Here is a 72,089-nt window from a genome sequence, read left to right on the forward strand (position 1 = left end):
AGAGTCCCTTCGGCAGGACTGGAGTAAAAAAAAAAGAGGAGTAGATTTAAAAGGTGGGGGGAAGGGAAGGAGAAACACAAGGTTAAACTGGGAGGGGGAAGGGTGAAGTAAAGAGAAGGGAATTTGATTAGTGAAAGAGATACTGGGCTGGAGAAGGGGGAATCTAATAGGAGAAGACAGTAGGCCATGGAAGAAAGAAAAGGGGGGAGGAGCACCAGAGGGAGGCAATGCACTGGCAAAGAGATAAGGTGAGAGAGGGAAAAGGAGATGGAGAATGGTGAAGGAGAGAGGGGGAGGTATTACTGGAAGTTTGAGAAATTGATGTTCGTGCCATCAGGTTGGAGGCTACCCAGACGGAATATGAGGTGCTATTCCTCCAACCTGAGTGTGGCCCCAGATGGAATAAAAGGCCACACTCAGGTTGGAGGAACACCACCTTATATTCCATCTGGGTAGCCTCCAACCTGATGGCATGAACATCAATTTCCCAAACTTCTGGTAATGACCCCCCCACCCCCACCCTGTCCTTCACCATTCCCCATCCCCTTTTCTCTCTCTCACCTTCTAAATCTACTCCTCATCTTTTTTTCTCCAGTCCTGATGAAGGGTCTCGGCCTGAAATGTCGACTGTTCACTCTTTTCCTTAGATGCTGCCTGGCCTGCTGAGTTCCTCCAGCATTTGTGGGTGTTGCTCAGTCTAATGCTTCTTTCCCATATAGTATTCCATTTTTCATTCATTTATGTGTCTATCTAAGAGACTCTTAAACTTCCTTAATATAACTGCCTCTGCTACGACCCCCGGCAGTGTGTTCCACATGCTCTCCACTATCTGTTTTTTAAAAATAGCTACCTCCAACTTCTCCCTCCCCACCCCCATACTTTCCTCTGAACAATGCCTCCTCCCCCTACCTCAATCTCTCTGTCTCTATCTCTGGAGACAGTTTATCTACCTCAATCTCTCTGTCTCTATCTCTGGAGACAGTTTATCTACTGATGTCTATTATAAATACACCTACACTGGTATCACTACCCAACTTCTGCTATGCTACATCAGCAGCTGCATTGTTGTTGCTTCCTGCATGCATGGAGAGCTTGTCCACTTCATCAACTTTGCCTCCAACTTCCACCTTGCCCTCAAATTTATCTGGTCCATTTCCAATTCCTCCCTCACCTTTCTCAATTTTACTTTCTCTGTCTCTGGAGATAGCTTATCTTCTGATGTCTATTATAAACCAATTGACTCTCACAGCTACCAGGACCAAATCTCTTCCCACCCTGTTACTTGTAAAAATGCAATTGTGGAATTCCCTCAATTCCTCTGCCTCTGCCGCATCAGCTCTCAGGTTGAAGCTTTTCATTCCCAAACGAAGGAAACGTCCTCATCTTTCAAAGAAAAGGTCTTCCATTCCTCTATCATCAGTGCTGCCCTAACCATATCACTTCCATTTCACACACATCTGCCCTCACCCTATCTTCCCACCACCCCACCAGGGATAGTGTTCCCCTTGTACTCACCCACCACCTCACCAGCCTCTGCATCCAGCACATAATTCTCCGTAACTTCTTCCAAATCCAACAGGATGCCACCACCAAGTATATCTTTCTCTTACCCCCCCACCACTTTCCACAGGGATCACTTCCTACATGACTCCCTTGTCTATTTGTCCCTTCCCACTAGAAAGGCTGAGCAGATTAGATATGGCAAAGCTACTTCCCGTGGTAGGGGTGTCTGGGACAAGAGGGCACAACTTCAGGAATGAAGGACGTCCATTTAGAACAGAGATGCGGAGAAATTACTTTTGTCAGAGGGTGGTAAATCTGTGGAATTTGTCGCCATGAGCAGCTGTGGAGGCCAAGTCATTGGGTGCATTTAAGGCAGAGATAGATAGGTTCTTGATTAGCCAGGGCATCAAAGGGTATGTGAAGAAGGCAGGGGAGTGGGGATGACTGGAAGAATTGGATCAGCCCGTGATTGAATGACAGAGCAGACTCGATGGGCCAAATGGCCTACTTCTGCTCCTATATCTTATGGTCGTATGGCACTTATCTTTGCAAGAGGAACGAGTGCTACACCTGCCTCTACACCTCCTCTCTTACTATCATTCAGGGTCCCAAACAGTCTTCCAGGTGAGGCGACACTTCACCTGTGAGTCTGTTGGGGTCATTTACTGTGTCCGGTGTTCCTACTGTGGCCTCCTGCATATCGGTGAGACCTGACATAGATTGGGAAACCGCTTCGCTGAGCACCTACGCTCCATTCGCCAGAAAAAGCGGGATCTCCCAGTGGCCACCCATGTTAATTCAACTTCCCATTCCCATTCCGATATGTCAATCCATAGCCTCCTCTACTGTCGCAATGAGGAACAACACCCTATATTCTGTCTGGGTAGCCTACAACCTGATGGCCTGAACATCGATTTCTTGAACCTCTGGTAATGCCCCCCCTTCACTATTCCCCATTCTCATTTCCCTCTCACCTTATCTCCTTACCAGCCTATCACTTCCCTCTGCTGCTCCTCCCCCTTTCCTTTCTTCATTGGTCTTCTGTCCTCTCCTATCAGATTCCCCCTTCTCCAGCCCTGTATCTCTTTCACCAGCCAACTTCCCAGCTCTTTACTTCACCCCTCCCCCTCCCAGTTTCCCTTATCACATTGTGGTTGTTCCTCCCCTCCCCCGACTTTCTTATTGTGACTCCTAATCTTTTTTTCCATTCCCAGTGAAGAGTCTTGCCCCGAAACATTGACTTTACAGCATAGATGCTGCCTGGCCTGCTGAGTTTGTGTGCGTTGTTTGCTTTTCCAGCATCTGCAGATATTCTCTTGTTTTCTTCTTAAACAGTACTCTGCAAAAGTCTTATGTATAGTTCAGGTGCCTCAGACTTTCGTACAGTACTGTATTTGTCAACGTGGAGCAGACAGCGACTTTGTATATTTGGGGAGAGCAAAGGATGTTGTAAATGGCAAGGGTGGAGCTCCAGGGGAGGGATGTGGGACAGGTGGCAGAGAAGGAGTGCCAGGGGTGGGTGCAGACACACTCAGCCCTGAGAGACCAGGCAAAGTCATTTGATTCCAAACAACTGGTTCATTGATTTTTGCACTGGCACTTCCCTCTCACTTTCCCCTTTTTCCAACCATAATTCCCCTCTCCCTGCTTGCTTCCTACTCTCAGTTCACAATAGAGACCCATATTGGAATCAGGTTTATCAACATTCATATATGTAGAGTGGAATGCATAAGATTATTAAAATACTGTGGTGACCCACTTTCTGCGCAGGCGAACCGGCTCACAAATAGCCAGTGCGCGGGGGCAGACTTTGGTAATGCACCTCTGACGTCATTTCCGCCTGGAGAGGGCGGGCACTAGGGATTAAATGCCAGCACCGCGAAGTTTGAATAAACTAGTCTCGAAACGACTTACTGACTGCGTGTTGTTGTTTCTAGCTCTGTATGTAGTACATCGCTACATTGGTGACCCCGACGGTCCAAACGGGATTTGGACCAAAGATGACCGACTCTTCATCTGTTCACGCAGTTTCGCTAAAACTGCCGACTTTCTGGACGCTGCGACCACGCGTGTGGTTTAGCCAAGCAGAAGCCCAGTTCCAGATTCGGCAGATATCCTCTGATTCCACGCGTTACTACCACGTGGTGAGCGCCCTTGACAGGAGACGGCCGCCCAGGTTGCGGATTTCATACAGTCGCCCCCGGAAGAAGGCAAATATGAAGCATTCAAAGCGCTGCTCATTGGGACCTTTGGCCTCTCACGGCGTGAGCGGGGTGCCCGCCTGCTTCACCTGGACGGTTTGGGAGACAGACTGCCATCAGCATTGATGAACGAGATGCTGGCCCTGGTTGACGGACACAACCCCTGCCTCATGTTCGAGCAAGCGTTCCTAGAGCAACTGCCCGAGGACATACATCTGCTGCTGGCCGACGCAGATTTCAGCGACCCCCGGAAGGTGGCGGCCCGGGCAGACGTGCTGTGGAAAGCCAAGAGGGAGAGCGTGGCGTCCGTCGGTCAGATTACCAGGCCACGCGCCCAACAGCAGACCAGACTAGGCCCCGCAGGGGGGTGCACACAACACAGAGGCAGGAGTGAGGAGGCCAGTGAACAGTGGTGTTTCTACCACCAGCAGTGGGGCACAGAAGCCCGCTGTTGTCGCCCGCCCTGCAAGGGCCAGGGCCAGCTGCCGCTAATGACTATGGCGGCTGGCCACCAGGACAGCCTCTTGTACGTCTGGGACAAACAGTCGGGATGCCGCTTCTTGGTCGACACCGGAGCGGAAATCAGCGTCTTGCTCTCAACGGGGTACGACATGCACAACAGGAAGCCAGGACCCACCCTGAGGGCCGCAAACGGCAGCACGATACGGACCTACAGCACCCGCACAGTGCAGCTGCAGTTCGGCACCAGCCGGTTCACGTGGGACTTCACACTGGCCACCGTGGCCCAACCACTCCTGGGGGCGGACTTCTTGTGAGCACACAGCCTGCTGGTCGACTTGCACAGGAAAAGACTGGTACGTGCTGAGACTTTCCAGACATTCTCCCTGGGTGAAGCCAAGTTGCCGGCCCCACACCTGGACTCCATCACGCTGTCGGACAATGAATTCACCAGAATCCTGGCGGACTTTCCATTGATTCTGGCACCGCAGTTCACGGCAGCCATGCCCAGACACGGGGTACAGCACCACATCCCGACCCAGGGACCACCCCCCCATGCCCACGCATGAAGGCTCCCCCTGGAAAAGCTCCGCCTGGCAAAGGAGGAGTTCAAGAGGATGGAGGAATTGGGGATCGTACGGACAGCCGATGGGCCTCCCCCCTGCACATGGTGCCCAAAGCAGCTGGGGGTTGGAGACCATGCGGTGACTACCGCAGACCGAACGAGGCTACCACTCCAGACCGCTACCCCGTGCCGCACATACAGAACTTTGCAGCAAACCTGCATGGGGCAAGAATATTTTCCAAAGTAGACCTCGTCCAGGGATACCATCAAATCCCAGTGCACCCTGAAGACATCCCCAAAACAGCACTCATCACCCCGTTCGGCCTGTTCGAGTTCCTCCGAATGCCATTCGGCCTGAAGAATGCCGCACAGACGTTCCAGCGGCTAATTGATGCGGTGGGACGCGACCTGGACTTTGCGTTCATCTATTTGGATGACATCCTTACAGCCGGCAGTAGTCGTCAGGAGCATCTGTCCCACCTCCGCCAGCTCTACTCCCGCCTGAGTGATTTCGGCCTCACGATCAACCCGGCCAAATGCCAGTTCGGTCTCGATACCATCGACTTCCTGGGCCACAGGATTACCAAAGACGGGGCAACACCTCTGCCTGCCAAGGTAGACGCGATCCGCCACTTTGCCTGGCCCAACACAGTCAAAGGCCTACAGGAGTTCGTTGGTATGGTGAACTTCTACCACCGTTTCCTCCCTCAGCAGCCCGTATCATGCGCCCTTTGTACACCCTGATGTCGGGTAAAGGCAAGGACATTACTTGGGACGAGGAGGCCGCGGCCGCTTTCGTTAAAGCCAAGGAAGCCTTGGCAGATGCCGCGATGCTGGTGCACCCCAGAACAGACATTCCGACCGCCCTCACGGTGGACGCATCCGAGTCGGTGGGGTGCTGGAGCAGCTCATCGAGGGGCGCTGGCAACCCCTGGCATTCTTCAGCAAGCACCTACGGCCACCCGAACTCAAGTACAGTGCTTTCGACCGGGAGCTGTTGGCACTGTATCTGGCAATCCGGCATTTCAGGTAGTTCTTAGAAGGCAGGCCATTCAACGTGTTCATGGACCACAAACCGTTGACCTTCGCGCTCAGGAAGGTGTCCGATCCCTGGTCGGCTCACCAGCAGCAACATCTGTTCTACATCTCCGAGTACACATCCAGCATGTCTCGGGAAAGGACAACGTCGTGGCAGACGCACTCTCCAGACCAGCTGTCCAGGTCCTGTCCCTGGGGGTGGACTATGCAGCACTGGCGGAGGCGCAGCAGGCAGACGACGAGATGTCCAGCTACAGGACCGCAGTCTCGGGTTTGCAGCTGCAGGACTTTCTCGTAGGCTCAGGGGAGAGGACCCTCCTGTGCGACGTGGCTACCGGCCAACCTCGCCCCATCGTCCCGGCAGCCTGGAGGCGGCGAGTTTTCGACTCCATACACGGTCTGGTGCACCCATCTATCAGGACAACCGTCCGGCTGGACTCCAGCAAGTTCGCGTGGCACGGACTTCGCAAGCAGGTCAGTGAATGGGCCAGAACGTGCGTGCAGTGCCAAACAGCCAAGGTGCAGCGGCACACTAAAGCCCTGCCGCAGCAGTTCGAACCCACCCACCGGAGGTTCGACCACATTCATGTGGATATCCTGGGCCCCCTACCAGTGTCCCGAGGAGCGCGGTACCTCCTAACTATGGTAGACCGGTTCACGAGGTGGCCAGAGGCGGTCCCGCTCACCGACACCACCGCCGATTCCTGCGGCCGAGCACTGATTGCAACCTGGGTAGCACGCTTCAGGGTACCGGCCCACATTACCTCCGACAGAGGCGCCCAGTTCACCTCCAGCCTGTGGTCAGCTGTGACCAGCCTGTTGGGAACGCAGCTACACCACACTACTGCCTACCACCCACAGTCGAACGGACTGGTGGAACGCTTCCACCGTCACTTGAAGTCGGCTCTCATGGCCCACCTGAGAGGACCTAACTGGGTGGATGAGCTTTCCTGGGTCCTGCTTGGAATTCGCACAGCGCCCAAAGAGGATCTGCACGCCTCATCGCCCGAGTTGGTGTACGGCACACCCCTGGCCGTCCCAGGAGAGTTCATACCAGCCCCAAAGGGGCAAGAGGAAGAACCCGCAGCAGTCCTGGACAGGCTACGCGAAAGGCTTGACAACCTGGCCCCCGTGCCGACTTCACAAAGACCTGCAGAACTGTAAGTTTGTGTTTGTACAAAGGGGCGGACACCGGGCACCACTGCAGTGGCCGTATGAGGGTCCGTTCAAGGTGATCAACAACAACGGGTCCACGTACGTTCTGGACATTGGGGGGAAAGAGGAGGTTTTCATGGTGAACCGTCTCAAACCAGGTTCAGGCACCGCGGCACAGAGGCAGACCTCCCAAACAGAGGCTGATCCAGACATTGGGGCGTGTATCGCCGGTTCTGGGGTGGGGGGGGGGGGTTATGCGGTGACCCACTTTCTGCGCTGGCGAACCGGCTCACAAATAGCCAGCGCGCGGAGGGAGACTTTGGTAATGCACCTCTGACATCATTTCCGCTCGGAGAGGGCGGGCACTAGGGATTAAATGCCAGTGCCGCGGAGTTTGAATAAACTAGTCTCGAAACGACTTACCGACTGCGTGTCGTCTCTAGCTCTGTATGTAGTACATCGCTACAATACTATATAAAAGTTTTAGGCCCCCCAGCTATATATACAAGGGGTGATTGATGAATTTGTGACCTAAGGTAGAATGAGTCAGTTTTAGAAAACCTAGCACATTTATTTTTCAACATAGTCCCCTCCTACATTTACACACTTAGTCCAGCGGTCATGGAGCATACAGATTCCTTCTTTGTAGAATTCGGCATCTTGGATCTCCAGAAGTGGTCCACAGCAGGGGCAGTTGATAAGTTCGTGGCCCAAGTTCAACCTTCCAAAATGAATCATTTCACACTTTTTCAGATTGGACTCCACCTGCCTCTTCTCAGCTCAACTCTGTTTTTGATCTATGTCTCATTTTAACCCATGGCAACCTTCTATGCCGTACACAATGCCACTAACCTTCATGTCATTTGAATTAATTCATAAATATGAAGCTATATTTATAAAAATCACAAGGAGTGAGTGGTCCCAGAAAAGATTCCTCTCGAACATCACTAATTATGGAAGAGTGCAAAATCAGCAACAATCAAGAGGTTTGCCACTATGCAATTCAAAGCTGCCTGCTTTATTGACACTACATTTACCACATTCATTCACTCCATCTCTGAAAAACTCATTTTAGAGTGTATCATTTGTAAATCAGACAGACGTTACTTGTAGACAACACACACAAAATGCTGGTGGAACACAGCAGGCCAGGCAGCATCTATAAGAAGAAGCACTGTCGACGTTTCGGGCCGAGACCCTTCATCAGGACTAACTGAAAGGAGAGATACTAAGAGATTTGAAAGTAGTGGGGGGAGGGGAAAATGTGAAATGATAGGAGAAGACCGGAGGGGGTGGGATGAAGCTAAGATCTGGAAAGGTGATTGGCGAAAGCAATACAGAGCTGGAGAAGGGAAAGGATCATGGGACGGGAGGCCACGGGAGAAAGAAAGGGGGAGGGGGGGAGCACCAGAGGGAGATGGAGAACAGGCAGGGTGATGGGCAGAGAGACAGAAAAAAAACCAAACAACTAAATATGTCAGGGATGGGGTAAGTAGGGGAGGAGGGGCATTAACGGAAGTTAGAGAAGTCAATGTTCATGCCATCAGGTTGGAGGCTACCCAGCCGGTATATAAGGTGTTGTTCCTCCAACCTGAGCGTGGATTCATCTTGACAGTAGAGGAGGCCATGGATAGACATATCAGAATGGGAATGGGACGTGGAATTAAAATGTGTGGCCACTGGGAGATCCTGCTTTCTCTGGCGGACTGAGCGTAGGTGAGACGTTACTTGTCGGCTACTTTGACTGTACTTCTTAAACCTGTGACCACAAACGTTATGATGGTCAATGGGAACTGATGCCTTAGCTGGTGAAATTTCCAAGCACCTGTTGGGCACAAGTTACATATCATCCTGACTTGGAAATAGTTTACCAGTCCTTCATTGTTATTGCTCTAAATTCTCAAGTTACCTGCTCAACCGCACCATAGGAATGCCTTCCGCAGAAAACTGGTTGCACCAGTAACATTATGCTGCCATACATCATCATTCACCTCACACTTTGTGTCAACCTGTCAATCTTCAATGAGGGGTTTGTGCTAATATGATTTTGTGACTATATGTGCTGGATTGTAACTGTGTGACTATCTGCACCAGTGCAACCCTCTCACTGGGGCTTGTATACAAACTTGGCTCGTTAGCTAACTCGGTGGGAGGGCCACCTTCCATAAGGGACACACATCTGGGTTTGATATGATTTGGTTTCAACCAAGTAGGAAAGTCGGATGTTTTGATTAAGGTACATTGATGCTGTGTAACTACTGCCATACACTGCTATTGTTCACCAGGAAATGACAGATTGTACACCGGCATAAAATTATAAAGGAAATACAATTACCAATCTTTCAACTTTAATAAACAGTTAACAGAAAAAGACCCCAAACTACCGTCCTTCAAACATCTGATCCCACCCAGCTCTGTCAGATTTTCCATCGCATCCCACTGGGCAGAAAGTTACAACACATACCGAAGCAAACCTGATCAGCTGACACAACATTCCAAATTTGGACAACATGGCTCCTTATCTTTAGCCGAAGCCAAAACATTCTTACTAACAGGACACTCTGCTTTGCAGAAAACTGCTAAAATAAAAATACCTCACAGCATAGCCGTAGAAATCTTAGCCAGGGCTTTACACTAGTTTTTGCACCTTGGCACTAGAGGTACAATGCTTCATTTAGCTGTATATATGTGTATGGTTGAGTAAAAATAAACTTGAACTTGAATTTGAAAACCTGCAGCTGATCAAGAAGGTGACTCAATTCTAGCCTCACGGACGATTAAGCATGGATGGTCTTGCTGCGGAACCCAGGTCCCAAGAATTGATAAAAAAGAAAAGTTTGTTTAACTGCTGGCATGTTCATTGTAAGGGAACCTCATGGTACAACATTGGCAGCGTTCCATCAACAACCTATCCAGCTGAATCCTGCCAGCAGGTGCCACATCAGTGCCAATTATCTCTGCAATGAAAGATGTTATTTGCCGTAAATGAGTATGCCGTTCAACGGTGCTAATTCAGCCAGAGTTATTAAAAGCATGAAAATATCCAATAATACAACAACCAGCAGCCATGACATTTTTCAGTAAAATTGATCAAATTTTGGAGCTGTAAACATAGCAACTCCTGTGACACCGCATTCTGTTTGTGCAAGGCTGCTCCTTGTCATATGTGCAGCAAAGTGTTCCAGCAAAACTAAACTGAGTCAAATTCTATCGGGAATTTTTCCTTGGCTCCACTTTCTAATTCCAGCTTTCTCATCTGGCATTTTCTTAGCCTGGTGATCTGTTTAGTTGCTGAGCGGGAAACGATGCATAACAAGATGATAAAGACATAAACTTATTGGCAAGATCAACACACTCCCCAAGATGCATCCCCAAGATTTCCATGTTCACTGCTGCTTCCATATTTACTCTCACCTCCCCATCTGCCTTCACAGTAGTCCTAGTAACGAGAAGAACATGTACACCCATTCGTAATGAGGTCCCAGACAATTTCACTTCTGTTCACAAACTTCCGCTTTGAGAACTGCTTCTGTTCTACTGCTGTTTATTGGTGCATACACTTAGTGGCCACTTTTTGAGGTACACCTGTCTACCTGTTCGTTAATGCAAGTATCTAATCAGCCAAACATGTGGCAGCATCTCAATGCGAAAAAGCATGCAGACGTGGTCAACAGGTTCAGTTGCTGTCCACAGCAAACATCAGAATGGGGTAGAAATGTGATCTAAATGACTTTAACTGTGCAATGATTGTTGGTGCCAGACAGGGTGGTTTGAGTATCTCAGAAAATGCTGATCTCCCGGGATTTTCATGCACAACAGCCCCTAGAGTTTACAGAGAATGATGCAAAAAAAAAAAATCACCATCCAGTGACCAGCAGTTCTGTGGTGAAAATGCCTTCTTAATGAGAAAGGTCAGAGGAGAGTGGCCAGACTGGTTCAAGCTGATGGAAAGGCGACTCTAACTCCAATAAGCACGCATTACAACAGTGGTGTGCAGAACAGCATCTCTGATTGCGCAACACATCGAGCCTTGAAGTGGATGGGTTCCAGCAGCAGAAGACTACATTGAGTTCAGCCCCGGCTGGGTCACCTGGAGGAGGGTGTATGATGTTGAAAGACCCGAAACACCCGATGATTCCAGGAACATCACTGAAGATGTGTCCAGAGGCATCAGTAGATGTATGTACACAGCTGTACTTGATAAAGTGGGCGCTGTGTGTATGCTCTTTCTATTGCTTTGTGTAGGTGAAGCAGATTTTTATTTACATCGGCGCTGTAAATGCAAAACCTCCAACATCTGTATTGGGTATTTTCAAAGCTGCAAGAAATATATTCATAGCTTCTAAGGAAACTGGACAGGCTAAGTCATAGAAGGGGAAAGCTGTAAAGAATGCAAGTTGACACCAGTATGTACCTTCTTACCAGGAGCAATTATAAACGTGACTTGAATGACACAGGAGGCATGTCTTTTTAATTTCACTATAAACAATGGGTCAAATAATAGGCTATTATAGGCTAAATAGGTCAAAATAAAAACAACTTAGTTTTCTGCATTTTTTGTTCTTTTTGTTGAAGTTGAATGAAGTTGAATCCAGTTCTTCAATATTAAAATTGCATTGCAAGTGTGATTTCAGACAGGTTTAGGATTTTTCAGAGAACTTGGACTGCGTGATGCCGACTTGATTCACCCTAAAAGCTTTGTAATTTTCCTGTCATATTTTGCATGGGTAATATTGTTATCAATATGCACAGTGCATTCTTTTGACTTAATGGAAAAAGTAGGGTTGAGTATCTGAGATTTATGACCTGTTTTATTAGCTCATGGTTCAACAAGGAGTACATCATGTTGAAAGTAGTGATTTAAAGCGATGTTGCCTTTATAATTACTAAAGCAGGCACTGTGTCAGATTAGTTTAATGTTAATTAACAGTTTTGGACACCCAGATTGCAAAGTGGAATTGCAGGCTCATTCCCCGTCTAATCATAACCTCCTCCCTCCCAACCCGTTCATTCTAACTTGGCACTCTGTTTTAAGGAAGGCTCTGAAAGCCTTCCGCATAGTTTCTTTCATCCTAAGTTTCTTCTTCTTCATCCTGATTTCACAATCTCCCTCATTTTTCAACCTATGACAGAGAAAACACTTCAGTAGCACTGAGCCACTATTCATTGGCCATCACACAAGTGTTAGAACTGCTACGATCGCAGAAAACAGCCGTTTCTGTCCAGTGCACGAGTTGGCTTTAAACATCTTAGAGCAAGGATATTATAATTTTGTTATTTGTTTTGGAGGTTTCAGATTAGCGTGCATTTAACACGTGAAGCAGGTACAATTCAACTAAGCAGCATCAAATCAGATAAAATTATGATGTATGGCTGCATTCAAAAGCACTGATAACACAACCCATATTGACATAGGCGCAATCTCCATGTGCACCAGGGCCGTAGCTGTAATGGGACTTTCCAGTTGATCAGGCTGAGTGTGACAGGCTTTGGAGTGTTTAATGTACACCAGAAAGGACAATGAATATATGCCTGTTTCACTCAAGGTACTGTTCACTTTGGATTCAGATTCATTCATCCACAATAAGATCTATTGGTTGTTATTAGCATAATTGTCTGATAAATATAGAAATTGATAAATAGACAAAGAGATTGATCCATCAACTTAACTATCCATCTATCAATGTTTGTTTACACAAAATTGATCCTTTGTCCTGATATAGATTTTCAGAAGACAGTAAATTATATTGAATAATGTCATTTGCCTAGGTTTGATCATTTAAAAAAGAGAATTATAATTTTGACCATGTTAACAAAGGAATAATATGATTAACACAAAATCTGCAATAGTTTATCAAAGTCCTCTGATATTTCTACTTCAGTTCATTTCTTCACGGCAGTTCAGTATTTGTATCAGTAATTAGCCTCCTCTGAAATATGGCAAGAGCTATTCTGTGGATCTGGAGTAGTAAAAAGGTCAGGCTATGTAAGAACAGCAAATTTATTTCCCTGAGATATTAGCAAACCATCTCAAGTTTTACAACAATTTAGTAATTTCATGTTAGCTATAAAGAGGCTTTATTTTAATTCCAGATCTATTTACTTAAATTTAAATTCCCCAGTTACCACAGAAAGATTTGAACTGGTGTCTCTGGATCAATTGTCCAGAACTTTGATCTCTAGTCCAGTAACTTAACTACAAAACCACTGTAGCCCCACAGTGCCACAACCCAGACTGCCGAAGAGTGATGAGTCCAAGATCCATCTATGATTTATGTGTTTACACTGCAAGCTTCTGAGAAGGCAGCTCTTTATCATTACCCATAGAGGTACCTGCCTGTCAATAGCATATTATCAAACGAATATACTACCATTTGTTCAGTGATATGAAGCATATCTAAGAGTGATTAACAAATCCCACAGATCATTCTTCTTGATGAATACTAGGCTGTGTAAATTAACTCCAAATTCCCATCACCCAATACTATCTGGTTTGAAGCAGCATTCTCTCACATTATACAAAACACTACTGTACAGCCAACTGTCAGGTCAGCAGAAAAGGTCACTGCTCGCAGCCTACTGTCACTGCAAGACTTGGATGTGTTCAGGACAAAGAAGTGAGCAGTAAAATTCATTGCAGACATGACCCGCCCAGCAAACTGCCTTTTCCAAAAGCTCCCTTCTGTAAAGCACCAAAAAACATCATGCCATCTTAAAAGTTTCTTTCCCCCACCCAGGCAGTTCATCTGATCAACTACTGTAGTTAGCCACTCCCATCCTTTCTATTTATTATTCAGTCTCTGCACTGTAAACACTATAGACCACTTTTTATAATGCTGATTGTTGTGGTTGTGGCGGTCTCAGCAGGCTGAAAGACCCATCTTGGGGCTGTATCTCTCTACGACTCTGTAACAACTGTGTATTTTAAGCTGTGCAAAGCTGTAACTTTGCATTTGAGGATAGGTTAGTTTATGAAAGAGTAATCTTGGTGTGATGGAGGCACTTGTGATGTTGCAGCAAACATTTCAAATCATGTTTAATTCATGAGGGGATGAAAGACTTTACAGTCATTTTCAATATAAAAGTAACACTAGAGCAGTAATACAGTCAAGTAACTACATTACTTTGAAATTCATTTAAATCAAAATGAAATACCACTTTTTAAGGCTTATATCTGTTTATTATTAGTGAGGTCTTTTGTACTCTACTAATCCAGAATTGAAAAAAAATAAATGCTCTTACTATTTGCTGTAAAGGTAATAACAACATTAGGATTGTACTGAAAATCAATTGAAGTTACTGCAGGGAGGAAATCTGCTGTTGTTCCTTAGCTTGGAGTAAAATATAAAAGCAAGAATGTTATGCTGAGGCTTCGTAAGGCATCGGTCTGAGTGTACTTGGAGTAATATGAGTGGCTTTGGGCCCCTTATCCAAGAATGGATGTGTTGGCATTGGAGAGGGCCCAGAGGATGTTCACGAGTGGTCCTGGGAATGAACGGGCTCACATATGAGGAGCATTTACTCAGTCTAGGCCACTGTGCTTTCATTGGAGTTGTGAAGAATGATGGGGGATCTTAATGAAACCTATCAAGTATTGAAAAGCACAGATAGAACGAACATGGAGAAGATGTTTCCCAAGTGAGAGAATCTAGCACCAGAGGGTACAGCCTCAGAATAGGAGAACAGATAATTTCTTTAGCCTGAGGATGGTGATTCTCTGGAATGCATTGCCACAGACAGCTGTGGAGGCCAAGGCATTAGGTTTATTTAAAGTGGAGCTTGGAAGGTTTTTGATTGGTAGGGTGTCAAAGGTTGCAGGGAAAGGGCAGGGGAATTGATGTGATAGGGATAATAGATCAGCCATGATGGAATAGCAGAGCTGACCTGATAGGTTGAATGGCCTAATTCTGCTCCTATATCTTATGGTCTTATATGGTCCAAGTTCACCAACAGAGTTAATTTTTGAATGCTTCCCCAGTATTCAGGTAAAAAACAGTGGAAAATAAATGACAGTTTTAAGTGCAGTCCACATCCCATGAGCATATGTATGAGTTCACAAATAATTGTTAATGTTACTCTATATTTCTCTCCTCACGAATTGTCCATCTTATGGTCTTTGTAGAAAAATTAGCAAAATGCTGTTATTTATTATCGAGTCCCGAGTTACCGAATCAACGAATAAATTGAAGATATCAGAAACCTGAAATAAAAATAGGAAGAGCAGGAGCAACCCATACAAAATACTGGAGAAGCTCAGCAGGTCAGTCAGCACCCATGGAGAGATATAAACAGTCGACCATTTGGGCCAAGACCCTTTATCAGGACTGGAGAGAAAGGGGGCAGAAGCCAGAATAAGTAGGAGCCAGAAGGAGTACAAGTTGGCAGGTGATGTGAACCAACTGAGCAGGAACATAGGAGGGTGGGGGAAGGAGGGGAATAGGTGGAAGAGGTAAATGGTTGAAGATGTAGGAATCTAATAGGAGAGGACAGTGGATCATGGAATAAAGTGAAGGAAGATAGGAACCAGAGAGAAGTCATGGGCAGGTGAGGAGAAGATGGGTGAGAGGCAAACGAGAATGGGGATTGGAAAAATCAAAAAGTTCAAAGTAATTTTATTAACAAAGTACATAAATGTCACCATATAAGTCCCTGAGATCCATTTTCTTGCAGTGAGTCACAGTAAATATAAGAAATATAATAGAATAAGTAAAAGGCAGCTCCCAACAGGATGGATAAACAGCTGATGCACAAAACAAAACAAATTCAGCAAATACAAAAATGAAGGAAAAATTAATATTATAAATAAGGAATACATAAACAATAAATATTGAGAACATGTGATGAAGAGTCCTTGAGAGTAGATGTGGAAATGATGTTTCCCATGCTGGGGGATTCTAGGACAAAAGGGCACAGCCTCAGGATAGAGGGGCATCCATTTAAAACAGAGATGAGGAGAAATTTCTTTAGTCAGATGGTAATCAGACCATAGAACTGAGCTAGAGACCATAGGCCACAGACCGCAGAGTTTGTGGAATTTGTTACCACTGGCAGCTGTGGAGGCCAAGTCATTGGGTGTTTTTAAGGCAGAGTTTGATAGGTTCTTGATTGGACACAGCATCAAAGGTTATGGGAAGAAGGCTGGGGAGTGGGGCTGAGGTGGGGAAAGGGGCTGAGGTGGGGAGTGGGGCTGAGGTGGGGAAAGGGGCTGAAGTGGGGAGTAGGGCTGAGGTGGGGAGTGGGGCTGAGGTGGGGAAAGGGGCTGAGGTGGGGAAAGGGGCTGAGGTAGGGAGTGGGGCTGAGGTGGGGAAAGGGGCTGAGGTGGGGAGTGGGGCTGAGGTAGGGAAAGGGGCTGAGGTGGGGAAAGGGGCTGAGGTGGGGAGTGGGGCTGAGGTGGGGAAAGGGGCTGAGGTGGGGAAAGGGGCTGAGGTGGGGAGTGGGGCTGAGGTGGGGAAAGGGGCTGAGGTGGGGAGTGGGGCTGAGGTGGGGAAAGGGGCTGAGGTGGGGAGTGGGGCTGAGGTGGGGAAAGAAGGATCGATCATGATTGAATGGTGGAGCAGACTTGAAAAGCAAAACGACCTAATTATGTCTTTATGGTCTTGTTGTGACACCACTCAGCCGGAGGAGTAATTATTAAAGTTTGAGAAATTGATATTCATACCATCAGGTTGGAGGCTACCCAGATGAATATAAGGTGTTGCTCCTCCAACCTGAGTTTGATCTCATCAAAATAGTTGTTGAGACTATGGGCAAACATGTTAGAATGGGAATGGGAAGTTGAATTGAAATGAGTAGCCACCAGGAGATCCTGCCTTTTTTTGTGAATGCAGCAAATGTGGTCGATGAAGTGGTCCTCCAAGTTGCATCAGATCACACTGGTGTAGAAGACACCACATTGGATACAATTGATGACATCGACAGGCTTGCAGGCGTAGTGTCACTTCACTTAGAAGGAGTGCTTATGGCCTTGAATGGTATTGAGGGAGGAGATGTAGGGGGTAGATGTAGAACTTGCCATGCTATCAGGAGTAAATACCAGGAAGGTATCAGTCAGATGAGATGTGTGGACAAGAGAGTCATGTAGAGAGCAATGGAAAGCGGGGGGGTCGGGGCTTAGCGGTAGGATCCCATTGAAGATGGAGGAAGATATGTGTCAGATGCAGAGGCTCATTAGGTGGTAGATAAAGAGAAGGGAAAACTTACTCCTGTTATGATGCAGGGAGGGTGGGATGAGGACATACGTAGAATATGGGGGAGATGTGGATGAGGGCAGCATCGCTGGTGGTGTAATGGAAACCTGTACGTAAGGTAGCATCTATGGAGAGAGAAAAACAAAGACATAAAAGACTGTAGATGCTGGAATCTGGAGCTAAAATCGAGCTGCTGGAGGAATTCAGTGAGCCAAGCAGCATCTGTAGTGGGAAATGGACAGCCAAAGTTTTTGGTCAAGTTCCATCATCTGGACTGAGAGACAAGAAGGAAAAGAGTTAACATTGCAGATCCAGTTATAACCTAACACATTAATTCTCTCTGTCTGCCTCTCTCTCTCTCTCTCTGGAGATTCTGCCTGATCATTTGATATTTCCAGCACATGTTTTTGGTTCAGAGTCTAGAGTTACATCTGGAAGGATTATCGACTCTGTCACTGAAGCAAAGCCCAAAATTCCCTCAGGACGTATTGCCATGACAATGGAGATACCCAAGCTTTTACCCACCTTATATCTATGAAAGACAATGGTTTAGGTTGCTGAATTAGTCACCTCATTGGACTAGATTGTTAAAGATAATTAAACTACTATGCAGATAATGTGAGTGGTTAGATACTGCAATCATACCAGATAAAATAAATGTTAGACGACTCTGTCACAAATTCCAGCATTAACTATTTACTGAGTTTTGCTTGAATCAGCACTATGTTTCATATTAAACTGTTTACTTCTAATCTATGTTGCAAAAGATAGGATTGCAGTTCTGAGTGCTCTCTTACATGCCACATTAATTAATGGGCAGGATTGTGTTGACTCCTGTGTCTGAATACTGAAACATGGAAATATGGGACAATGAAGGTCAGGTGTGAATGCACCCCTCAGCACACAGTTGGTTTATTTTACTGTATGATTAAGTTCTTAATGAATTAGCAGTAATTTAATGCATTTTCAGATATTTTAGTTTCTTGTTTCATTTTTTCAGAAGAATTTGACATACTTTTAAAACAGAGATCCTTAGAAGCACAGAACAGAGGCAGTGCCTCAGTCGGAGCTGTGTGAGGTCAATTTGCAGCTCTTGTTCTGCTTCACTTCTCAGTACGGCCAATGTGATGAGGCCTCAGGGCCATGTTTAATGAGGCAATAGGGCTGGCTCGGGAGCAACAGCAAGGAGCTGTCCAGGTGTGGTGCGATTAATCCACTGAGTGAAGGCTTGCTTGGTGATGACTTCAGACCCAACTGGAAACCAGGCAGGGGTGCCATTAATACAAGTTGGACCTTAGTAAAGCAGCCCAAAGTGTCACAGTGAATTGTGTTATGTTGGCAGCCTCAGGAGCTTGAGATTCTGAGAGTCCATTGACGCTGACATTTAACTACAACAGTGCATGTTGAACACATCCAATATTATACATCTTAAAGATCAAGTTCCATTACTGAGAGCAAGGTGTAGGATTAGATGAAGAACAACTTCAGTAAGTCCTCTCAAAACAAATTGAAGTACTGAAGTTTATTGTTCTACCTGAGCTCTACTCTCCCTGGTGTTATTAATGTTTTGAGAACAGACTCAAATTGCATCAGTAACAAGGTTAATGGATGGCAAAATAACAAAGCAAAGCAATAAAATTACTGCAGTAGTTTCACGTTTTAAGGTAGCATTCTGTTAATAGAGAAGTGCTTTAATAAATCATGTTTCTACTCACATAAATGTGAGCACTAATAAATAAGCTGAAATTGTGGAGCAAATGTCTAGTACCAGAGGGAATGCATTCAAGGTGACGGGGTAATTTCAAAGGAGGTGTTTCAAAGGAGGAGAAAGTTTTTTAACACAGAGAGTGGTGGGTGCCTGGAATGGTGATGGTAAAGACAGATATATTAGGGATTTCTAAGAGATACTTAGATAGGCACATGAATGTCAGGACAATGGAAGATATTGGCATTGTGCAGGCAGAAGAGATTAGTCAGCTATTTGATTACTAATTTAATTAGTTTGACACAACATTGTGGGTTAAAAGGCCTGTTCCTGTGCTGTACTGTTCTATGTTCTGTGTTCATTGCTCTAGCTCTAACACTGAGGAATGGGAACATGAGTAAAACCATTTGCTGGGCAAAAGGAGGAAAGTTTATTAAGGCTGCCCAAGAGATGAATTTAGAATAATGCAAAAATGACAAGGAGGAGGAGGTGGTACATGGAAGGAGCCATGTGGATTGACGAAAGTTGGTGTTGTTGACAGTTCCATTTTTCAGACTATTCTCATCATACCCCCTCACCATTCCTGTTTCTCCTACTATCCACTTGTGAGGGCTTATTAACTTATGACCATATCTTTTGGGATGAGGGAGAAATTTGGAAGACCGGAGAGGAACTCACAGAGTTATCGAGAAGATGTGTGAAGTCCACACTTCCAGCAATGAAGCCAGGTCCCTGGAGCTGTGCAAAAATGCCAAAAGTGGAATTATGTAATTTCTCCTCCATTCATCCCCTTATAGGCTCTCCAGACACTCTGCCTAAATCTCTCTGCTTCCTGACATCTTTCCCTCTTCTGGGTTGTTGCCCAAAAACCACCATTTATTACAAAGTATCAACGCTATTGAATTATCCTTACACATGGATGAGCCATTGAAAGAGTGCAGAGAAGGTTTACAAGGATGTTGCTCTGACTTGAGGACATGAGCTTTAGCGAAAGGTTCAATAGGTTAGGATTTTATTCCCTCGAGCATAGGAGAATGAGGGAAGATTTGATTGAGGTATACAAAATTATGGGGGATGTAGATACAAACAGGCTTTTTTCCACTGAGGCTGGATGAGCCTAGAACAAGATGTTGCCTCGATTTTGGGGGCATGCCTTATGAGAATAGGTTGAGTGAACTCAGTCTTTTCTCCTTGGGGTGACGGAGGATGAGAGGTGACCTGGTAGAGGCGTACAAGTGAATGAGAGGCATTGATCGCGTGGATAGTCAGAGACTTTTTTCCCAGGGCTGAAATGGCTAGCAAGAGGGCATAGTTTTAAGGTGTTTGGAAGCAGGTACAGAGGAGAAGTCAGGGGTAAGTTTTTTACACAGAGAGTGGTGAGTGCGTGGAATGGGCTGCTGGCGGCGGCAGTGGAGGTGGAAACGATAGGGTCTTTTACGAGACTCCTGGATGGCTACATGGAGCTTAGAAAAATAGAGGGCTATGGGTACGCCTAGGTAGTTCTAAGGTAAGGACATGTTCGGCACAGCTTTGTGGGCCGAAGGGCTTGTATTATGCTGTAGGTTTTCTATCTTTCTAGAACAAGAGTTCATGGGTTAAGAGAGAAAGGCAAAATGTTAAAGGGGAAAGTGAGGGCGAACCTCTTCACTCAGAGTTGTGAGAGTGTGGATTGAACTGCCTGCGGAAGTGCTGGACGCAGGTTCGATTTCAACATCAAAATTTGTGTACATGGATGGGAGGGATAAGGAGGGCTAAGGTCTGGGTGCGGGTCAATGGGACTACGCAGATTAATAGTTCAGCACAGATTAGCTCGGCCTGTTAATGTGCTATAATGTTCTATGATTTCTATAACCTCTAAGACCCTTCCTTCGCCGACTGTGTCATATCAAAACAACAAAGGCAATAAGTTAAGAGCAATGCTGCAGTCAGGTCTTATTTCTATTTCTCTGTTCTGTATTCTTCATCCTGGCTGGGATCTTCAGAATAGAGAGTATCACTTAGCAAGGCTTTTAATACATTTTTGTTCCAGACACTTCTCCACACAGATCAGATGAAAGTAACTGCTTGCAATAAAAGTATTCTGTTAATAGTTCCCCCTTTGTTTATACGTTCATTAAAGCAGCAACATAAAGGGACTGACAGAAACTACAATGGGGAATTTGCCTTTAAGAGCAGATACCCTTCTGGGGCTGCAGAACAGCAAAGTGTTAGCTGTTGCATTCACTCAAGCCTTGTCATGTTGCAAACAGTGCATTTCTGGTTTTAGCACCTGATTCCAGCAGTAAACATCCCTGCAGTTTAGGTAGGCTTAGTCAATTTTGCTATTTTTACAGGGGTCCTAATTTTTCACTAGTGTTGAATATATATGTTTCTGTGCACCAAAAATGAGTGCCATCCAATATCTTCATACATGAGAAGCAATATTTCCTAGCAACAGTCTAAAATGACAGAGAGAGAGAAAGAGAGAGAGAGAGAGAGAGAGAGAGAGATTCTTTCAGCTAACTCAGTAACATACTGCTCATTTCCAGCAGTTCCACTTTTTATTGAATGTGAATTGCATTATTTATGCAAAGAACATATCATCAGTGTTTATTCGATTAGCGACCAAATGTGCCAAGTCAAATTTCCAAAGTGGAAAAATTTGATTGGCAAATCATTGAAATTACATTCAAAGTCAAAGTGAAGTCAAAGTCCAGTTCATTATTATATACACAGATACATGTATGCACAAGTGTTATGAAAAGCTTATTTGTAGCAGTATCGCAGGCACATTGCATAGTAAAAGCAACAGTCACAGGAAAACACAAATTAAACATAAATTACACACAATTTTTATGGGAAGAACACAAATAGAATAACAAAAATATCCATTTCTGTGCAAAGTGGTCATACTGTTTCTATCCAATAGTGATTTCTCCTTCCACTTCCACCTTCAAAGAAGTTATTTTGATGCATGTTGTTCTAAAATAAACAGTATTAATTAAGAAAATTTCTGAGCTTAACTCAATGTATAGAATGATACCTGGTAAGGCTCTGAAAACATATGCCGACCAACTGCGGAGAGTATTCAAGGACATTTTCAACCTTTCACTGCAATGGGCAGAAGTTCCCACTTGCTTCAAAAAGGCATCAATTATACCAGTGCCTAAAAAGAATAATGTGGACTGCCTTAATAACTATCGTCCGGTAGCACTCACATCGACAGTGATGAAATGCTTTGAAAGGTTGTTCATGACTAGACTGAACTCCTGCCTCAACCTGGACCCATTGCAGTTTGCCTATCACCACAATAGGTCAACAGCAGATGCAATCTCAATGGCTCTCCACATGGCTTTAGACCACCTAGACAACATGAATACCTACGTCAAGATGCTGTTTATCGACTATAGCTCAGCATTTAATACCATCGTTTCCACAATCCTGATTGACAAGATGTAGGACCTGGGCTTCTGTACCTCCCTCTGAAATTGGATCCTCGACTTCCTAACCAGAAGACCACAGTCTGTGCAGATTGGTGATAACATATCCTCCTCGCTGATGATCAACACTGGCGCACCTCAGGGGTGTGTGCTTAGCCCACTGCTCTACTCTCTATATACACATGACTGTGTGGGTAGGCATAGTTCAAGTACCATCTACAAATTTGCCGATGATACAAGTATTGTTGGTAGAATCTCAGGTGGTGACTAGAGGACGCACAGGAGTGAAATATGTCAACTAGTGGAGTGGTGCCGCAGCAACAACCTGGCACTCAACGTCAGTAAGATGAAAGAGCTGATTGTGGACTTCAAGAAGGATAAGACGAGGGAGCACATACAAATTCTCATAGAGGGATCAAAAGTGGAGAGGGTGAGCAGCTTCAAGTTCCTTGGTGTCAAGATCTCTGAGGATCTAACCTGGTCCCAACATATCTATGAAGACATAAAGAAGGCAAGACAGTGGCTATACTCTATTAGGAGTCTGAAGAGATTTGGCATGTCAACAAATACACTCAAAAACTTCTATAGTTGTACCATGGAGAGCATTCTGACAGGCTGCATCACTGTCTGGTATGGAGGGGCTACTGCACAGGACCGAAAGAAGCTGCAGAAGGTTGTAAATCTAGTCAGCTCCATCTTGGGCTCTAGCCTACAAAGTACCCATGACACCTTTAGGGAGCGGTGTCTCAGAAAGGCAGTGTCCATTATTAAGGACCTCCAGCACCCAGGACATGCCCTTTTCTCAGTGTTACCATCAGGTAGGAGATACAGAAACCTGAAGGCACACACTCAGCGATTCAGCAACAGCTTCTTCCCCTCTACTGTCCGATTCCTAAATGGACATTGAAACTTTGGACACTACCTCACTTTTTTCAATATACAGTATTTCTTTTTTTTTTGCACATTTAAAAAAAATCTATTCAATATACGTAATTGATTTACTTGTTTATTTATTATTATGTTTTATTTTAATTATTATTACTATTTTTTCTTTCTCTGCTAGCTTATGTATTGCATTGAACTGCTGCTGCTAAGTTAACAAATTTCATGTCACATGCTGGTGATAATAAACCTGATTCTGATTCTTATTATGTGATTATGCTACTGTGAAGCACCTTCGGACATTTTAAGCTCATTAACAATGCTATTAAATTCTAGTTGCTATTGAACATTGCTTTTAAAGTAAGGGCAACTTAAAAACAGAGAGTTAGGGAATGAGACAGGGCAGGTGACAGGAGAACACTTTGCATCTAGCAACACAATGTCATTAGTTTCAAAGTAAGTATGGAAAAAGATAGGTCTGGGCGATGGGTTGAGATTCTAAATTGGGGGGGGGGAAACGATTTTGATGATATCAGAAATGATCTGGCAAGTCTAGATTGAGACAGGCAGTTTTCTAACAAAAGTGTAGTTGTTAAGCGGAAGGCTTTCGTAAGTGAAATTTTGAGAGTACAATGCTTGTATGTGTCTGTCAGAATAAAAGGTAAAGATCACAGATGTAGGAATCCTTGGTGTTCAAGAGATATTGAGGCCCTAGTTAAGAAAAGGAAAGAGGTGCATTGCATGTATAGGCAGGTAGGATGAAACGAGGTATTTATGGAGTATAAGAAATGCAAGAGAACACTTAAAAAAGAAATCAGAAGGGCTATAGGAAAGCATGAGGTTGCCTTAGCAGACAAGGTGAAGGAGAATCCTAAGGAGATCCACTGATATGTTCAGAGCAAAAGGATTGGAAGGGACAAAATTGGTCCTCTGGAAGATCAGAATAATAATCCATGCATGGAGCTAAAAGAGATGGGGAAGATCTTAAAGGCTTTTTTTTGCATCTATATTTACTCAGGAGACAGACACAGTGTCTATAAAAGTAAGGCAAAATGACATCAATTTCATGGACTCCATACAGATTACAGAGGAGGAGGTTTTTGCTGGATAAATCCCTGGAGACTGACAAGGTGTTCCTTGGACCCTACAGGAGGCAAGTGCAGAAATTTCTGGTGCCCTAGCATAGCTATTTGAATAATCACAGTGACAGGTGAAATACCAGAGGATTGGAGGATGGCCAATGCTGTTCTGCTGTTTAAGAAAAGCTCTATACAATAAACTAGGAAATTGAAGGCCTGTGAGCCTGATATTAGTAGAGGGAAAGTTACTGGAAAGTGTTCTAAGAGACTGAATATATGAATATTTGGATAGACATGGACTGATTAAGGATAGTCAGGATGGCTTTGTGCATGGTAGGTCAGGTCTAACCAATCTTATGGAGTTTTTTTGAGGAGGTTACCAGGAAAATCGATGAAGTCAAAGCAGGGGCTGTTGTCTACATGGATTTTAGCAAGGCGTTTGACAAGTCATGTTGGTCAAAAAGGTTTAGTCACACTGTACTCAAGATGGATTAGACATTGGCTTTGTGGGAGAAGCCAGAGAGTGATAGTAGATGGTTGCCTCTGCGTCTGGAGGCCTGAGGCCTTGACAAGTGGAGTGCCATTGGGACTAGTTCTGGGTCCATTGCTATTTGTCATAAATATCAATGATCTAGATGATAATGTAGTTAACTGATTCGGCAGATTTGCAGATGACACCGAAATTGGGTGTCTGGTGAACAGTGAGAAGGACTATCAAAGCTTGTAGCAGGATCTGGACTAGCTGGAAAAATGGGATGAAAAATAATGGATGGAAAGTGTGAGGTGTTGCACTTCAGTAATAGCAATCCGAGTAGGTCATACACAGGGAATGGTAGGCACTGGGAATGAGGAGGAATAAAGGGATCTGGGAATATACGTCCATAGTTCGATGAAAGTGGCATCACAGGTTAATAGGGTTGTGAAAATGCTTTTGGCATGTTGGCCTTTATAATGCAAAGTATTGAGTGCAAGAGATAGGATATTATGTTGAAATTATATAAGACATCGGTGAGGCCTAATTTAGAGTATTATGTGCAGTTCTGGACACCTTACAGGAAAGATGTAAATAAGGTTGAAAGACTGCAGAGAAAATTTACAAGGATGTTGTCTATGGATACAGCTGAACGAGACAGCATTGCTCTGGGGCCAAGGTGCTAAAACCATTCAAATTCAAATTAGGGAGAAAGGTTTAAAAAGAACACACTCACATAAGAGAACAAAGCTTTAGTCCAAGACCCTGAGCAACAAGTCCCTCAAATTAATGGTACCTGGCAGTCCAGCCTGTAATTCCACTGATCCAACACTGACAAGAGGGGGCCACCGTGACCTATCCCAAATGACATGCTATAACTCAAGACCACAGCTTGAGGCCTAGTTCTCACTACAACCGAGACAACACTGCTGCCTTGCTCCCAAGAATCTAGGGTAGGGTGGCAGGCCCGTGACAATCAATGTCCAACAGGATCTTGCAATTGCAAAAAGAACGTCCAAGACAGGCACTCACTCTATCGAATTTGATAGAAGTATACAAAATGATGATGGGAATAGCTATTGTAAATGCAAGCAGGCTTTTTCCACTGAGGTTAGGGGCAAGTAAAGCTAGAGGTAATCTGTTAAGTGTGAAAGGCGAGAAGTTTAAGGGCAACATAAGGGGAAGCTTCTTCACTCAGAGGATTATGAGAGTATGGAAGGAATTGCCAGTGCAAATGCTGCATGCGAGCTTGATTTCAATATTTAAGATGGCTTTGGATAGGCGCAAGGACAGCAGAGGTATGGAGGGCTATGGTCCCAGTACAGGCCAATGGAATTAAGCATCTTAACTGACTTGGCACGTTCTAGATGGGCTGAAGGCCCTGTTTCTGTGCTGTGTTTTCCTATGACAATGACTCTAATTGTCAACTCAACCAGCTCCATTACAGGAAGAATCCCCTGTTGAATTCCTGCAGCATTTTGTTTGTGTTGCTTGGATTTCCAGCATCTGCAGATTTTCTCGTGTTCACTTCATTATTCTTTTCTTTGCATTATTTATTTATTTCTGTAATTTTAAGCAATGTCATGTCATACCCACTCAGCACGACAAATACTTTTTTGGGTCTTTAATTCCTTTATCTGTTTTAGATGTTTTAATGCAGAAAGAGGGTATCAAACTAAAAACAATAAAATGAAAAAAAACAGTTCCTGCTGTTACTAACTCAGCTTAATTTCAGTCTATACACTTGTGTATCAGCTAGTTACATATGCAGTATGAAAATAAATAAAATGAAATATACAAAGCCAATATGGTGGTGGCTTAATTTCCAAGCACATATAGGCTAGATGGTGAAATGAATTATCCTCGCTCATGCTACTAGGCTGATAAGGCACTTTGCACAACTACGCTACCCAGCACCAATACCTTACTCTTGAAAATCTTTCCTCACCATATGACCAGTACTCCTAGGGAAAAATAACAGATCCTAGTACTTAATGTTCATCTTTCTAGAACATTGTAACTCTTCTTTCTACTCTGGACATGCATAATGACTTCACCATTTTCTCTTAAAGGCACAGGCAGCTACTTTAGCATCGCCGGGGTGAATATATAAGTGCACTTTATCAATAAAAATAATTTTCAATGGTCACCTGGTGCCAACTAAGTCAGTGATAATGAATCTGATTAAGGTTTTGATTTTCATAACGTCTGAGGGAGAGAAATATGACAGAATGGAAGGATGGAATATGGAACAGTGTCAGAAGCTGATTCAATCTAAAATTACATTTTTTGTGTCTTTAATAAAGTTAAATTTCAGACTTAGAACAATAAGAAGTTGCTACAATTTATAGTTCTTGGCTCTATTCTACACCTCTGCATTTTTTTTGTTCTATCATTCACATGTGAGTGATTTCCCTTTCAGAACTACGTCTGCCTTTGTCTGTATGTTAAATATACTTCCAGAGACCTCACTTAGGAGCCCTTATGTAACCGACAGTATTCACAACCTTTCTTCGCATTTTTGCTTTTTTTTTTGACAGTTTAAACCATTACTTTCATCTGTGAAAAATACCTCGAATATATAAACTATTGACCTCATCTTTGGATATTGGTCATCCGTCGTAACTGTTGTCAGTTCTGATGACAGGTTGCATCTGAGACATAATTCATTTCAAAAGCTAGTGGTATTATTTGCATTTCCAGCATTAAGTGTTCTTATTTCAGGTTTCCTCCTGTCATAATTGTTATTGTTTCCTGCTTCACTTAAGGTGCCAGTTCTAGCTTCAAACACTGGGAATAGATGTTTTGAACAAAAACAGACATTTGCTTTTGCATTTAAATTTGAACATTTAGTTTTTTTTAACCTATATATATTTGACAATTTTACCTGCTGCTGCTTGAATTTAAAGACAACATGGGTCTTAAACAAAATATTCATGAGAAGTAGTCAATTGTACTCTGGAAGCAATAGTTTACCAACAATAAGTATATATGCAATGAGGAAATTATTTATTTATTTATCTATTTAGAGACACAGAGCGGAACAGACCCTTCTGGCCCAATGAGATACATTGCCCAGCAACCCAAATATTTAACCCCAGCGTAATCACAGGACAATTTACTATGACCACTTAACTTACTAATGTGTGTATTTAGCATTTCAGTAATATTGTAAATACATTGTTTGATTAAGCATTCCTTGTTGTTACATACATCATTATGCCACCACAACACAAGTGCGCACCTCACTAAAGAAAGTACAAAGTAGGCATATTAGTCCTGGCTCTATGTTTTTCTTTCAGTTGGTTTTATATTTTGGAATTACAAAACATAACACTAACAGGTAAACCTTTAAAATGTGAGAGGAAGCCAGAACACCCAAAGGAAAGGTGTTCATCGGAAGGAGGTACAAACTTCTTACAGAAGGTGTCAGAGTTGAACTCCGAACTCCAAAGCCCCAACCTGTAGAAACCTCATGCTAACTGCTATACTACCGTGGCACCCTTCTTTCTGGCTGCTCTTTGCACACTATACAATGCAAACTTTTAAACTACCTCATGAAGAAGAGTTTCCAGATTTTATTTTCAGCAAAATTTGAGGTGCAATTAAATCTCAATTGAAGGATTCATTTACTCAGGTAATGATATGGAAATCAGTTGCATTTTTACAGCAAAAAAAATTGAATTTGCATTCAAGCGAAACAGAAATGGATGATCTCCAGTTACTAATCAAAACTATTAAGGCACTATTATTAGAAGCTATTGAATACAGTATTGTGATATGTGCATGGTAATTGTCTAAATAATAAATGTTAACTCACAAATCATTATATATTCTTATAAAGGAGAACTTCAAAGGACAGTGATACATATTTACACCAAAACATCAGGCACATACAGCGTTCCTTTACTCAAAAGCTATGTCAAATAATTGCATACTTTCAGCACAATTCTTTTTGTTCTCAAATTGATGCTGCTCTATTCGAGTAATCATGTAATCTACTTAGCTGGAAGCCATGTTAAATAGGATTAACATTAACTAAAATATATTACCCATTAAGAATTAATATTGAGTCCTTACGTTTACAAACTTTTCCTGACAGTCCCTCGGTTATGATTCTGCATGTTCTTCTGCTGACCTTTTCAGGGTAGAAGAAGTACACCTAGTATACCTGTGAAATAATCTGTGCCAAGTTACCAAAAGTTAATAAAGAAAGGATGGTTTTGTGAAATTGGCTGAAGAGTTAAAAGAAGAATTAGATTAACACTGGGTTATAGCGCTGATCTTCGTGTACTGAGTCAATTGGTAGCATCGTGCAATCTTTACATCTGTAACAAATGTGAAAGGTCAGTTATGGCCGCAAGAGAAATGGTTTTAAAGCTCAGATTGCTCCTCCATTCTTCCAAAAGAGACAGGATAACTGACCAGCAGAGGCTCCAGGGACTTTCAGGCCCAAATTGTTTTATGAGAATAGTTGGAGTAAGAAGAACAGGGCATCCAACAGTCAAGAGGATTGGGGACCATCCTCTTAGATAGGCACACCAACACCAATTCAAAGACAGGCACATTGTTTATAGAGAAAAAAATGGAGGCTGATGTAAGAAGGAAGAGTGAGCCTGATCTTAAAGTAGGATAAAAGGTCAGCACAACATTGTGGGCCAAAGGGCCTGTACTGTACTGTAATGTTTTATGTTCTATGTGGCCTTCCTGTCTATCTTTAACACTTGCCATGATAATCCTAGCGGACTGGACTTTGTTAGGATAAGTTTGTAGCGTTTGCCACCCACGTGGCAAGGAAAGCGGTTGTAGAAATCGGATGTGCAATTTGCGGTGTCATCAGCACAAACTCCAAACAGACACACCAGTGTAATGAAGAATTTGTGTATTGTCAGCTGAGATCAAATTGACAAATTTTCTGCTTGCCATCTCAGAGTACAAGGAAAAGTTACATATCACTTTTTACTCAGAGAGGTGGTAGAATTGCTCCTGTGTAATATTTATTCCTTGGTGAAAAGCACTCAAATAGATTTTCAGTTTAATATCGCAATAGCTTCAATATTTCAAAAATACTTAATTGGGCGTAAAGTACTCTGTAATGTCCTGTGCTGTGGAAAGAGTTATGGCCTAAAAATTAGTCCCTGGTTTATGCCACTAAACATACTTGTAATGCTATTAATGAGCTATAAACTATCTCTGAAGTTCATCTATTGAAGCTGCTGGATTGAATTTCAGAGATAGAAAATAATATGTATGTTTACTACTCCTGGCTGGGGATGAGGCCACATCTGATGACTTTAAAATACCTGTGCTATGCATCTCAATATTTTCACATCAATACCAATTGGTGGCTGGGTCATCTTATTAATCTTTGCTTCGCTGCTAGTTCCTAAATGTCAATCTTTTCAATATTTAGCTCATTCAGTTAACATTTGTAAATGCAGGCTCTGGTAGACTAGTAATAGAGCAATATACGAACATTAAATATCATTGATTGGGCACTTAAGAAAACCAACAGGTAAGCCACAATGCATCATTAAATGTGGTTATTTTGCTGAATCCCAGGTGTTAATGTGTCTGATGTTACATTTTATGTTCTCAGTATATTAAAGCTGAGGTAAATTATTATTCAGTTACAAAAATGTGCTTATGCAGGCTGAGTCACATCAATTGGCTCTGACAGTTCCTAATCAAGTGACACATCTCCAGTGTGATCTGCTTTTATGACCCAAGGACAATCCTGGTTAAAAGAAAAGGTCAGGCAGAAAAAAAGATGATATAGCTCAAGATCCCTAAAGACAGCTCTCCAGTTGCTGAATATTAATGCTTTGTTTATATCCTCAGTGGAACCCAGCTGGAAATAAGAGTTTCCCAAAAGGTGCAGTAACAGATGTAATTGGTCTTCAAAAGTGTAAAATCGCAGCAACAATGCTGCTTAAAATATTTGGATATCTATGATCCATTGTTCCAGATTGAGAAATTTAAAAAAAAGTTGAATTAAGGCCTCATTTCCCTTCCTCATTGAAATAAATATCAACACCTTAGAGATCTTTTCTAAAGTTGCATTAGATTCTCGTTGGTATAGCAACAATTCCTTTGTAGAAAAATGTAGTTAGAAAATAAATCTTATTCACTTGCATATGCCATACATATCAGAATTGTGGTATCAAAAAATTAAAATAAAACTATTACAACTTTTAGCAGCACACATAAAATGCTGAATGGGATCAGCAAATCAGGCAGCATCTGTGGAGGGGAATAAACAATCAATGTTTTGGGCCAAGATCCTTCATCAGGATCAGGAAATTCAAGCTTCAAAGTACGGACGGTGTACAGAATACTACTATAAGATTTGACCTCCTGCAAGCAGCCACGAAACAAAGAAACACCATGGAACCCATTCACCCAACACATGAAAAAAGACAAAATGTACAAAAGGCAAAAAGCAAGTGAACGACACATAGAATATCAAACATCAAAGCAGTTTCACTCAGTTCAGCGACATGTTGCTACCCAGTGTAGGACTCAGGGCCATTCTTCGCCGGAGTGCACCAGTTCGCATCAAACTGCTCAAAAACAGCAACAGAGAAGAGTAACCAGAATCCAGGAACACATGCAACGTGAACTTCAAAGTCCTCCAAAATCGGCCCACAGCCTCACCGATCAACCCTTGCAAAGTGGATCCCAAGACTCACGCACTTTCCTCTGACAGCAGCCAGTGAGAGGGAGAGGAAAACCGGTCAAACGCAGGCAGACGGCACCGAATACCAGCCTGTCCTCAGCAACTGCAGTCAGGGAGAAGCAATGGTGTCAATCCTGGACTCAGTCATAGGATGGTCCACAGTAAAGGATGTTACAGAGTAGTTTACACCTAATTCAGTATTTTAGAAATGTAGAAGCTACTGAGATAATAAACTAAAAATCTATTTGAATCCTGATGAAGGATCTCAGCCTGAAATGTCGACTGTTTGTTCCCTTTCATAATGCTGCCTAACTTGCTGAGTTCCTCCAGCATGTTGGGTACGTTGGAGGAGGATTTTCAGCAACTGCAAATCTCTGGTGTTTATTACCATTTTTAATTCAGAACAGCTCAGTTTCTATGATTGATATAATTCAGCTGAGGACACCTAAATCAACCAACTAAATCATAAGAACATAATTTGTAAATAATTCAGTTGAATTTTAAGATGGAAATTTCTTTATATTTTACAACAGGATGGACTAACTGATACAAGTAAGCTATTTTCAGTACAGAAGCAAACTCTATGTTTCATTTAGCTTCTTGCATCCCAAAGGCATAATCTTTATTTCAGTGATGTTAGCCCAGAATTTGATGAAGCGTAATGCCGATATAATGGTGAAATAGCAGCAAATGTCATTACTATTGTCATTTAAATGTCAGGAAATGATGACATTGTGAAGGGATGCCACAACCACTCTCTGTGAATGGTAAATGAATGAATTAATTCAGAGAGTAGCCTTTAATTAAATACAGAGTGTATCCCTATTCAGGTTTCAGCAGTAACTTCAGTTTGATTACCCATTATAGTGAACCAAATTCAGGTAGGTAAGGATAAATTTTATCTGCAATCGTTATTTTGTCTTGACCTACATCTTTCTGGATATAACCAGAGAACAATTTTTCAGGCATGTATTTACAGTGCTCGGGATAAATGTGAAGGTCCACCATTTCCTCCTATTCTATAAAATCATCTAACTCAAGTGAACTTCGCCACCTTTACATCTTGGCTGACCTTCTGCCTCACTGTTTTTTTTTGTATTATCCCCATATCTATCAGTTCCCTAATATCCAGAAATGTACCCTTCTCTTTTCAGAATAAATACGATGACTGAATCTCCACAGCACTCTAAGACGGAGAATTCCAAAGATCCACTAACTGTCAATGCTATGGCATTGTCACTGTGTTTAAGTCATCAGTCCTGATGAAGGGTCTTGGCCCGAAATGTTGACTGTCTATTTCTCTTCATAAATGCTGCCTGGCCATCTAAGCTCCAGCAAACACTCAGCTGATTTGTAAATGGTAGGTGGGATCTATCTGAAGTTTTCCTGGTAAATCCATTTCTCAAAACTACTGTGATTACAGGGATTTTGGAATGAAGCCCAAGTCTCTGGAGAAGATCATGCTTACAATTTCCTTGAACACCAGCCTGCTCTCCCCACTTCCAAAGAGCAGACTGTGTACACCAGATGTCAGGACTGTGTGAACACCTTGCACGAGGCAGAATCCTGAAGTCTGTGAAGTCCCAGGGTCAGTTGAGAGATGAAATTTGCATGTACAATTGTCAAGTGATAAAGCTGACAACCTTATCAAGATGGAATATTGTTGTATACGGTGACAGCTGCAGTCTGGAATTTTATTTTTAGATTCCATCTTAGGCTTTGTATGTCATGCACAGTTTCTCAGGAACAAAGGAAAATGACCTGGTGTCAGGAATCTGCCATAGGCATTTTGTAATTAGTTGCTAGGTTACAACAGTGCAATGCCAGGTGAGCTTCTGATTTTCATTTGTCTGTCCTTTTGCTGATTATTCAACCAAGAAGAATGTTGTAAATCACATCACCCAATAGCTTCCACTTCACAATTCATTTTGCAATCTGCTTCTGCTGTCTAATGGAAACGTATTATACACAGGATTTGTCAATGAAGTGCACTAACCAAATAATGAAATTCTGCGTAGATGCTGTCTGGCCTGCTGAGTTCTGCCAGCATTTTGTGTTTTTAATGAAATTCTTATATTCTTTATATTTTTTGTTATTCTTTGTATCACAAGCTCCTCCGTTCAAAGGAATTACACTCATATACTGTGTCAATTCCTTCTCGTATGATTTCCTTTACTTCTTAGCTCACTCCATTCTGCCATCTTAATCCTACATTCATCACGGCCATTGAACTTACTGAACTTTCTCAGAGTGACTACCCTGCTCTCTTCAGTCCCCTCCGCTGCTTGCAGCCATGATTCACCACGGTCTACAAATGCTGTACATTTCCATTATATATCTAAATGAACATACTTCATATAAATGATGCAGCCTGTCCCTTTCTTTGGTGAACAGCAATTTTTGCAGCAACAATGTATTAAGATCAATCCACATGATGTAGCTCTTGAAGAAGGTAGTGTGATCACTCGAGTTGAGTAAGAGGTTCTTTAAAGGGTTGTGTTCATTGGTGGATCTTCAGGTGACTGTAGAGGCTGATCCGGGACCTATATATTCTGTTTCAGTGTGGGCAAGAGTAAGTGGTGGCTGTGGTTTCTGGATAGGTTTTCAGTTTCTTATTTCCCAGCTACCACTTGTTCTCTGCAGCACAGTGGGGGTCATTTCTACGTAACGCAGCTCCCCCCTGAACAGATCTCCTCCGAGTGTATCTACTGAGTGCAATGTCTTCCCAGTTTTTAGATGTAATGTTGAATTTCTTCAGGCTGATGTTGGTGTTATCTTTGAAATGTTTCCTTTGCCCAAATGTGTCTAACGACCCTTACTGGAAAAACAACGTTGCTATGGAAACAGCAATGAGGAATCCTTCTACATCTGAGTGTGACGGTATTCCTGAGTCTCCACCCAGGGCTTGCATGAGTGACAGAAGTGAAAGCCAAGAGGAAGGAAACCACGAACACCTTCAGAAGTACCGGAATGATGCTTGCCTGGGCTGGGGATTTAGAACAAGAGGTCTCAGATTCAGACTGAAAAGAGAAGATATTTCTTCAGTAGCCAATGCCATAATGGGAGTGGGGGGGGGGGGGAGGGAGAGGGAGATAAATAAGGGTCAAGTTTTGATGAGGTTATCTCTCATTTGAATCCAGCAGAGTTAGAAATCATACATTAGAAACCCATCACCGATCAGTTTAATTCTTATCATTAGAAAATCCATCCAAACCAGGATGGATATCGACATGGAAGCCCAGCTCACAATGAAGAGAAATCTCCGGCTGTTTTTCCCACCCTGGCCAAGGAAGTGAAAGTAACAATTCACACCATGCCAGTCCAGCTACTGGGGCTGGCACCTTTAGGATTCCAGAGCTCCAATTAGTCTCTCTTAGAAATTTACATCTTTTCTTTGGTCAGCACTCTAACTGAATGTCACATCCATGCATTTGAACCTCATTTTACCCGCGTGACATTTAATCAGTTTTATCATATTGAGTTATTACAGTTCTAATGGTTAACTCAATCCATCTCTCACAAAACACAAGATTAAAAAAATGTGATAAAATTCTTTAATAAAAACACAAAATGCTGGCAGAACTCAGCAGGCCAGACAGCATCTATGGGAGGAGGTAATAACGACGTTTCGCACCGAAACCCGTCATCAGGAGTTTTAGCGGGTGGGTCCATGACACACGGCGAAGAAGGTGTCCCGGAGGTGCGGGCGGTACGAGGAAAGGGAGGTCAGGTATCTCCTCATCGCAGAGATGGTCGCTCTCACAGCCCGGCGGGAGAAGCAGCGGGAGGCAGAGGCAATTACATGTGAGTGCCTGTGATTCTCTGAAGGTCCAAATCGGGAGGCTTGGAAACGAATCCTAAAGCCAGTTGGTGTTAGTTGGTTGCAGAGGCAAGCACCAAGGAAGGATATGTGACTATAATACCGGGTTTGGGTCAGCGTGTGGTCCAAAAGTTTCAGGGCCGAAGAAATAGTAGGTTGGGAGCAGAGAGAGAGGCTCTCGCTGAACTCCCGTTGGAGAGAAGATCTGAACTTCTTCAGTGTAGGCATCACTGGAAGAGGCTTCACAGTAGTGAATTCAAAGGCAACACGAGTGAATCTGCAGAAGCTGGAAATAAATAAAAACACAAAATGCAGAAATCCTCACTACCACCTCCCATAGATGCTGTCTGGCCTGCTGAGTTCTGCCAGCATTTTGTGTTTTTATTTACTTCTAGCATCTGCAGGTTCACTCGTGTTGCCTTTGATAAAATTCTTTGTTCGACAATGAGGGAAATCTAAAATAGACACCTTCATTTATTGTGACAATAAGCAAAGAGATTCCACACTCACACCTTCTACGTCATCTTGTTATAAATTGCAATGAATTTCAAAGCTGTATGTACAGTGCTTTCAGCTTTCAAGTCCAAATTGGTAGATTGCCATATGTACTTGAGTAAGGTCTTGAAGCTTCAGAGTGGGAATTCCCAACCGTTTTTTAAGGCTATCAACCAATACTCTTAAATAATGGTTCCATGGATCCCAGGTTGGGGACATTACTTTCAAGCACAGGAGGGAGACTTACAAAAGCACAGGGTACTTCAGCAGTGTTTTTTAGGTATCCTTGGCAAATAAAATGAATTTTATTCATTATGAGTACACTTTTTGTGACGTTGTGGCAATAATGTATCACCATCTCACAAAATTAAGATAAATTATAACGTAAAACCAAATCCTACTTCAGAGTCACTTGTACTCAAGCTGGAAATTTAACATGCAGACCCATCTCCTTTGTCTACTATTTTGTGTGTAATCATTCTCATTGTGTTACAAAGTAATTCACTTTTTCCCCTTCTGCATTTACCTAAACTGCTGTCAATAGCAGACAATTAACCCAGGGGAACAAGGGACAGGGGATGACATAAATCAAGCAATAATGGTGTCTTTTGCAGCTGAGAAATTATCGATTGATGTTGTGACATTGTCTGCAAACTAATTAGCAAGTACTCTTTACATCACTTTTTCGGAAGCCTTTGTTTGTTGTGTGTGTAATTATTCTTGTATTTTTTATTTATCTTCCACTTCCATCCAGCAGAGTTAGAAATTATACATTAGAAAGCAAAACAGATGTCTGAGAAGAATATATTTTCAAAAGATAATTCTGAAGACGGTTTAAATTGTTGGAATAAGAGCAGACACTTAAAATCAAAGTCGTTTGCTATAACGGGCATCCATTGCAGGCAGTCCATGATCAATGCTATCCCACATGTCTGCATCCCTCATTACCTGATCTCATCCATCATTATTGTTCCATGGATTTCTGCTTATATGCAGAGAGACAATATTAATAAAATGGTGTTTCTTTGAGTATAATTTACAAAGAACTTTTGAAACCAATTCAAAACAGTATGAAGCTGAAAGCACCATTTACTTTTGATTAGCTAAAACTTCATCATCTTAATTACTGCTGCACATTTGCTGAAATTTAGCTCTGTCTCTTCATGCCAGGTTCTTTCTGCTCCCCGACAACTCAAGAATAACTGTACAGAGATTAGGACCGTTCAAAACTGACTCCACTCTCAGAACTGGTGAAGATCAAATGCATTTCTTTTATATGGGAAGTTTACAGAAGCTCTCCAGTCATCCTCTATTAATTCTGTACTACAGAGGTTATTTGCCCCTCTGAAAATTGTTTATTGTGCATATGCTCCAAGTACATTATTCTACAGCCTTTCTTTCTCTCTGCATATAATGCAGATATATTTAAAATTCATCACATTATAAGGCCATAAGCTATAGAATTATCATCCCTTTCAAATGCATTTTCCCACATCTTCCCCTCAATTTTTGGCGCACTTACTAATCAAGAACCTATCAACATCCACTTTAAATATACCCAATGACTTATCCTCCACATCCATCTGTGGTAATTAATTCCACAGATTCACCATACTCCAACTAAAGAAATTCCTCCTCATCTTTCTTCTAAAAGGATGTCCTTTTATTCTGGCTGTGCCCTCTGGTCCTAGTTCCCCTATTTCTAGGAAACACCCTCCTACATCCAGTATAACTTCCCATATAAAAGAAATGGCTTTTCAATGTAAGACCATAAGACACTAAGAAGTGGAAGCAGAATTAGGCCATTTGGCCCATCAAGTCCGCTCCGCCATTTCATCATGGCTGATCCAATTTTCCTCTCAGGCCCGATCTCTTGCCTTCTTCGCGTATCCCTTCGTGCCCTGACCAAACAAGAATCTATTAACATCTGCCTTAAATATACATAAAGACTTGGCCTCCATAGCTGGCTGCAGCAAAGAATTCCACAAATTCATAACTCATTGGCTAAAGAAATTGCTCCTCATCTTTATTCTAAAAGGACACTCCTTTATTCTGAGGCTGTACCCACTGGTCTTAGAATATAGAAAAGGTTTCAATGAGATCCCCCCTCATTCTTCTAAATTCCAGCAACTACAGGCCCAGAGCCATCAAACACATCTCATACGTTGACCCTATCATTCCTAGGATCATACTTGTGAACCTCCTCTGGACAGTTTCTTATGCCAGCATACCCATTCCTTAGATAAGAAGCCCAAATCTGCTTGCAATATTCCAAGTGTGGTCTGATCGATGCCTTATAAAGCCTCAGTATTACATCCTTGCATTTATATTTTAGTTTTCTTGAAATTAATGCTAACATTGCATTTACTTTCTTTACACCAACTCAACCTGCAAGTTAGTCTTCAGGGAATCCTGCACAAGGACTCTCAAGTCCCTTTGCACCTCTGAATTCTGAATTTTCTCCCCGTTTAAAAATAGTCTACACCTTTATTCCTTCTACCAAAGTGTATGACCAGACACATCTCTACATTATATTCCATCTGCCACTTCTTTGCCCATTCTCCTAAACTGTCTAAGTCCTTCTGTAGACTCTCTGCTTCCTTAGCACTCCAGCCCCTCCACCTATCTTCATAACATCCATAAACTTGGCTACAAAGACATCAATTCTGTCATCCAAATCATTGACGTATAACATGAAAAACACTGAGGCCTGTGGAACACCACTAGTCACTGGCAGCTCCCCAGAAATGGGTCCTTTATTCCCACGCTTTGCCTCCTGCTGGTCGGCCAACAGTATCATGAACTGTAAGTTGCTTTTTTTCTGGATGTCTGAAGTTAATACATTTCCTTTCTCTGACACCCTTTCAATGTTGGTTCAGTAACTAATACATGGTCAGTAAGTATTCCATGACAATTGCAGTACACTCTGTGAAGCTCATCCAAGTTCTTTTGATTGGTATTTATATTTTATTTTGTACATTTATCTGGCATGAGTTTTGTAGACATGGGGCATCTCATTTTGGCACCATACTGAGCTATGTGAATGCATTAATATTGTTCCTTCGCTTCAATCTGAATATGAAAATGATGCATGGGATCTTTAAGAAAGTTTTCAAAGACTGTCAGAATCAAAATAATAATGTTTTGAAATCACTGACATATTGTTGTTTTGTGGCAGAAGTACAGTACAATACATAAAAAGACTAAATTACATTAAATATTTTTAAAAATTAAATGTAATGCATCGTGCAAAATGAAAGCAATACAGTGAGGTGCTGTTCATGGGTTGGTTCACTGTTCAGAATCTGATGGTGGAGGGGAAGAAGCTGTCCCTAAAACATTGAGTGTGTGTCTAGACTGTATAAAGTCCATTTCCAGAAAGAACAAGGACAAATTTAGCAAAATGTGGATGCACATTACCATTGAAAGGTTTCACTGTTTCCACAAATTATATGGTATTATTACAACTAGGCAGCTTTATTTCCTTCTGAAACTTGCCAACTTAGCATTAACTAGGCTCCGCTATGTAGAGAGATGATGGCTTAACATCAACTTCCATCTTATCTGCAAAGAATATAATACATATATAATTATTTGTTGACTGTGATCTGCAAAAGCCGAGGTGTACTTTATTGAACAATGAGGAGCCAGTTTTAAAAAATAAAAAAAGCACATTCATTTATTCAAAACATCTGCTTATTGTTCCTGACAGCACAAGGGCAATGCACACACTTTAGTTCTGCAGCAATAGACTCATAAATTTAGAGTAACTGCAAATATTTTCACCTTGTTAAGCAAAATAATCTTTACACCATCATTAATTTTTACTGCTTGGTGGTCAGGACATACTAACATAACATCTGGGTTAATAAAATCTGCCTTGTTATACTCATAAATGACATTGATAAAGCATAAAGAAGTTAGCCATCAGTGTGTCAATTTTGTCAGAAGTTAATTTCTCTTAGTGTCTACATTTTAAGTATTTCACTACAATTAAATTTTTCTCGTAAGCTCAAAACAGTGGATTTTCTTACTTCCTTTGGAAAATTCTTTAAACAATCAATTGCTTTTTCAACCTTTAATAATTTTTCTTGTAGCTACACTGAAACATATGTTCTGGTCATGTTCTATATTAAAACAGTTTTGGAAGTCAGTCTTTTCGACAATTTCTAAAGCACTCAGAATCAACTTACAACCTAATAAATTGACTGTGCTTTTTGGAATAATTCCTCAAAATATCCATGGTATTTCTGTGTCTGACCAACGTGTCATTGCATTTATTATATTGATAGCTAGGAGGGCCATCTTGTTGAAATGGAAGGATATATCAGCTCCTACTTTGTCACAATGGTTCTCTCAAGTGATACTGTGTCTTAGCTTGGAGAAAATTAGAAATCGAACCTTTGAACCTTTATTTGATTTTGAGAAGAGATGGGGCTCATTTGCTCGTTATTATCATCTCAGTTAACTGATAGATTTCCTCCACAATCTAAGTGTAATTTTTTTTTGATATATCTTTCTTTCTTGTTGGCGGTTTGATGTTTATTTTTAGAAGCTTTCTGTATGACGCATGGCTCCGGGGTTGTACCCCCAGTGGGTTTCTTTTTTTCTCACTTTTCTTGCTTAGTAGGGTTTTTTCTTTATTCACAAAAATTTTCAATCTTTAAGATAATTTCTTCCTTTTTGAAGCATTGTAAGTGTTGTTACTTAAATGTACCTGTGCTATTTTGAAACAATAATAATAATAAAACGATTTGAAAAGAAAGAATTCTTCTTGATAAGCCTATCCTGTTCTTATTAATAGCAAAAATAGCTCTCTGGATGAGGCCTTTCATTGGAGGACAAAGGAGATGTCTTCCTTTTTTAAAGAAAGGGGCTTCCCTTTGTCCACTATCAACTCTGCCCTCCATCGCGTCTCCCGTATTTCACGCACCTCTGCCCTCACCCCATCCCCCCACCAGCCCACCAGGGATAGAGTCCCCCTGGACTTCACCTATCACCCTACCAGCCTACAGATCCAACGTATAATCCTCCGTAACTTCCGCCACCTCCTACGGGATCCCACCACCAGACACATCTTCCCCTCCCCCCCACTCTCGGCTTTCCGCAGGGATCGCTCCCTACGCAACTCTCTTCTTCCCTCACCACCATCCTAGGCCCCAGACAGTCCTTTCAGGTGAGGCACCACTTCACCTGCGAGTCAACTGGGGTGATATACTGTATCGGTTGATGTGGGCATTTATACATTGGGGAGACCCACCGCAGACTGGGAGACCGTTTTGCCGAACACCGGCACTCGGTCCTCCAGCAGTGGCGGGATCTCCCTGTGGCCACACACTTCAATTCCACAGACCACTGCCACTCTGACATGTCTGTCCATGGCCTCCTCTACCGTCAAGATGAGGCCACACGCAGGTCGATGGAGCAATACCTTATCTCCCGCCTAGGTAGCCTCCTACCTGCCGGCATGAACATTCAACTCACAGACCTCTATTGATACCCCTGCCCCCCCTTACACCATCCCTATCTATAATTTTAGTCTGGTTCTCTTTCTCTCTCTTTTCTCCCCCCTCACTATAATCTCCCCCCCAGCCCTACCTTTCTTTCTCTTTTATTTCCCATAATTCTCCACCTTCCCCCTAGCCCATTTCCCTTCAGCCTATCACTTCCCAGCTCTCTACTTCATCCCTCCCCCCACTTCTTATTCCCCCTTGACCATCCCATGTTACTTCACTCCTGATGAAGGGTTTCGGCCCGAAACGTCGTCACCACCCCCTCCCATAGATGCTGTCTGGCCTGCTGAGTTCTGCCAGCATTTTGTGTTTTTTATTTATTTCCAGCATCTGCAGATTCACTCGTGTTACCTCTACAGAAACTGCCTCTTTATCTTTTTCCAATCATTGGACTGTTAAATTCTGGTCAGAATCAATGCATTTAGAAACAGCTCATTCTATCCACTCTCATTGCCACTCTATGCACAGCTACCAAAACTTAAAGTACATCTCACATCATGCAGTGGGGCCGATTTGATAAAGTAGTGCATTATTCAGCATGGAGATTAAGGAAAGTTGAAAGGAAATCTGCACTTTTAACCCATTAAAAGAAGCTGCACGAAGAAAGGGCAATGGATAAGATTTTAACAGTTAACATTCAAGGTTTTAAATGACAACTTTTTACACAGGCTGGTTTTGTAATACCATAGTGATGCCAGAGGCCTTTATCTGCTCTCTAAACTATTGATCAGAAATGTCAAAGCATAAGGTCTGTGGTTATACATATGCAATGTGCAGTTTACTAAGTGAATTTTAATCCTCCCGTTTCTGAAGGACTAGTAGTAAACCTCTAATTGTGCAGATAAAAATTATTGACCACTTATTTAATAGGCCATGTCCTCCTTTTAACTGTTTCAAACTTTTTTCTACTTTTATTGATTTATTTTAGAACATTTAAAGATTGATGGAAAGAACACTTCATGTCTGAACTTGTTTTGCATCTGTATCATCTAGTGAGATCCATAAAGAATATGCATTCATGAGATAGTTTTGGGAACATAACTTATTGAATTACATTTTGAGTTTTTTATTGGTAATTTGGTGCCCAGTAGATGGGTTGCTAAAACAGATATTCTAGATACTAAAGTAAGAAGATATTCATGTCAGACAAAATGTAGGCTGGATGATTAAATCATAGAACTGCTTAATTTAGACACAAATAAGGCCACACAATCAATGCATGCTGTTGGGCACATTCAATTAATATGCAATGAGAGGGAACTGTGTTTCAATAAATTGATTCTCTTTCTAGCAAATAAAGAATGACAAAATTTATAAAATGTGGATGAAAAGCAAAACATTGAATGATCTGAAAATGTACAGAAAACATCCAGAAGCTGCTCAGCAGACAAGGCAGTATTTGTACAGACAAATAAGTGAGTTAACATTTTAAGTCAATGATTTTTCATCTGGAAAAATCCTGTCTTATTTGCTGTCTTATTGGTGGCAGTGCTCAGGCTTGAGAGTGGGGAATGAGCCAAATTTTGGTCATTACTAGAGGGCACTTGGAGGCCCGAGAGCAAGGAAAGACCCAAAGTCTGACTGAGTTAAGCGCCAGGCCAAATTGGAAAAGTTGAGTATGGGCCGAAATGAGGCGGCAGGAATGAGGAATGAACTGATGTTTGGCCGATTTAAGTGCTGGGCCAAATTGAAAGGGTCAGGTTATCGAAGCTGGAGGCAAGGGAGGCTGGATCAGCTCGCTGCTGTGTGAGGTTTACCCGTCTCTGTACTGAGCTGATGGTGTGGCCTGCAATTAACGGGCTCCTAGATTGGCTGTGAATGGTTTTGTGGCTGTGGACTCACTTCCGTGAATTTCAGTTCGTATAATGCTATTTATTGTTTTCACAATCTGTTATTTTCTCCTGAACACTGGGTGTTTGATGGTCTTTTTTAAAATGGGTTCCATTGGGTTTCTTTGTTTTGTGACTGCCTGTAAGGAGATGAACTTCAAGGTTGTAAATAGTATACATAGTCTGATAATAAATGTAGTTTGAACTTTGAGTATTTTCAACATTTTTTATTTTTTCGATACAATGGTAAAATGGTTTTATGTTGAAAATATTCACAGAATACCTTTCTTCCAATTGCTGTTCCAAATGTTATAGAGTGATGATGAGATGAATGAATATGTGTTCATTTGTTAAATTCAGCAAAAATTAAGCTAGTACAAAGGTGAAGAATCTTATCCTCAGCTTTACCTTGCTATCAATAACTATAATTTCTCTTTTATGACAAATATTAGAAGTCTGATCCTATCTTACACAGCTTCTTGATTAAACTTCAGTAATTTTAAACATGTTATTACTGTTCTATAAGATAATGTAAAATTACAGCTATAATTATTTCTGCTGCTGCCATTTTTTTTTCAATTAAACATAACATTGTCTGACTGCTTGCATTTGGTTGGTTTATGTGGATGAGGCTGGCTTTCAGCCAACTGGTTGGAGGTTAAGAACAATGAAAATGGATTAATTTTCCAAGTGTATATTGTTTCCAGATTGCCTCCCCTGCCAATGTGACGTATTCAGTTTTTTATTCTCTCTCTGCATTAAAGCATATTGCAGGGCAAGTAAATTCATTACAAAAGGGAATATTTCCAGATGAATGGTAGGCAATTGATATGATATAGTTAGAACAACACCAAAGAACCATAGATAAATTAGCATAACAATAATAAGAGGAAATACATTCTTACTCAAAGATGGACACTCAATGGCCATTTTATTAGGTACACCTGTATACCTGCTCATTAATTAAATTGACTTTATTTCTTACGTCCTTCACATACATGAGGAATAAGTACCTTGTGGTCACGCTAATTTGCAACGAGTGAAAGCAACACACTGAGTCGAGCAGGGTCTGGTTGAACTGTTTACTATTTAAATCCGTGCGCGCTTAAGTGCCCGCTCCCAGCATCCCCCGCTCTTTGCGGGGCGGAAGTGACGTCGGCTTTCAGGCCGAGGTCTGCCCCGCACTCAGAACCCTCTCGGTTGCCACTGGCTGCGGACTCGCCCGTGACTGCCGGAGCCGGTTCGCTTGCCGCGTTGGCGAGCCGCCACAATCTTAACATTACATCTCCATCTGAATGTTCAATTTATAGTAATTTGTAATAAAACGTATGTACAACTGGACAGTCAATATAGCGTAGAAGTACAATTCTATTAGCGTGAATTAATCAGTTTGATGGCTTGGTGGAAGAAGCTGTGCCGGCGCCTGTTCGTAATGCAAATATCTAATTAGTCTATCATGTGTAGTAACTCAATGCATGAAAGCATGCAGATCTGGTCAAGAGGTCCAGTTGTTGTTCAGACCAAGCAGAAAAATGGGGAAAAATGTGATCTAGTTGGCTTTGACCATGGAGTGATTGAGGTGATTTGAGTATCTCAGAAATCGCTAATCTCCTGGGATTTTCACACACAACAGTCTCTAGAGCTTACAGAGAATGGTGCGATAAGCAAAAAAAAAGGTGAGTGACAGTTCAGTGGGCAAAATGCCTTGTTAGTGAGAGAAGTCCGAGGAGAATGGGCAAACTGGTTCAAGCTGACAGTAAGGCAACAGTAGCTCAAATAACCACGCATTACAGCAGTAGTGTGCTGAAGAGCATCTTTGAATGCACAACTCATCAAACCTTGAAGTGGATGGGCTACCGCGACAGAAGGCCATGAACGTACACTCGCTGACTATTATGCATAGGAGTACCTAATAAAGTGACCACTGAATGTATTAGATAAACACCTAAAATTGGGACTGTCAGTAAAGGGCCATGCTTCACAAGTTTTCTTGACTACTTTGAACAAATAACAGAACATTAGTTCTGGTCAGGATGTCACCTGTGTACAATGCTTCTTTGGTCATCATCTTCTGGATACATATCAGAGAGCAGATAACCAACGTTAAAGGAGAATGATCAAATTGAAAGACAAGTGAAGAGTTTCACAAGGAGCTATTTACAAGAATAATTTGGAACTGGGAATTCAACTACAGTTAAGGCAGAAGTCATTGACAAAGTTCCAAGGAACATTAATAAACCATCAAAATATAGATGAAGGAAACTTCATATTTAATGGAAAATACATGCTTATGCTAAATAAGTTATTTCAAGCTAAGAAAACAGTAAATATAATAAATAAAACATGGGGTTCCTTGGGAAAATTATAAAAACAGTGTAGAAAACACTTGGAAAATTGTGAACAAATCTGGTCTCTAAAATAGAAGATGGAAGAGGAGATTAGAATGATAAGCTGAAATGACACCAAAGTTATGAAGTTATAACTTGCAGGAAAGATTGAGCAGGTTGTGATGTTTATTCCAGAAAAGAGATGGATAAGTTATGACTTGATAAAGATCTTTAAAAATACAAAGATATTTGGTAGCTTAGCAAGAGAAGATAGTGCAACTTGCAATGCAGATCAGAATTAGAGAGTATAGATGATCATTAATGAATCCAATAAGAAAGAACTTATTTAGTCAGAGTGACTAGAATGCAGTGAATTGTGGTTCTGGGGAACATTGGTGTGTTCACCTTATTTTGCTTCTCTGTAGAAAAGTCTTGATTTCTTATTGAGCTTAAATTGAGTGAGGTTATCCCACAAAGTGGGCTGCTCCATGAGTACTGACCAGGTGTGCAGAAGTAGAGACCCTTCAGTGGATACATGACAGCTGGTAATTAGAGATATTTAAAATTAGTTCAAACAGCTTTAAATAATTAAAATTACTGAAGCTGTTTAACAGAATTAAATATTAAATATTAATGCATATTTGGAATGCATTTCACTTTTGCAAATTACAATAACATTGATATTAAGATAAAAAATACTTCCTCTTGCTTTATCCAACTAGATCAGAATCTGTTCAGGTGAATGGGACTTCATTAAGGGATTGGAGGTGATGGGTGCTCATAAACAGAAAGGAGCAAAGGACTTTAGACATATCAAGAACTATGGGAGTCTGTGGACTTGCGATAGATATTTGTTGCTAACCTAAACCCTAGCCCGGTAAGATGAGCATAGTGGCCTCTTGGGAGCCGATCAAACATGCACTTCTCTTTTTAAAATGTGTTTTTTATGATTGTAAGACTATATTGGGCTCCAAGAACTAAGGGTAGGGCGGGTCTACCACATCAGTGATCTGCTCATTGTTTGGACCTGCCGGCTAGGGTGTCGAAGGAGCCAGTGGTCGGGTCAGAGAAGGAGAAGTCAGGGGTCTGGTTGGAGAAGCAGAAGCAAGCAGTCAGATCGGAGAAGGAGAAGCCAGTGGATGGGCCGGAGTAGGAGAAGCCGGCATTTGGCTGAGAGAAGGCGAAGCCGTCGGATGGGCTGGCGAGGGTTCAGAGAGAAGCTGACCTGAGTGCAGACTGTGCTGCTGCCTTGCTACTTAAAGGCATCGGAGTTGGTGTTCAAAAGCAATGAGCTACATAACCGTGGGTGACTGTCTTGGACATTCCTCTTGCGGTCACAAGACCTTGCTGGACATTGATAACGTAAGGTGCCGCAGGCCTGTTTCCCTCGTTTGGTGGTAAGACAGGCAACGAGGCTGCTGCGTTTCTTCAGTTGTAGTGAAGACTAAGCCTCAAGCTGCAGGCTTGCCTGCTGCTAAAGTGCAAGTGAGGAGACTCTGGAGGCTATGTAGCATGGCGTTCATACCCCTGCCGTCAGTACAGTCCTCCAGTGTTCGACTGGTGGAACGACAGGCTGGATTGCCAGGAGCTGTACCATCAATTTGCATGTTGCTCAGGATCTTGGACTATTCATGTATTTTCTTGCGTAATAATGTGTTTTATTCTCTCAATTGCTAATTTGAATGTATGTTATGCACCTTGGCCCCAGAGGAACACCGTCTCATTCAACTGTATGCACATATGGCTTGAAAGATAATTAAACTTGATTTGATTTGAAGTGAAGTCAGGGAAATCCCAAAATGCACTGGAAAATCAGCAATGGACCAAATGAAAATGGGAACAGGATGGATATTGGCAGCAAACACAATGAAGATTTTCAAGTTGAAGGCAGTCAATGGTCTTGCCTGCCTGTCTTTCAGGGTTACGTCCGTGCCTGGGTGTCCCTGGAGAAGGTGCATCTGGTATCCATGGTTACTATGTGGAATTTCTGGGAACAGCGGGCCCCTCAGGGCTTGACTATATTATAGATATTAATAATGTTTTTCTAATTTGAAACTGTAAATAGTGTATTTTATGCAGTCTTCAGTATTGATTATAGGTTTTTATTGTGATATTGTAGTCATTGAATAAAATTTATATATATAAAACAATGAAGTTTCTAAGCTCTTCACGAGCACGGCATGCAGCATCCATACACTGATGTAAATAAAAAGAAATTGGGAAATATTTATTCAGGATAATAATTTTTGAATTGTGATCTCTAGCCTACAAAAATAGCTTTATTAATAATTCCAAATTTTGTATTAAAATCCTTTTTCTTCCTGGACAATGCTGTTAAGAGAAAGAGAGGCAACGCAGGTAAAGGGAGTGAGGGATTAGATTGATTATCAGCTGAATGGATTTCAGTAGGTGTTTGAGAGGTCTAATGGCATATTTTAGTTTCCATGTTCCAATGTATCCAATAGTGCAAAACTAATTGGATACAGAAGCCTCAGTCTGATTACATTTTATTCAATCTACTGAAATAAAATGGGCACCCAGAGATCTGATCATGTTCGCCAACATACGTACCACATTCTGCAGCTGAAGTGTATCACCCATCATATTGAATTGGATGGTTCCTTGGGTGTTAAGTGATTGCGCCAGAATAATTTATTATATATAATGAAGGATCTAATGCTTATTAGAAGCCTCTGATACAAGTTGCCTCTTCCAGCTGTGATTATATTCCTAGACTAATGTATTTTCTTGAAGATTGTGAACTCCTAATATTAAGAAGAGCAAGGTATACACTGTCTTTGTTACACCACAGTGAATTGATTTTGCAAACTAATCACACTCAATAAGAGCGTGGAATGGGGCTTTAAAAGTGTTTTGCTTTCGTGTAGTTGTACACATGTTTGCTAACTTGGATATTGATACCCAAGTCAGCACATACCGGACCATCAGTAAATATCAATATTGTTGAGACACTTCTGGCTGCTGTGTAACTAGGAATGGCATAAATATTAGATGTGTCTCATATTAAAAGCAGGGAGATAGTAATCTACGTTAGATGAGACTGAGAGAAACAAACAGTTCAGCTTCTGAGGCTGCTTGGCTTAAAAATTAGAATTGCTATCAGTCAGCTCCTAACTGCCATCGATTTTTTTTAAATGTACTTAGTCTGGCCCTAATTTTTACATTCTACTAAGAATAATTTATCAGTGTCACCTTGAACATGTAGAAAAGGACACCGCAGTGTACAAGAAAGATCTATTTTTCAAAAGAAATCGGCTACAGCCATAGTGATTCCACTGTTAAGTAGATATAAATGTTTTAAATGTTTCAAGCCTGGTTCTATAATTCAAGAACACAGAGAGATTTTGGAAGGAGCTTTCTTGTGAAACAGCTGATTGAGTTGATTTAATTTTTTTTATTTTTTTATGATAGGTTCCCTATTGATTTTTGGTATGAGAAAGTATTGAATATAATTTAAAGAAGGTTGCACATAGCAGATCTCAAAGTGAAATATGTTTCTCATTTGCTGTATCTAAGGAATGTTTTGTTTAAATCAATAAGCTTTTTATTCACTTTGCATCCATTACAGGTTTACTGCTGGCAGAACCTTGCAAAATCCATTTAAATATTTTAATATTCAAATATACTTTAAGTGCAGAAAAAAAACAACTGACTCTTTAGCAAATTGGAGAATGGATGAAAAAAAAAGGATGTTTATTATCTCAGATTGAATAAATATACACGACTGGACACCTGCATCGTGTCAGTGGGAGCATCAGCAAACAGCATTTTGTCTGTTCTCTATCTCCTTTGCTTTCCTTAGCTGATTTATATCCACCACAGAGCAGATGTCTAACTTGTTTCCAATTCGCTGACAGAGTCTCAGTAGATTGGACAGGTCTTCAGAACCAGAATCAGAATCAGGTTTAATATCACCAGTATATGTCATGAAATCTGTGAACTTTGCAGCAGCAGTACAATACAATACATGATCATAGAGCGAAAATGAAGATTGTGTGAATTATAGAAACACGCACAAAATGCTGGAGGAGCTCAGCAGGCCAGGCAGCATCCGTGGAAAAGAGTAAACAGTCGACGTTTCCGGCTGAGACCCTTCGGCAGGGCTGGAGAAAAAAAGCTGAGGAGTAGATATAAGAGGTGCGGGGAGGGGAGAGAGAAACACCAGGCGACAGGTGAAACTTGAAAGGGGAGGGATGAAATAAAGAGTTGGGACGTCGACTGGTGGAAGAGATACAGGGCTGAAGAAGGGGGAGTCTGATAGAAACAGGAAGTGTAGGGCAGGTATAGCACTTGTTCCGTTTGCAAGGATAAATGCCAAGAGGGATGAATGGACAAGGGAGTCGTGTAGGGAGCGATCCCTGCAGAAAGTGGGGGAGGGAAAGCTGTGCTTGAGAGTGGGATCCCGTTGGAGGTGAAAGAAGTTTTGGAGTATGTGCTAATTATGGAGGCTGGCAGATTGGTAGGTGAGGACCAGAGGAACGCTGTCCCTGGTAAGGTGGTTAGGGTGAGAACAGACATGGAAATGGAAGAGATGTGATTGAGGGCAGCATCGATGATGAAGGAAGGGAAGCCCCTTTCTTTGAAGAAAGAGGACATCTCCTTCATTCTGGATTGAAAAACATGCTGAGAGCAGATATGGCGGAGACAGAGGAATTGAGAGATAGGGATAGCGTTTTAGCAAGTAACAGTGTAGGAGTCGGTATGGTCCAGGTAGCTGTGAGAGCCTGTTGGTTTGTAATAGACTTCAGTAGACAAGCTGTTTCTAGAGGTAGAGACAGAGAGATCAAGAAAGGGGAGGGAGGTCTTGGAAATGGACCGGGTAAATTTGATGGCAGAGTGAAAGGTGGAGGTAAAGTGGATGAAGTAAATGAGTTCATTCCAGAATGAAGGCGATGTCTTCTGTCTTTTCCATAGACGCTGCCTGGCCTGCTGAGTTCCCCCAGCATTTTGTGTGTGTTGCCCGGATATCTAGCATCTGCAGATTTTCTCTTGTTTGTGAGGTGGTGTTCTTGTGTTCAAGGCCAATTCAGAAATTGGATGGCTGAGGGAAAGAAGCTGCTCCTGAATCAGAGTGTGTGGGCCTTTAGGCCTCTGTACCTTCCTTCTGACGGTAGCACGGAGAAGAGGGCATGTCCTGGATGGTGGATGTCTTAGTGCTGCACTCCACCTTTCTGAGGCACCGCTCCTTGAAGATATCCTGGATATCATGGAGGCTAGCACCCATGATGGATTAATTTTACAACTTTCTACAGCTTAGTTCAATCCTGCGTAGTAGCTCCTCCATTCTGGGCGGTGATGCAGCCAGTTACAATGTGCTCCATGGTATATCTGTAGAAACTGGAGAGTGTCCTTGGTGCTATTCCAAATCTCCTCAAACTCCTAATGTAGCCACTATCCTGCCTTCTTTATTGCTGTATTGATATGTTGGATCCAGGTTTGGTCCTCAAGAGATACTGACACCTGCAACTTGAAATTGCTCACTCTCTCCATTTCTGATCCATCTATGAAGTTTATAGATGGTGTTTGAGCTGTGACTAGCCACACTGTCATTGGTGTAGAGAGAGTAGAGCAGTGAGCTAAGTGCACATTCCTGAGGTCACCATGTAGATTGTCAGTGAGGTGGAGATGTTATTTCCAAACTGCAGTGATTCTGGTCTTCCCATTAAGAATTTGAGGGACCAGTTGCAGAGGGTGGAGCAGAGGCCCAGGTGCTGGATATTTTCGATCAGAGTTGTAGGAATCATGGTGTTAAATGCTGAGCTGCAGTCAATAAACTGCATCCTGACATAGGTATTTGTTTTGTTCTCTGATGATTGTTCCTCTATCGTACAAGAGAGTTTTTATTTGCATTACTTAGCACAAAATAGAGACAGAGTGGATTGAGCAATTCAGCTGATTTCAGTTGCTGTATTATTTCCTCCACTTGGAAGGCAGGAGAGCCTGTAGGGTAATGGGGTCTAGATTGCATATAATAGCTACTTTTTATTTTTAGAGAATTTTTTTATTGACTTCAGAGACAAAACGTAATAGGAAACATTACATAAATGTATGAGAGAAGAATAATATATGATTCAAACAACCTCTCAGAGCTGCAGATATAAAAGGCATTAATGTAACAGGTCTAACACTTGTAACAGGTGCCAGAGAGGCCTAGATGTAGATCCTCCCTGAACTCAAAGTATGTTAAGGTTTTAATACCTTTTGGGTACAACAATAATAACAGGTCAATAAACATGATTTCAGAAGTTACAATGTGAGGTTGTATGCTGCCTGACTTGCCAGGCCAAGAATATTTTAAGTGTGTTGCTCAAGGTTTCCAGCATCTGTAGAATTTCTTGTGTTTGTGTAAGTTTTCCTTTATATTCTGAGTGTGAACAAATGGTTCTTCACAATTACATATTTACAGATAGAAACAATGGGGAAGATCAGACAAAGTAGTTCATGTCAATACTCTATTAACATCTGAAGACAAAACCTTGACACCTAAAGCATTTGTCTGTTACCTGTCTATTATAACAGATGACACTCTGGATACACAAACACTCTTAAGTTGTGATTGACAGAACAAATATAACAAAAAAGTTCAAAGTTCAAAGTAAAACTTATTAGCAGAGTACATACATGTCACCACATATAACCCTGAGATTCTTCTCCTGTGGGCATACTTAGCAAATCTATAGAACAGTAACTGTAAACAGGATCAATGAACAACAAAGTGTGCGAATGTGAATATTAAAAAGTAGCAATAAATAACACAATAAAGAGTCCTTAAGTGAGAACATCAGTTTAGAAACACCAGAAATAGAATGAGTGTAGTTATCCCCTCTTGGTCAAGAGCCTGTTGGTTGAGGGGTAATAACTGTTCTTGACCTGGTGGTGCAAATCCTGAGGCTCTTGTACCTTCTACCTAACGACAACAGCGAGTAAAGAGCATGGCCTGGGTGGTGAAGATCTTTGATGATGGACCATGTTTCATGATCAATGACCATGTTTCACATGCTATGTAGAAAACTAACAGTTAATCACCCCCTTTACCTCACTCCATCATTGGAGGTACACACTCTTCTTTCTTGATGGAATACATAGTGGATGAAGTACCTTGGCATTTCAAGATGCCTTGAGTTTCATCTAATGTTTCATGATATGAATGGATGTCACATTTCCTGTAGTTGTGGTTTTGATTTCACTGAAAGTCACTGAACCTAGCTCTGCAGTCTGTACATTTGGTGAAATTATATGAAAAGGCCATAATTGCTTTTTCCCCAATATACAATAGTTATTTTATCCAAGTATCTATTGTAAGATTAAATACAAACAATCCCTGGATTACATAAACGTTTGTTCCCTGGGGGTTTTTCTATAAGTCAGGAAGGAATCATTTCAATTAGGGTCGATTTATGTGAGCATTTTTAAAAAATTGTCTTTGCCTGTATAGTTGCAGTGGCATACTTTCAACTATTTGGTTCTTGAACCAAGCAGCACATTGCTAAACTCTAAAGTTTTGTGACTCTCCAGCTAAAATTGACTTAAGTTTTTTATTCTATTTGTATACTTGCCTGCAAAAACTCTTTATAACTTGTGTATCATTTGTTTTTTTTTGTGAAGTCTGTTTATATGATGCTATATGCCTGAGATGTATTAATAAAGTTGATGGATTGATGGTGGGTGCTTAAACAATTGGAATACTTTTTCTTCGATCCACTCAAGCTTTTCCAGTGTGGCACTCATGCACAACAATGAGAAATGTTCTTTACCCTAAACCAAATTGTGCCACATAGACGGTGGAAATGCTTTGAGAAAGCTGGATATGGAACCCTTAGAGAAGGGTACACAGACCCCTTGCTTATTGGCATTGGTCTATGGCACAGAAAGGTTGGGAACCTTTGCCTTCGAGCCTGATATTCAGACCAGAGTCAATTCTTGCAGACACAACAATTAAGCTTCCTGTCAAAATGTGTTTCCAAGGAATGATGATCTCCAGATTATTGAAAGGGGAGAAATGGTAAGACATTCTTTTACTAGAGATGACCATGGCCTCACATGTGAGGTATTCATGTAACCTGTAGCCTAAGGACCATCAGATTCTGAAAAACCCCATTTCTATCTTGGACTATATTTCTATCAACTTGCACTAATGTTGTTATGTCGTTTTTGTTTATTGTGTTGTATGGGTTTTGTATGTTAATTTAAGTTTATGCCATGTTTGTATGGTACTGTTGCTGCTGCAAAAGATGTTTTTCATAGCATTTATAGTCTGGGAATGTATAACCACAACAATGAACTTTAACTTGAATTTATCATGTTAAAATGTCCGGGTCCTGCTGCATATTCTGGTGGATTGATTCATCCTCTAAGTCTCATTATGTTGAACTGGATGCTCAGGGGATTAATCCCAGTCTTAGAGCAGGTTCTGCTAGGAACTTGCTGTGTTGAACTTCCTTCTGATCATCCTGTTCCTCCTTTTCCTCTCTGTCCCTTTCTTCACCTCTTCCTCCTCACTGTGTCGCTGCTGGCACAGGAAGATTAATGCGGACTACAGTAGATGACAATGAAATGAGACCCTCTCTTTGGAGGCCCTGAAATCCCCAACCAGCCGAGGCTTTTGAAAAGTTGTTCCACAAGAACAACTACCTCCACAACACCCTTAGTTGTTCATGAGCTACATTTCCCAGAACTCTGACTAGTCCTATGAACTAAGGCTTTAGTGAAGAACTTGTCGCTCATGGTAACTAAACACCCATGCAGGAAAACTGCCTGAGAATCAATGAGTTGTGTCAGTTTATCAACATTATTTTCCCATACGGTTGTACTTTATTTTAGGTAATGAAAGGGTTTCTCATTCTAAATACTGTAAATCTAATCCCACATGCACCCAGAGAACCATGGGAAAACCACATAGGAACACAATAGGAACAGGACTAGGTCAACTGGCCAGTTAAATTACTCCACTATTTATCTAGACCTGGTTTGATCACTTACCTCTGCATGGATCTCATGTGCTATTTCTACATCCCTTGAATAAAAACAGAAAAATAGAAACATTCAGCAATCAGGCAGAATTTGTTTGTTGAGATCCAGAACAAAGTTGGCTCTTTGAGCCTCATGTCCCAGCAGTCCCCCAATTTAACACCAGCCTAATCACGGACAATTTACATCGAGCAATTAACATTCCAACTGCTATGTTTTCGGATTGTGGGAGCAAACTGAAGCACCTGGATGAAACACACGCAGCCACTGGGAAAATGTACCTTACAGACGGTGGCAGGAATTGAACCCAAGTCGCTGGTATTGTAAAGCATTCTACTAACCACTACGCCACCAGGCCGTCCAAATTTGTGGAAGAAAATTTAAGGAAACAGCATTGCCGTTTTAGATCAAAGATCCTTTATCAGAACTAGGATATTGAGAAAATACATTAATTTTAAGTTGCAGAGAGGGTTGGGTTTAAGAGATGTCTGGAAAAGAAAATATCAGTATTAAAGTGAGGCTAGGGTCATTCCAATACTTACAGAGTTGTTTGATTGAAAGATTTATGAGGGTTGTTAAAGAGGGAGATGACAAACAAAGGAACATGTGAAGGCTTTTAAAATGCAAGTCAGAGCTGTTGATGAGATCTGAAGCCAAAAGACAAATGCAGGAAATTCCCATTATCTGTTGATTCCTTTACTACACAGGAACTATCGATCTTTTTACTTCTGTGACAGAGCCTGCTCAGCTCTCTGGCTTATAGAATTCCAAGGAGCACTACGCTCTGAATGAAAGCAGTTCTCTTCATCCCATTCCTAAATGACCAAACCATTATTGTGACTCTGGACTCCTAAGCTAGGGAAACAATTATCCTTTCCCGCAGCCTATTAAACCCTTTAGAAATTCCAAGGTGTTTCTTCTCATACTCCTCAGCACCAGAGAATACAATCCGCTAATTTGTGTTGAAAGAGCCATTTGCAGGATCCATCATTAAGGACCCTCACAATCTGGGACATGCCCTCTTCTCATTACCACCACCAGCGAGGCAATATGGGAGCCTAAAAACTCGCAATCAATGATTGAGGAACAAGCTCTTCCACTCCACCATGATATTTCTGAATGATTGATAAACCCATGAATATTACCTTGTTTTTCCTTTTTTGCACTATTTATTTAGACATTTTGCAGTAATTTCACTGTATACTGTTTTTGTACTTTATTGCTGCTTCAGACTAACAAATTTCATGTTGTATAAATCTGCTTCTGATGACCTTGTGTGTTCAGCTCAAACTGCCTTAATACTGACAATGGAGGCCTAGTCAGTTTTGTTTATGTGATCACAGCAATGGGATGTGGTCAACTTCCACATGCCTGTAAAACACTGGTATATATGATTGTTGGATCATCAACATTATCTGCTGTGTAGGTGATCACGGTCTTTAACCAGGATTGTTCTTGGCAAATTTTTCTACAGTAAGTAGTTTGCCATTGCCTATTTCTGGGGAGTGCCATTACAAGACGGGTGACCCCAGCCATTATCAATACACCTTCAAACCCCAGCCATTATCAATACACCTTCGAGGTTGTCTGCCTGGTGCCAGTGGTCACATATCCAGGACTTGCGATGTGCAGCAGCTGTTCAAAACAACCATCCACTACCTGCTCCTATGGCTTCATGTGACCCTGATCAGGTGCTAAGCAGGTGCTACACCTTGCCCAAAGGTGATCTATAGGCTAGCGGAGGGAAGGAGAACCTTATGCCTCCTTTGGTAGAGAGGTAATTACATCCTGCCACCCATATTGTTGTATAGGGATATATAGTATTCACTGAAGAATTGCACAATGCTGGTCAGTGCTGTCTGACCAACATAATAAAGGCCGATTGAAGACCCATTTAGCTGAGATCACATTTCTAACTTCAACCAGTTCATTATGAACAAGACCTGATCAAATATCAGTGGTTTTCTCGGAGGGAACAGAAGAAATGAAAACAATATTATTTATATAACACTTTTAGTGACCTCAGGATGGTCCATACCTGTTACAGAATATACAAAGACTGGTGTGATATAGAAGCCAATATTTGAACAGCAAGCAACCACAATCAGCTTATATTTGATAGAGTTCTCCCCGGAATAGAAAAAAAATTGCCAGAAATTAGGGCAAAATCCCTGGTTGTCTTCCAAATGCATAATGCTAAGATCCAGCACTCAAGTCATTTGACAACACTGTTACAATACTGGAGGACAGTTGTCACTGACTACATAACACTGAAGTACAGTTGGTGGGTTCAGCTCTATCCATGTGCAGGCACACACACCTGTCCCTGTCCAGCACTCACAAATGGTTCTGAGTTCAAATCTAGCCAGCCACTTGCACGCTTTCCATCCGTGCTGGGTTGAGTGTCGAGCTAGCAACTCAGCCTCATAAAAAAACCCAGCTAAGTGCTATGGAAATGACAAAAAAAAACCCCACAAGATACACCACTAGGCGTGAAAATGATCAACAACAACAACTGTATAACACTGGGAGACAGGTCTATTACTGTATAAAATTTGGTTATGATATTGGCCTATCACTATATGATAATGAGGCTTAGTACTACTGAGAACTATTGTTACTTTGTGCTCTCAGTTCTCAATTTTGTAAAATGATATTTACAAAATATCCTCTACCTTGTAACTAGTCTACTCGTTTTGTCTAATTGATGCTTTTACTTTGGCTAACCTCTAACAGCTTGTTGGATAAAGGCAATTCAAATACTCAACTAAGAATGCAATTGGAATGAAACCATAAAATTTATAGAACTTGGCAATCCAATTTTTATCCCAACTTGTTTTCAGTTTGGGACTTTTGGAGTACGTGTTACATATTCTTTGATTTGTTGTTGACTGTTAGCAAAATGGACTCTACAGCATTCTATTGTTTTTTATTCATGTTTGGGATTTTACTAGGAAGTCTCCAGCCTTTCAGTTTTCACTTAAATGACTCTCATTTTTATTCATTCCCTTTTTACCAGGGGATTAAAAAAACAGCATTTACTGTTCCTACTGTCCATTTGCAATGTCACAGATTCACTAGCGCTGAATATCCCTCTGTGCTATTTATACTCTAGAGTTGCTTATTACTGTCAGAAGTTGAAGGTAAGGAGAGAGAAAAAAAAAACATTGGTAACCAAGATGCAAATTTAAAGTAATTGCCAAAAGAACCAGAGGTGAGGTGAGAAAAAAATTATACATCCAGTGTTATGATTTGAAATGACAGCCTGAAAGAGTTGGTGGAAGCAGATTGAATAATAATTTCAAAAGGGAACTATATAAACAGTTGAAGGGAGATTATTGTAATTCTACTGTGAAAGAGCAGGGCAATAATTGGACAGATCTTCCAAGAAGACACTAAAGCCAAATGACCTCCTTTTATCCAGTTCTATCAACAGTTCGCATTAATTTAATGAATTAGAGTAAAAAATTCCATGCTCTTTGCCAGCAGGAGGGAAGGAAATGGTTGTCAATGTGAGGTGGGATAATTAGAAATGATGGTCAGAAGGTTCATTGTTACAAACTGGCTTTTAAAAAGAAAGATTTTGAAGGTAGACAGAAAAAAAATGCTTTCAGGACAAACTCCTGATCCATACATCTCATATGTCAATGATAATAAATCTGACTCTGATTCCGATTCTGAGCAAAGGGGAGGTGTATATTGTAAATGATTTAAGTCTAATGAGGGGGATCTTGCAGAGATAGAGGGTAGGGGGAAGGGAAAAAACTGCATGGAAAAATTTAAACTTCAAGAACTCAAAATAAATTTATTATCATAGTTCATGGATGTCATTTTCTTACAGGCATTCATAGAAGAACAAAGAAATACAATAGAATCAATGAAAAGCTACACACATAGACTGACAACCAACGTGAAAAAGACAAACAGTGAAAATAGAAAAAAAATAATAAACAGATAGATGATAAACAAATTGATAAATATATATAAAATATTATTGAGAACTTGAAAAATAATATTGAGAACTTAAGTTGCAGAGACCTTGAAAATGAGTCTATAGATTATGGAATCTGTTCACCGCTGAGGTGAGAGAAGTTATCCACATTGGTTAAGGAACCTGATGGTTGAAGTGTAATAATTGTTTGTGAATCTGTTGATGTGGGATGCAAGACCCCTATACCTCCTTCCCAATGGCAGCATCGAGAAGAGAGCACTGCCTAGGTGGTGGGGTCCTTGATGATGGATGCTGCTTTCATTTGGCTACGCTCCTTGTCGATGTGCTTGGTCGTGGAGAAGACAGTTTCAACACAGTAGAAGATGAGGAGACAAGGAACGTCAGTGTGGATGGATATGAACCAAGAGCCAGACTCAACTCCCTCACCTCTGAGTTTGGGATATAGGAAGGGTAAAGATGGAAGGGGACAAGGAGGAATTTTCATAAATTAAAATAATCAAAAACATAATTATTGGTTTTAATAAATTAGCTTCAAAACACCCATTTGTACTTCTGCAGTCCTGAAGGCAAACTCAGTACCACTTTTATACTACTTAATGAAGTAATACATTTACCAGTGCTCGGTGGGAGAGCTGCCAATTCGGACGGCAGTCGGATATGCAATTTTTCATCTTATTACCTCAACCCCAGCAGCATACTGAAAGGGAAGGTGTTAATAGAGGCAAACAAACAAAATAAATTTCAAATGTCTCAGTGATTTCCCCAGCCTCCTCAGTGCTACACTTCCTTGTTATTTCTTTTATCTTTCATTACAGATACAGGGTTGCTACTTGTTTCCCAGTGACTGACATCTTCCTCCCACGGAAGTTTCCTTCTGAAATCTTGTGCTACTAAGAGGCTGTCAATTGGTTTGGGATTTTTATTTTTTAGTTATTCTTCAAATTCTTATTGTGCAGCTGCGCATTATCATTCTAGATTACCACTATTTGAATGCATGCAAATATTCATGAGCTTGAATAAATGATGTGAGACTGTGCAATGATGACATCTAATCTTTGTGCTAAGTAATTAGGATGGATTTTTTTTCCTCATCTCTCATTATTGCTTGCAAGCTGAACCTGTAAGAAGGTGGAGTGGTAATGGCAGCCTAATGCCCTGGTAGGGGGCAGGATAGCAGTTAGTGAAACACTTTACCGTGCCAGCGATCACTGATCAGAGTTTAATTCTCACTGCTGTTTCAAAGGAGTTTGTATGTTTTCCCCATGACCACATGGGTTTCCTCTGGGTGCTCCAGGAACCTCCCACATTCCAAAGACGTCCAGGTTGATGAGGATAATGGTTAGTGATGTGAGCATGCTGTGATGGTGCTGTAAATGTGGCAGCACTTGCGGGTAGTTTCCAGCACAATCCCCAGACTATGCTGGTTGTTGATGCAAAATGACGCATTTCACTGCATGTTTCAATGTTTTGATGTACATGTGACAAGTAAAGCTAAACTTCAATATTTAATCACCTGATTTAAGTGCATACAAGAAAAGATGGTGATGGTGTGTGAATGGTTGCAATGCCCATGGAGTTACAGAAATAATAATGAGCAGAGAACGTGGTGTTGGGTATGGTCCTGATAGTTGAAGGAAGTGATTTGATGTGTGCTACAGTGACTGCGGGAAGCTGTAAGTGATAGGACTACAAATAAAGGATGTAGGTCATCAAGGATGTCCAGTCATTGCAGCTAGATCCCTGGGGTGATTCTCCTGGTCCTGGTGTCTCTCTACCATCTCTGCCACCTTTTGGCAAACAGATTAACTGTAGACTTCCCTGTTGCCTGTCCCTGTGGCCTGGTTGGAGGATGTCCCTTCTCCCAGTGACATCCTCCATCAAGATGCCTAAGGCAAATGAATTAGACTCAGATTTATTATCACTGACTGATATGACATGAAATTTGTTGTCTTGCAGCAGAGGTAAAGTGCAAAGACATAAAAAACTATGAAAATAAATAGTGCAAAAAAGGAATAACAAGTCTTCATGTTTTCATGGACCTTTCAGAAATCTGTTGACAGAGAGGAAGAAGCTGTTTCTAAATTATAGACTGTGGGTGTTCTGGTTCCTGCACTTCCTCCCTGATGGTAATATTAAGAAGAGGGAATGTTTTGGATTGATGCAGACAATGCTGTTGATTCATAACTTAATGCTTAATATTTAAGATGCTTCCTAGCCAATGGTTTCCCTTTTTTCTAATCATATGTTTGGGTACGTACTGTTTGCTTGATGGCCCCAAGAAAGTGCCGAGGCAAGTTTCTTCTTCACACATGTTGAGTATCAAAGTTTAATCAATTTATTATTCAAGTCTGTGTATATCACCATATACTGCTTGGAGATTCATTTTCTTGTGGGTATTCACAATAGAGAAAAGTGATACAATGGAATCAGTTGAAAAACTGCACATAAACAAAGACTTAAAAACAACCAATGTTCAAAAGACAAACTGTGAAAGTACAAAGGGAACAAATAATAAGAAGAATAAATATTACTGAGAACGTGAATTGTAGATTTTGAAAGTGAGTCCATAGGTTGTGGAATCAGTTCTGAGTTGAAGTGAGTGAAGTTATCTACACTGGTTCCTGAGCCTCATGGTTCGAGGCTAATAACTGTTTCTGAATCTGGTGGTATGGGACCTGAGGCTCCTGTACCTCCTTCCTGATGGTAGCAGCAAAAAGAAGGCAAGGCCTGGATGGTGGAGGACCTTGATGTTGGATGCTGCTTTCTTGTGGTAGGATTCTTTGTAAATGTGCTCAACAGTGGGGAGAGCTTTTGCTGTGATGGGCTGGACTATATTCACCACTTCTTGTGGGCTTTTCCATTCTTAGGCATTGGTGTTTCCATAGTAGGTCGTGATGCAACCAGTACATAGTTAATTAAATCTGCATGCATTGAAATTACCAGAACCTTTGACGTGAAAACACACTGCGATGCAGAATGGTGGAAAGTACAAATTCAAAATTTATTTATTCTATTTTTGATGGAAGACGGACAATTAATATGATAACCACTCCCACGGTTGGAGTTGCTGTGAAATTTGGTACAACCACACCTACTATCTATATGAGAATAATTTAGAAGTTGTCATGTTATCATCTCAGCAACACCAGCAGGCAGTATCAAGACGAAACACATTCTCATGCACAGCAGGAGCATGAAACAATGCTGCTGAAATTAATATTGTTATTGTTTATTTGGTTCACTGCTCTCATTTCCATTTCCTATCAACTACATTACTAAGTACTTAATATTCTTCAATATCTCTGGTTTTTGCTAAGGCAAAACATGATACAGATCTACTGAAGCTCGTAATTCATTATGAACAACAACTGACCAAGTATCAATAGTTTCCTCAGGGGGAATAAAAGAAAGAGAAAGAACATTATATATATGGCACCTTTATTGACCTCAGCATTGTCCAAACCTGCTACAGGATATAAAGCACTTCTGAAATACAATTACTGGTGTGTTATAGAATCCAATACGTGCACAGCATGCAACCTTAATCAGCATATTTTTGATTGAGTTCCCTTAGGGATAAAAGTTAGTCAGAAGTCTGGGTGACTTCTGTGGCTGTCTTCTAAATTGTGTCATGTGATATTTTTATGTCCAGCTGCAATAATCTCAGTTTAATTTCTGAAGTAGAAGACCCAAGATCAAGAGAATTGAAAGCTTTAAGTTCCTGGGAGTGAATGTCACCAATACTCCCTCGTGGTTCTACCATGTTGATACCATGGCAAAGAAAGCTTACCAACAACTCTATTCAAGTCAAGTTTACTTTCATTTAATTATTTTATTATATAATGCATTTAGAAAAAAGACTATGTTTCTCAAAACCAGGGTGTAAAGCACAGCAATACAGGTGTACATAACAAATGATGATTTATGAAGGTAAGGATAAAATCTACAGATGAATCATGCATAAATAATGAACCAATGTCCATAAATTAAATACTGTAAGATACAGAAAGGATTAACCAGTGACACTTTGGCAGGGAGTTCAGAAGCCTAATGGCCCAAAGGAAGAAAAGACTAAGGAGCTGGTGGTGGACCTGAGGAGGGCTAAGGCACCGGTGACCCCTGATTCCATCCAAGGGGTCAGTGTGGACATGGTGGAGGATTACAAATACCTGGGGATATGAATTGACAATAAACTGGACTGGTCAAACAACACTGAGGCTGTCTACAAGAAGGGGCAGAGCCGTCTCTATTTCCTGAGGAGACTGAGGTCCTTTACCATCTGCCGGACGATGCTGAGGATGTTCTACGAGGCTGTGGTGGCCAGTGCTATCATGTTTGCTGTTTTGTGCTGGGGCAGCAGGCTGAGGGTAGCAGACACCAACAGAGTCAACAAACTCATTCATAAGGCCAGTGATGTTGTGGGGGTGGAACTGGACTCTCTGACGTTGGTGTCTGAAAAGAGGATGCTGTCCAAGTTGCATGCCATCTTGGCCAATGACTCCCATCACTCCATAATGTACTGGTTAGGCACAGGAGTACATTCAGCCAGAGACTCATTCCACCGAGATGTAACACTGAGTGTCATAGGAAGTCATTCCTACCTGAGGCCATCAAACTTTACAACTCCTCCCTCGGAGTGTCAGACACCCTGAGCCAATAGGCTGGTCCTGGACTTATTTCCACTTGGCATGATTAACTTATTATTATTTAATTATTTATGGTTTTATACTGCTATATTTCTTCACTATTCTTGGTGCGGCTGTCATGAAACCCAATTTCCCTCGGGATCAATAGAGTATGTCTGTCTGTCTGTCTGAAACTGTTCTTGTTTTTATGCTTTGAAGTCTTCTGCCTGATTGCAGAAAGCCGAAGAGGATGCTGGATGGGTGGGTGGGATACTAAGGGCCCTGCATACGCAGTGGCTTCTGATGAATGTCTCCGATAGATGAAAGGGAGATCCTTGTGATCCTTCCAGCCTCAGGATGCTAAAAAATCAAGGCACATTCTCTGCGACCCTCACCATTTTTTATCAACGAACCAGGGAAAGCATCCGATCTGGATGTATCTGGGCTTGGTACGGCAACTATCTGCACGTGACCACAAGACACTGACAAGGCTCAGCACATCATGGTGTTATGATACCTGCCCCCTCCTTTGTGAGAATCGCAAGAGCCCTAGTGAAGGGGGGGGGGGGGTCAATGACCCAAGAGAAGAGAGAGACGTGCTGAATACCGCATTCCACCGGGATGCAGAATAAGGCAACATTGACTATTGTCTCACGGAGACCACGTGTAAAGCCCTCGGGCAAAGTGGGCTGGTTGAGAGAGAGATTGACACCTGCAACCTGATTGACACCTGCGATCCCGTGAGGAAGTATAAAGGAGGGTCTGGGGGGGGACGACGCCTTTAGACGCACCAAGGAGACACGATAACGATCTCGTCGTAGCAGGAAGCCATTTTGAAGGAAGCCACGTGCGTTAGATTCTGAATCGGGAGTCTGTGGCTGGAATCACGGAAAACCGCTTTTAACTTACAACAGGAAAGCCTGCTCCCCTGATTCCACGGCTTTGTTTCATAAGGACCCGGGCAAGTGTTCCTGTTCTCACCAATCTCTCTCTCTCTCTCTCTCCAACACGGGAAACCCAGCGGTTCCCAAAAGGCTGAAGCCTGCAGACTTCTGAATGACTTTTATATTTCCAAATGGACAATATATTATCCCCTAGACAACGATAGAGCTTATTTCTGATTGATTATTACTATACCTGCGCTTTAGATTGAGTATTGATGACGTATGTTATCTAAATGTTTGTATTAACCTTACTTTTGTGCCCCTTTATAAATAAAAACGTTTAAAAATGGTACCATCAGCCTTCAGCGGACCTCTCTATCTTTGCTGGTAAGTGATCCAGTTACGGGATACGTAACAACGGAAAGCAGCCTCCCCTCTCTCCATAGTTTACACTTCTTGTTGCTTCGAAAAAGCAGCATGATCAAACACCCCGTCCACTCTGTACTTTCTTGCATCTTCCTCTCTCTTTAAACAGAAGATAAAATAATCTGAAAGCATGTACCACAATGCTTAAGGACAGCTTCTATCACACTGTTTTAAGACTATTGAACTGTTCCCTAATATTTTAAGGCAGACCCTTGATCTCATAATCTTCCTCGTTATGACCTTGCACCTTATTGTCTACCTATACTGCATGTTCTATGTAACTGTAACATTTTATTCTCTACTATGTCATCATATTTACCAGGTATTATCTCAATCCACTGTTGTAATGAATTGATCTGTATGAACAGTAGGCAAGGCAAGCTTTTCATACTCCATTAATATGATGATAATAAACCATTGTAGTTGGACATTATGCACTCAAGCCTCTCCAGAAGAACTTGAGCATGTAACCCTATGATCTAGAAACTAAAGGAAATTGAAGGACAATGATCAACTGGATGGATGAGAACCAGGCAGTGGGGTGTATATTGGCATTCAGAAGGCTTTTGACAAAGTCTCAGATAAAAGTTTAATCTGAAAAATTAAAGTTCATGGGATTGGGGGTAATATGCTGACATGGATAGAGAAGTGGTTTGTGGAGCGGAAACAAATTATTCTCCGTCTGAGTGAATCTTGAGCAAAAAAATGCCACATGGATTATTTTAATAGTGAGCCATCCTAAGGAAATTAAACATTTGATTGGATCTATATTTGACACACTAATACACTCAATTCTGCACTCCCCCAGGACATTCTCGAACATCCTGCATACTGCTAGTGTCTTCCACAGTGAAGACAGATGTAAAATACTTCATCCTCAATTCCTTGTCCACCATTATAACCTCTCCAAAATCTTTTTCCAGCAGCCCAGTAACTACTCTTACCTCTCTTTTATGCTTTATACATCTGAGAAAGCCTTTGGTATCCTCTTCGATATTATTGGCTAGATTATTTCTATATTTCATTTTTTCCCTAATTCTGGCTTGTTTAGTTGCCTTCTATTGGTTTTTAAAAGCTTCTCAATCCTCTATGTGTGGCTAGACATAGCTCAAATACCATTATTAATTTGCTGATGATACAGTCATTGTTGGTAGAATCTCAGATAGGGATGAGGGGACGAACAGGAGTGAGATATGCCAACTAGTGGAGTGGTGTTGCAGCAACAACCTGGCATTCAGCTGCAGTAAGACGAAAGAGCTGATTGTGGACTTTGGGAAGGTTGAAACAAAGGAATACATATCAATCATTATACAGGGATTGGAATTGGAGAGAGTGAGCAGTTTCAAGTTCCTGGATGTCATGAACTCTGAGGACCTAACCTGGCCCCAATATATCGATGCAGCTACAATGAAGGCAAGACAGTGGCTATACTTCATTAGGAGTTTGAAGAGATTTGGTATGTCAAAGAAAACACTCAAAAACTTCTATAGGTGTACATGGAGAGCATTCTGACAGGTTGCATCGCTGTTTGGTATGCAGGGTGGGGGTGGGGCGCTACTGCACAGGACCGAAAGAGGCTGCAGAGGGTCATAAATTTAGTCAGCTCTATCTTGGGTACTAGCCTACAAAGTACCCAAGACATCTTCAAGAAGCAGTGTCTTAGAAAGGCAGCACCAATTATAAAGGGCACCCTGCCCCCAGGGCATGCCCTTTTCTCATTGTTACCATCTGGTAGGAGGTACAGAAGCCTGAAGGCACACACTCAGCAATCAGGAACAGTTTCTTCCCTTCTGCCATCTGATTCCTAAATAGACATTGATCCTATGAACACTGCCTCACTTTTTTAATACATACGATTTCTGTTTTTTCACAATTTTTAATCTATTCATTATACATATACTGAAATTGATTGATCGATTATTATTATTTTTATTTTCTTCTATATTATGCATTGCATTGAACTGCTGCTGCTAAGTTAGCAAATTGCTAATTTACCTAATTCTGTGGAAAAGCCCACTATATATCAAATTTAAAATTTTCAGAATTTGCTACTTTGATCCATTGATGGCTTTCAAAGTATGCTGTTATTTATTTATCTATTTATTTATTATTTTCTTCTTCTATGTTATGTATTGCATTGAACTGCTGCTAAGTTAACAAATTTCACAGCACATGCCAGTGATAATAAACCTGATTCTGATTCTAACTTCCCACTAATTTTTGCTCAATTACATGCCCCATCTTTTGCTTTTATGTTGTTTTTTTAACTTCCATTGTCATCCTGCCTTTCATATACTTCTTTGGGATGTATCTATCCTGCACCTTCCAAATTTCTTGCAGTAACTCCAGCCACTGCTGTTCTGCCATCATCCCTGCTAGTGACCCCTTCCAATCAACTTTGGCCAGTTCCTCTCTCATGTCTCTATAATTCCCTTTACTCATCTGTAATACTGATACCACTGACTTTAGTTTTTCCCCCTCAAATTGCAGGGTGAAAGCTATCACATTATGATCACTGTCTTCCAAGGGTTCCTTCACCATAAGCTCCATAATCAAAACCAGTTAGCATTCATTTTGAGAGGACTGGAATGTAATGCCGAGGCTGTGTAAGGAATCATGAGGCCTCACTTGGAGTATTGTGTGCAGTTTTGGACCACTTATCTAAGAAAGGATGTGCTGACATCAGGAGGATGATTCTGGGAATGAAAGGGATATTATATGAGGTGCATTTGATGGTTCTGGTCCGGTACAGAGAGCACAGCCTCAGATTAAAGAGACATCCATTTAGAATGGAGATGAGGAGGAATTTCTGTAACCAGATGTTGTTGAATCTGTCGAATTCATTGCCACAGGCAGCTGTGGAGGCCAGGACATTAGGTCTATTTAAGGCCGTTGATAGGTTCTTGATTTGTCATGGTGTGAGAGGTTACGGGGATAAGGCAGGAGAATGGGGTTGAGAGGGAAAATGGATCAATCATGATGAATAAATGGAGCAGACTCGATTGGCTGAAAGGCCTAATTCTGCACCTATCATTTATGGCCTTATGGTCTAATGCATTGTCTCATCCAATAGTGATGTCAAGTCCTTCCCTGCAAGAAGTCCCAAAATGAGCCAAAATCCAGTTTGCAACATTATTTGGGTGGTTTTCTCCAAGAAAGAAATGCCAATAAAGGATATACTTGTGCTATATAACAGTTTGACAAACAACAGTTTCATTGTGTCCTTCATGATGAACACTTGAATACAATCTATGGTTACATGCACGTGGGGGAAGCTATCAATGTAGGTAAGTGCAAGTATCAAGATGCTACTTTGCTGAAATCAACACAGAAGAAATAATATATTTTGTGAAAGCACACAGGAATAGAAGTGCGGAGATCCCTTGAGATATATGTGGCTCATTGAAAAACACAGGGCACATTTAGAAATGGTATTTGGAATCCTGGCCTTCACAAACAGAGCAACACACACAAAATGCTGGTGGAACGCAGCAGGCCAGGTAGTATCTATCGGAAGAAGCGCTGTCAGCATTTGGTGTGTATTGCCTGAATTTCCAGCATCTGCAGATTTCCTCGTTTCCTGTGCTTCACAAACAGATATTGGGATACCAAATCAAGGAGGCCATAATGGTTTAAAAACAGATTTGCACCTTCAGTAAGTTTTTGATAAGGCTACACAGAAGAAATTAGTGTGAAATTGAAGTGCAGGGAATTTTGCCATGGATAGAGAAATAGTTTGCAGACAGGAAGCAAAGAATAAGAATAAACAAATATTTTTCTGGGTGGTAGGCAGTGATTAGAAGGGTACCTCCATTATCCATAATACATATTAATGAAATTAGGTGAAGGAATTAAATTCCTCAAAGTTTTTGGAGGACAAGTGCTGGGTTGAAGTGTCAACTGTGAGGAGTATGCAGAGAGACTCGAGGATGACTCTGCATAGTCCAGAAATAAGATGAACAGCAGATGCAGTTTAATGTAAGCTTTCCTCTTTGATGGAAAAAAGAACAAAGAAAAAACATTACCTGAGTGGCAATAAACTGAGAAAAGTGTGTTTTTAATGCGTCTTGTACATTGATAAATGAAGATAAGCAGGCAGGTACAGAGGTGGTTAAGACAAATGGCATGTTGGTGTTCAAAATCCATTTCCCTCTGCAGATGCTGTTGACCTTCCTCCAGAAGGATATCTTTTCTTTATTTTTCCCTTTTGTGTCCCCATCTCCTTCTTTCTCTATAAAAATGTATGAGATTTATCTCTAAACTTCCCAGGTCTGATGAGAGACTATTGAACTCGAATGTAATCTCTTTTTCTCTTTTCACAGGTACTGCCTGGCCTGATAAGTATTTCTATTTTCTGTCTTTAAAACACAAGAACAAGGCAGAATAGGTTATATAGCCCTTTAATCATCTTATGTTGTTTTCAAAGCTAATGGCCAATCTTCTACCTCAGTTTTATGTCCTTGCTTTATTGCCATATCCTTTGATTCTCATAAGGCCCAGAATGATATTGTTCTCTCTTTTGAATAAACTCAATAGCTAATCTTCTACTGCTCTCCAAGGTAAAGTATTCCAAATTTCCTACCATTTCAATCCTAAATGGAAAAGACATAGAGCGAATGTTTCAGTTCAAAGACCTGACAGAGGTCTTCAGCTGAAACCAATAACTTTTGCTTCTTTGTGCACAGATGTGGTCAGATCTGCTGAGTATTTTCTGCTCTGATTTTAAACTTACAGCATTTGCAGTTTTTAAAATTATTTTACACTTTGTTTTAAAACTGTGGCTCTTGTTGAAAGTTCCTCACCAAGTGAAAATCCATCTTGTCTCCATCTTAGCAAGTCTATTCATCATTTTGTAAGATTTGGTAAGATTCCTCCAGACTTTTCAAAACTCTAGAGGATAAACACTTGGTCTACTCAATCTCTCTCATACGGCAAGCTCACCTTCCATAAGACCATAAGACATAGGAGCAGAATTAGGCCATTCAGCCCATCGAGTCTGCTCCGCCATTCCATCTTGGCTGATCCCGGATCCCACAACCCCATGCACCTGCCTTCTCACCATAACTTTTGATGTCCTGACCAATCAAAAAACTATCATCATCCACCTTAAATATACCCATTGATTTGCCTCCACCACAGTTTGTGACAGGGCATTCCACAGATTCACTACTCACTGGCTGAAGAAATTTCTCCTTATCTCTGTTCTAAAATGTCACCCCTCAGTTTTGAGGCTGTGCTCTTAAGTTCTGGATATGCCCACCATAGGAAACATCCTCTCCACATCCACCCTATCTAGTCCTTTCAACATTCGGTAGGTTTCAATTAGATTCACCTGCATTCTTCTAAATTCCAGTGTGTACAGGCCCAAAGCTGCCAAACGGACCTCATCTGTTAACCCCTTCATTCCCAGAATCATCCTCGTGAACTGGACTCTCTCCAATGACAACACATCCTTTCTTAGCTATGTAGCACAAAACTGTTGACAATAATCCAAGTGTGGCTTGGCTAGTGCCTTATAAAAGCTCAGCATTATCTCCTTTTTTTAAATTCTATTCCCCTTGCACATTAAACTTCTGGGGGTCTTGCACGAGAACTCCTAAATCCCTCTGCACTCTGATGTTTGAACCTTCATAGGAACCAGTCTGGTGGATTTTAATTGTACTATTCTCGAAGACAAGTGGCTAACTGGCCTATAATTTCCTTTCCCCTGCCTCCCTCCATTCTTGAAGAGTGGAGTGGCATTTGCAATACCCCAGTCCCTCTGTAACCATGCCAGAATCTATGGATTCTTGAAAGACCATTACTAATGCCTCTACAATCTCATCAGCTACTCCTTTCAGAACCCTAGAGTGCAGGCCATCTGGTTCAGGTGTCTCATCCACCTTCAGGTCTTTCAGGTTCCCAAAGATCTTCTCCCTAAGTAATAGCAACTGCACTCACTTCTGCCCCAACACTCTCAAATTTCCAGTGTAAAGCTAATATCTTCCATGGTGAAGACTGATGCAGAATAGTTATTGAGTTAATCCGCCATTTCCTTGTCCCCCATTACTACCTCTCCAGCGTCATTTTCCAGTGACCAGATATCTACACTTGCCTCTCTTTTACTCTTCATGTATCTGAAATAGCTTTTGGTATTCTGTGTGATTTTATCGGCTAGCTTACCCTCATATTCCTCTTTTTTCCTTCCTTATGGCTTTTTTAGTTGCCTTCTGTTGGTTTCCCAATCCTCTAACTTCCCACTAATTTTTGCTCTATTATACGCTATCTCATTAGCTTTTATGTTGGCTTTGACCTCTCTTGTCAGCCACAGTTGTCTCATCCTAGCTTTAGAATACTTCTTCTTTAGAATGTCTCTATCCTAAGCCTTCCAAATTCCTCCCAGAAAGTACAACTATTGCTGCTCTGCCATCATTCCAGTTAGTGCTCCTTTTGAATCAACTTTGGCCATCAATTTTGTCATCCAAATCATTGACATACAATGCAAAAAGCAGTCACAACACTGACCCCTGCGGAACACCACTGGTCACTGGCAGCCAATCAGATAAGACCCCCTTTATTCCCACATTTTGTCTCCTGCCAATGAGCCAATGCACAATCTATCCTTGTATCCTCCCTGTAATACGGTGGTAAACTATGTATACCTGTCTGGACACGCCCCTCTGCTGACTGCTCCTGGGGCTCCTGCCACAGACCCCAGTCTAAAGGCGATTGGGGCACTGGTCCTCCCTTCAGTCTTCGACGTGGTCGTGCTCCCTTTTCGCTGTTAATAAAAGCCTATCGTTCACTTCCTGTCTCCTAGAGTTATTGATGGTGCATCAAATACTATGGGCTCTTATCTTGTTAAACAGCCTCACATTATGGCCTGCTTGGACCTCGAAAAAATTCATTATTCAGTTCTTAATTCAGATCTAAAGTTCCATAAGGTCTGGGGACCTTTTATCGAGTACTTTCATAACCTTCCTCTTGACTAGGGTTTTTTTTTTCTTTTTCTTCTTTCAGCTCCTTTTTTTTCTGGTAGTAGGCATTATTATCCTCTGTTACTAAGTGTATTCACAGTCTGGGAGTTTGACTGTCCGGACTTATACTCTTTATACTGTGTGGTGGTTGGTCTGGAGTTGTTGTTGTTTTTTTCTTGTGTTGTGGGGCTTGGGGAGGACACTAAGCTCACTTGTCTTTAATTTAGGTGCTTTTTTGTTAAATTCTCTTCCTTTGTAGCATATTGTTATTGTATGCTTAATCTTGCACTGTATTAATGCTCCTCATTGGGATTTGGGGTTTTTAATTTTGTAAAATGTTTTGAAAAACTAATAAAAAAAAAAAAACAAACAAAAAACAGCCTCATTTGTGGCACCTTGTCAAAGGCCTTCTGAAAACCCAAGCACACAACATCCACTGATATTCCTTTGTCTAATCTGCTTGTTATTTCCTCAAAGAATTCCAATAGATTTGTCAGGCACGATTTTCTATTTAGGACACCATGCTGACTTTGCCCTATTTTGTCATGTGCCTCCAAGTACCCTAACGACTCCAACATTTTCCCAACCACTGAGGTCAGGCTAACTGGCCTATAATTTCCTTTCCCCTCCCTCCATTTTTGAAGAATCTTCAATTTGGCTTTTTTCAATTCTCCAGTCTCTCTATAACATGCCAGAATCCACTGACTCTTGAAAGATCATTACTAATGCCTCCGCAAGTATATTTATTAGTAGGAAGGGAAACTGAAGCTGTACATAATATTCCAAGTGAGGTTTCAACAAGGCCCAAATTCATTTCAAAATATCTTCCCTACAATATTCAAATCCTCTTTACTAATGGTCAACAACATCTTCCTAATAATTACGGACCCAGACCATCCAGGCCATGATCTTTTTTCACTGCTGCCATCG

This window comes from Hemitrygon akajei, chromosome 13, assembly GCF_048418815.1.
Source record: "Hemitrygon akajei chromosome 13, sHemAka1.3, whole genome shotgun sequence".
Taxonomy (NCBI): Eukaryota; Metazoa; Chordata; class Chondrichthyes; order Myliobatiformes; family Dasyatidae; genus Hemitrygon; species Hemitrygon akajei.